The 72089-nt window shown below is 36.3% G+C and overlaps 1 protein-coding gene and 1 non-coding gene across 3 annotated transcripts; both read right to left on the bottom strand.

Annotated features, from left to right (window-relative positions):
• Positions 1–7894: 7894 nt before the first annotated feature.
• Positions 7895–19460, bottom strand: LOC107847826. Of its 2 annotated transcripts, none has more exons than XM_016692347.2 (5): positions 19245–19460; positions 16508–16822; positions 10587–10788; positions 8919–9147; positions 7895–8364 (listed from the first exon to the last, which is right to left on the bottom strand). In XM_016692347.2, exons 1-5 carry the CDS (start codon positions 19287–19289, stop codon positions 8118–8120), a joined length of 1038 nt encoding a protein of 345 aa, XP_016547833.1. In that variant the 5' UTR covers positions 19290–19460; the 3' UTR covers positions 7895–8117. The 2 variants fall into 2 exon arrangements, with proteins under 2 accessions (XP_016547833.1, XP_016547832.1); XM_016692346.2 differs by having other exon boundaries at positions 19212–19460.
• A 14159-nt stretch (positions 19461–33619) lies between these two features.
• On the bottom strand, positions 33620–33731 carry LOC124889088. Its single transcript, XR_007047705.1, has one exon. It is a non-coding gene; the product is annotated as a small nucleolar RNA R71 (small nucleolar RNA).
• Between the last annotated feature and the right edge of the window lie 38358 nt (positions 33732–72089).

Raw genomic sequence — 72089 nt, forward strand, 5'->3', positions numbered from 1 at the left:
TATTTACCCCTTACTTTAATTTGATGTGAAATCAATGCCCTCTTCCCAATGCAATCCTAGATCAAAGCATAGCAGCATTATACACGCGCCTGACACGTGTATAACACCATTTTAAAACTTTTTTGTGGTTAATTTATTTAATATATTTTTTTAGTTTTTGATTTTACTTCTTTTTTCCCAACTTTTTTAATTTATCCACATTCATCACCATTTTCCTCCACATTTTTATGATTCCCAAACTACCACCAGCGCCGCCTCTTTCTCCACTCAATCCGCCATTACCGCTCAACCGCCTATACATCGTTGCCCACCATCCCCTCCTTCACTCTCTCTATTTCTCTCCACCACAAGACCACCCTTATTCAACCTCCATTAATAAACCTGAACATTCACCACTCACGATATTAATTCCACCAACAACCATCATTGACGGATGCATCCTTCAAATCACAACCTCCTCGATTTCCATTTAGAATACCATTAACGACCTCCATTCCCACTATTTTTTCACATTCATCACCATTTTTCATAGTGAACCTTCTTCAATATAAGATTCACAATACAGCGCATACAAACACACCACACTCATAATTCAAAGGCTTCTTAACAAGATAGTTCATAGATGAGATATACAATCGTACAATAGAAAAAAAAGTCATCGGAATTAAATTTTTTTGATAAGAGTGGGACGATTTCAATGACAAATTTTGGATCTTAATAACTGATTAAGAAAGGGAAAATTTTGAATTTAGCGTTTTAGTAAGTGCTTTAACGTATGCACAGAAATTCATCGGAAAAAATGACTCTAGTGAATACTTTTTTCATCCAACAACTGTAAATCCACATATAATCAGCCTATAAATAAATTACTAATCTTTGTTTTTATGCGTAAAATTAATATGGAGAAACAGAAAAAGTGAATGTCATGGAGGGTGATAAATTAAAGAGAAAATACATAAACTACCCACTGAACTTATCCGACTTTTTCAAAAAGATACCTAAACTATACTTTCGACCTATTATCCTACGAAATTTACCTAAACTGTTGTAAATATGCCATTTTGACCAAAATTTTACCTCTGCGTGTAGACACGCATAGGAGGCGCGTGAATTGCTTAAAGTTGACTCTTTTAAACAATTAAAAGCTGCCAAGTGTAATTTATTTGTCAATTAACTTAAAATTCACCCTCAAGCCAATAAAAAATTGTCATGTGGCATTAACTAGTTGTCTTCTCCATTTGTTCAACAGCTTCTTAGTTGTCTTTTGAACAAAAAAGTTGTTTTAGCATTTGATTTTTACACCTTGGAATATATTGATAGTATTAGGTTTTTATTGTATTAGATTGAATGCTAAGAATGTAATCGAATGCTAATACAAATAGCTTTTTTTATTACATTTTTACACCTTCAAAAGCTAAACAGTAAAAGTTAATATGCCTTAGACTATTGTTATAGTGTTGGAAAAGTTTGATCTTGAATTGAAGAATGATAAAGAGATTAAAAAAAGGGTAAAAAGGAGATGGTATGTTAGCCACCATTGTCTTCTTCAACATGTCCATTAAAGTTTTTTTTGTGTGTGTGTTTTGAAATAATCATTTAACTATTTTTATTAAGAATCATAAAACTTCATTAAAGTTCCATTAAAGCTCCATTAATGGAGGGGGATAGGGGGAGCTGCTAGATGGGGTGGGGATAGAGGGGAGCTGCTGGACGGGGTAGGGGTAGGGGTGGGGTGGGATGATAAATAAAATAAAAATAAAAATTTTATTCAAAAATATAAATAAAATATGAAATTAAATGTATTTAACACGTGGCAAGATCTGATTGGTGTGTGCGTTCACTCTCTTTCTAGTGACTGAAATTCAGCGAAAAATAGTGTATTTGCAATGATTTAAGTAAGATTCATGGGGTAATACATCGAAAGTATAGTTTAGGTATCTTTTTGAAAAAGTCGGCCAACATCAAGGGGTATTTATGTATTTACTCTAAATTAAAAGATAGTGAAGAATTTGATATGGCTTTGAGATAAATTTGAAAAGCTGGAAAGAGAAGGGTAGAAATGAAGAAAGAGAGCTGAAAAAGAGGGGGGGGGGGAATAAAAAATAAAAATCTAAAACAAAAATAAAAAATTAAGAAAAATATAGATAGTTTGAACCATGTTTTGTGCATTTTTCTCTACTCACGCGCATCTCAAAAATTAATTATATTTTTCTGCCACATCTATTAAGAAGGTATTAATTTCACATCAAAGTTGAACAAGGGGTAAATAAACGCCTATAAAGTTACAGTATTAAAGTAAGTTGTGGTGACAAGTTTAAGGAGGTATTTATGTTTTTATCCTTATTTATTTTTCAAACTTCTATTTTTTTCTCTTTTTTATTTACTTTGATTTTTGTTTCTTTATTTCTCTTGTTTTTTTCTTTTTTTCTTTTTATTTTTCTCCCTTTCTCTTCTCAACTTCTATTTTTTTTTATATTTTCTCTTTTTTACTTTGACTTTTATTTTCTTCTCTTTTTTTCTCAATTCTTTTTTCCTTTTCTCCTCTCAACTTCTATTTTTTAGAAAAAAGTTCTCTTTTTCATTTTTCTTTGATTTTTATTTATTCTTTTTAAATTTTTTCTCAACCTTTATTCTTGTTGTCTTTTTTTCCTTTTTCTCATTATTTATTTTTTTATTTTCTCCTCTCAACTTCTATATATATATTTTTTATTTTCTTTAATTTTTATTTTTTATAAAAATATTTTTCTTCATTTTTTTTTTGCAACTTTTATTATTTTTAATTTTTTTTCTTCGATTCCTTCCAAACAACAAGTTACGGCTCATTAAAGAGTTGACACTACCACATTATATCTTTATTTATGATATGTTCTATAAATTTTACCGTAGAGGCAAGACTTAAGACTTTCAAACAACAACTTACGTTCCTGTTAGATTTTGCCCTAAATTTTCTACTTTACCTGATTTTCTATCATAATTAGAATTACTTTCTTGATAGAAAAAAGGTTTTCTAGTAGGAAAATATTTCTTTTTTATTAGATTTCTATTAGGTTTATTCTTTCTTAGATGAAGGGTTTTGTAACTCTATAAATAGGAGATCTCTCATATCAAGTCATAACACAATAGCATCCACAATGTAGTCATTTAAAAAATTTGTTTAGGGAGAAATTTTCTCTCAATTAATTTTATATTTTTTTTATTTAGGTTTTTAATATGCAGGTCAATTGGTCCAATCATATCAATACTATTATATTTTAGTATGTTTTTCTTTGTTGTCTAATTTATCATCTCTATGATTTGCAAACTTTAAGCTAACGCATGACGCCCTTTTGAATTCGATCCCAACAAGTAATATCAGAGCCAAGTTCAATGATTCGATGGTTCAGATTGAGGATATATTGAGATTAAAGTTGCAAATAATTTGATGATAATGAATATTTTATCTAGCTACATGTGGAGAAAAGTTTCAAATAAATTTCCAACAATCCTGCTGTTAATTCATCCTTAAAATCAAAAATCAATTTGCAACCCATGTTTATGGGCTGCAACTTTCAACCCTTGCTTACTTTTAATGCTTGGGCTCCTTTCAACCCGTGCATTTACATTTAACGCATAAGCTCCACTCTTAACCTATGTTCACTTTCAATGCACAAGGCTCCACTTCCAACGTTATTCACTTATAAAACAGGGCTCCAATAATATAACTCATGCTTTTATTTTAATGCATAGGGATCCAATTTTTAACCCATATCACTTTTAATCATGGTAAACAGCAGTGACACATAAAGATCCTGTGAAGCAGAAGAAGAAGATCAAGATTGATTTATCAGAAAATTCAGGCCAAGGAGAAATTTGTTAGGATTTGCCCTGAATTTCCTACTTTACCTAATTTTTTACCATAATTAGAATTACTTTTTTGATAGAAAAAAGGTTTCCTAGTAGAAAAAAACTAGATTTCTATTAGGTTTATTCTTTCTTAGAGGAAGAGTTTTGTAACTCTATGAATAAGATATCTCTCTTCTCAAGTCATAACACAATAGCATCCACAATGTAGTCATTTAAAAGTTTTATTTATAGAGAAATTTTCTCTCAATTAATTTTTATGCTTTTTTAATTAAGGTTTTTAATATGTAGGCCAATTGACCGAATCATATCAATAGTATTATGTTTTAGTATGTTTTTCTTTGTCATCTGATTATCATCTCTACGGTTTGCAAACTTTAAGCTTCCGCATGACGCCCTCTCGATTTTGAACCCAACAGTTTCATGGGCAAGAGTTGACACTACCACATTGTATTTTGATTATGAGATGTTCTATAACTCTTACCTTGGAAGTAAAACTTAGCTCATGGACTTTCCAATGAGTTATGGCACACAGGCAAGAGTTGACACTACCACGTTATGTCTTGATTTATGAGATGTTCTACAACTCTTGCCTTAGAGACACGACTTATCCCAAAAAATTTTAAACAATAAATTACGTACATTAGGCAAGTGTCAACATTACCACATTGTGTTTTTCACTTATGAAATGCTCTATAACTCTTGGCTTAGAGGCAAGACTTAGCCCAAGGATCATCAAACAACAAGCTATACCTCATGGGCAAGAGTTGACACTATCACATTATGAATTGATTTATGAGATATTTTATAACTCTTCCCTTAGAGGCAAGACTTAGACTAAAGGCTTTCAAACAATAAGTTACGCCTCATGGGCAAGTGTTGACACTATCATATTGTGTTTTAAAAATAAAACTTAACTCAAGAATTTTCAAACAACAAGTTATGTCCCATCGGTAAGAGTTGACACTACCACCTTATGTTTTGATTCATGAGATGGTCTATAACTCTTACCTTAGAGGAAAGACTTAGTCCAATGACTTTTAAACAATAAGTTACATCCTATGGGCAAGATTTGACACTACCACATAGTGTCGTAATTTATGAGATGTTCTATAAAAATCAAGGACTTTCAAATAATAAGTTAGCCCCACGGGTAAGAGTTGATACTACCACATTATGTCTTGATTTATGAGATGTTCTATAACTCGTGCCTTAGAGGCACGACTTAGTCCAAGAACTTTCAAACAATAAGTTACGCCCCATGGGCAAGAGTTGACACTGCCACATCGTCTCTTGATTTATGAGATGTTCTGTAACTCTTAACGGAAGACTTAGCCCACAAGTTACGCCCCACGGGCAAAAGTTGACACTACCACATTGTGTATTCATTTATGATACACTCTACTAGTCTTGCCTCTAAGACAGACTTAAAACAAGAACCTTCCAAAAAAATAAGTTACGCCAAACGGGCAAATATTGACACTAGCACATTTAATTTGTAAGATTTTCTATAACTCTTGTCTTAGAGGCAAGACTTAACTCAAGGATTTTCAAACAACAATTTATGCCCCATGAACAAGACTTGGCATTACCATATTGTGTTTTGATTTATGAGATGTTCTATAACTTTTGTCTTAGGGGCAACACTTAACCCCAAAGGACTTCCAAACAACAAATCATGCCCTTAAATTTACTCTGTGTCAAAGAAAGAACTTCCTTTTGTGGAATATCCAACTTGCTATTTAATAGTAAAATATAATAGAAGTTGAGAAAAAGGAAAAAAAGAGAAAAGAAAAAAAAAGGATTGAGAAAAAAAAAAAGAGAAGAAAAAATAAAAATAAACTTTGAGAAAAATGGAAAAAAAAATGAAAAATGATAAAAAAAATATATATAAATAAAATAAAGGTTGAAACAAATGAATTAACGAAAATGAATAAATATATAATGTTTGAGGGAAAAAATAAAAGAAATAAAAATAGAAGTTGAGAGACAAATGAATTAACACAAGAAAAAATAAAAAAGTAAAAAAAAAAATAGAAGTTAAGAGAGAAATGAGTATGGAAAGTTTAAAAATATTTGAAATGTACATAAAAAGGAAGACTAGTATTTAAAGACTTTTCTTATGGAGAACAAAAAACCAACGGGAAAAGGACAAAAATAACACTTCATTCTAAAATAATTTCACCATAATAGACACACAAAACTAATTACCTGCAATTAGCCACTAAATTAGTTTCTACTTTAAGTCATTTTGTTGTAAGCTTCGTCTCCTTCTCCATTTCTTTTTCTTTTTTTTTAAGTTTTTGTTGTTCCATTAAGAAAAGCATTGTCCATTTTTCTTATGAAAAAGTAATTCGACATTTCTATTTTTTTATTTCACTACTACATCTTTTTTAAAAATAAAATGTAACAAAGTGGTATAAGTAATGTATCAGTTTGGTATAGCGACTGTTTATGCATGTGTAGGTTACTCTCTTTTGAAAAAGTGTATTAATATGGTATAAGTGTCGTATCAATTTTGTATAGAAATTGTATATGCATGCATAGGTTCGTCTCTTTTGAAAAAGTTATCAATATGTTATAAGTGTTTAACCAATGCATTGTATCAAGTGTTAGAAAACGACTTCTAACATATGGATGCACAGTAATATGAAGAACAATTCAACAGTTGATATATTGCCTGAATATCTCATTTAAAAATTACTCTATTTTCTTAGTTTTAAAGGAGTAGCCAAGATGAGGACTCTCTCTAGAACATGGTTGCAAGCCTAATTGACTCTTGCCAACTTGAAAATTCATTATTAATTATCACCAAGGCAATATGAAGATAGTGGACACAATCATGGAGAGATATAAATACTTTGTTTATTCTAGTGAAGATTTCCCACTAATTGATAAGTGGGTTGACATGAGTAAAAGATTTCATCCTTGACTATGCATCATCCTCCTTTACTAATAGTATACTAAGTAGGCACTATGTTTAAGGGGAAAACAAAAAAGAAGTCCTAAAACTTTGGAAAAGAACTTACCTCACAAGATTGAACGACAAAATTGTGATTCTTGATGTTCTCGTTGTGCTATCTTCCTCAAATCAGCCAAACACACTACAACATTGCTGGGTTTTCTTTGTAGATTGGATAAATATGTCGCCTATTTAGAGAAACTAATGAAATCGGACGAATTTTCTGTCTAGGGATCGAAGTATTTTGGTGGAAAATGAAGTGTCGAAAGCTGTCTTTTGAGTTATTTTTTAATTTCCCACTAATTGATAAGTGGGTTGACATGAGTAAAAGATTTCATCCTTGACTATGCATCATCCTCCTTTACTAATAGTATACTAAGTAGGCACTATGTTTAAGGGGAAAACAAAAAAGAAGTCCTAAAACTTTGGAAAAGAACTTACCTCACAAGATTGAACGACAAAATTGTGATTCTTGATGTTCTCGTTGTGCTATCTTCCTCAAATCAGCCAAACACACTACAACATTGCTGGGTTTTCTTTGTAGATTGGATAAATATGTCGCCTATTTAGAGAAACTAATGAAATCGGACGAATTTTCTGTCTAGGGATCGAAGTATTTTGGTGGAAAATGAAGTGTCGAAAGCTGTCTTTTGAGTTATTTTTTACCCGGATTAAGTGTATAAAAAAACATGGGTGTTGTATTTTGATTAGTTGTAATTTGCACGGGGATGCATTTGATTTCAACCGCACAACTCAGAACAAAAGCAGGCTCAAGATATGTGCCAGGTCGGGTATGTTTAATAGACACTTTATGATAGGTCCAAGGATTAAATAAGAAATGTCTAAGTTCAAGGGGTTAGGGTTGCTTATGCATTAAGCCTTAATACAATATAATTGTTTTAGTTGGTTATATAACTCGTAACTTCGTTTTGTTAACGGAGAGATACCAAACCAACAGACAAGAAGAATATATAGAGAGATGATATGCACTGTTTCATTTTTAATGAGAGATTTCTACATGTTCGAGGCAATGGTGTGCAGTAGTCTTTGTAAGGAAGCATTTTACCCTTCAATATGGACTTACTCGACACGAATACAAATTTAATCGTCTTTATATGAGTGTTAAATACCAATTATTGAAACAAAGGAAAAGTTTAATATCATCACCTACTTTCTTCATGAATATCCAAATGGTACATGTCCTACACTCAACGCCCTGAAGATATAAGTGAAAATTGAATAAGAAAGAAACCTAAAAATTGCAATCCACTGCTTCTACCATTTCTCTTTTGGTACATGTTCTGACATTTATAAATTATATTTTTTGGCGATGACCACCATCTGTATTTTCAGCAACTTCCTCAACTTCTTCATTGGGCATGGTTTCATCATCTAGATCACCTGAGGAAAATACCTTTTCATCGCTACTCATGCTATCAGTTACATTGTCATTAGGCTCAGTGATGTTCACCACGGGTTGCTTTTCTATCATGCCTGATAAAGCTAGACTTGGAGACCACTCGAGCACATCGTCTATAATGTTAGAAACCCGCTTCTGATACCTGCAACAAAGGAAGTCAGTTTCAGACACCACTGTGCAAAACGTTATCTTATTCTTGGACAATAAATCAACAGACTTGATATAAATAGCTTATGGCACAATAAACAACAAAGGCTGACCATATATTAATTTTAAAATTATAGAACTCCAAAATATAGTTGTGAGATATCGGCATTATGAATACAATACATCATACGTTGAACTTTTAGCTTTTCTCGTGTTCATTCACTTTCGTACTCACTGAAAAATTTAGAATCACGATTAACATCTGACCCAGTCCTAATTTGTAGTTTATTTCGAAACAATTCAACTAGAATAGTTCAATTAAAAAAGAAAAAATTGCATTTAATCTTTTCTTTTTTTTGTGTGTGTGGGGGGGGTTAGTAATGATTTACTTCGTTTTTCTTGGCAAATTTATGAAGATCTAGATTCAATTTCTAGTAAGGTATAAGTCAAAGTATTGTAACACTATATTTGTATGAAGACTCCTGCTAAATCAGAATTTCATAAATCATCAAAGAGGCATTAAAGTATAGGCGCAAGACAATGATGAACCTGGCTCTTGCAGCCTCATCAGGAGCATGATGCCTCAGGACTGAAATAACAATCACACCTACAATTGCATAGAAGAGCCTCGCTGTCCACTTCGGTCGCTCACCCTCATCTTTCTGGGGCCAAAACTGGAACAGTTCTTTGAGTGTTGCCTCCTCAGCAAGAATGTTGGGGAAAAACCAGACACGTTTTCCCAGAAGAATCCAAAGAGCACCGAAGACCAAGCCTCTCACTGCAAGCATCAACATATTCTTTTGATAGACATAATATATATGTTCATAATTCACCATTGCAATTAATACAAATAGTATTACGAAGATAGACTAGACAACGCAAGATGAACATGATCTGTATATGAAACAAAAACCAGTACTTTATTATTTTGGGATGTTGGCTTGAGTGAAGTTAGGAATCGTTTGGTTTACGGTCAAGTTATGCAGAGATAATAATGCAGGGATTGTTTATGCGCCTATGTAATAACCAACAAGAACTCAGAAATAATACCTGTTCGGCCTAACACAGTAAAAAAACTCCCCACTCTACACCCTTTAGAACTCAGCAATGAGGAATAGAAGATTAAGTATGAACAACAAAAAGAAGATGGTTACAATTTTATTGTATACATCTCGCTATCTGTTTTTTTGTTTGGGGTTGAGATGGGGGAGAGGGGGGGGGCGGGTTGTTGTTATTTACATATTTTAATCAAGGCCTATGAATTGGAACAGTTTTAATGTGCTTTTGTGCATTTTCTTTGCGAATTATGGATACTTCTTGGTCCTTTTATTTTAGTTTGAGAATTGTATGTATATATACAACCAAATTATTTTGCATTCAGATTCAGAGTAATCAAAAGTGAAAAGAGCCAAGTCCGATGTCTATTGGGGCTTTAAGCGCAGATCATGGCTTTAACGGAGCTCCGGGGCTTAAACCTGCCTTAAATGAGCCTTCAACAACATTGGTTGCATTGTGATGAAATGAGCCTAAATATGTGGGAAGGACCCACATATTCGGGGATCGAGTCATAGTTGATTGATTTTAATGTTTCTCGCAACGTTCTGTTCATCAACTAAGGTTGCTATAAATTACATATCTTAGATAAAATACCATGTGTCACACTATCTCCAATTCTGGTGTTTTCGTGACCGTCTGACATGACCCTAGTGCCCTGTATTTTTGCTACTTCGACCGAGTCAATACATTTTGAAGCTGAGATGAATCTGTTAAACATAACCCACGTATAGTTGCAGGGTTAGGAATGGCAAAAAAAAGACATGAAGCAACTAGGTACCCTTTCTCTTTAATCTATTCATTAGGCAGTATCAATTAAAAATTAAGAGCTGAATCACTTCAGACCACTTATATGTGCCACAATTTTCAAAAGGGTTGGTCAAAGAAACAACTTTACAAGGGCAATATCAATGGACCAAGCAGCCAAAATAAAGTTCTATTGTACACCTCTATGCTGTAAGTTCACTCAAGTCAACATCCTGAGATTGTTGCTTTAGACATCCATTAAAAAAAACTTGGTTTTTGTATGACATATGAAACAACTGCCTACTAGTTAGTACTTTATGAGAAAACAACGCATCATCATACTCCTACAGTATTAGAAGAAATGAGGCAATAAGAGAAGATTTGTGAATCAAATTGAAATAAGCACCAAAAACTTACACAAAAGCAGGCAAAGTATAAGAAGGAGGACACCAGCACATGAGTAGAGTACAAGCAGTTTGACCTGATGAGGATACACAGGGAACAAGCAGATTGCTAATGTCAAAACTGGCCAGCAGAATGATAGAAGTGTTTGCCATAGGGGCCTTCTTTTGACAAATGTCCATGCGAAGAAGGCATCATTTTCAGAAAACACTTGATCCTGCATACAAAGATGAAGAAACATAACTTCAAAAATTGCAAGAAAGCCATGTAAATGCATTATTCTGAGGTTACATAATAAAAGGCTCAGTTTATGCTAATCTAGAACGTTTAAAGAGGATAAGGATAAGTTTTCCAAAGAGAAATGCCCCAAATACACCATAAATCAGATTTCTAGATTTTGTTAGAATGTAAACTTCGTTATCTACTTAAGGCAATAGAAGTAGGAAATAGCAATAGATTACTCGCAGAAAGAGGAAAATTAACACGACCCTATAAGTCATCAGCATATGATGGTATAGCATATTTCTATTGAAGTAATCATTCTTATTTTTGATTTATAAGAGGACAAGATTTAGTATCAGAGAGGAAAAATACAGGTAAAAAGATAGAGAATAAGATGTCCTTGGTTCCTTTTGGTTGTGATGAATCGATTTTTCTATAAGGAAAGCCTCTGTTAATCAGTGGGAAAATTTTTTTTTGGTTATAAATCAGTGGGAGATGACTAGCATGATCTATAAACTAATTTTGCAAAAAGATCAATTTTTATTCTTACAAAAGTAGTAAACTATTAGGGTTATGAAATATTAATTCATTTTAACTCATTCTAAAGTAGTAACTAACACTTCACACTTTCTCTCTCTCCGACGATTGCTCTCACCGGAAATCCATCCACCACTCTCTCTTCCTCTCAACGCTCTTTCTCTTAGACCAGACGTCCTCTTTCTCTCACCCGCTCTTCCTCTCTCCTAGGGTTTTTTCGGTTCTGTCAAACACAAGTTTTGCAGCAGTGCAGGTGGTGGTATTCCCGTGTCGTTTCAAACTCTGTCCAGGTGATATCTTCCATTTTTCCCTCTGTTTTCTATTTCTTGTTCATGGTTATTTATATAAGAACAAGGGTGACATCCAGAGTTGCACCAACTATAGGGGTATTAAGTTGTTGAGTCACACGATGAAGATTTGGGAGAGAGTGGTCGAGCGGAGGTTGAGGAGGATAGTGTCTATTTCGGAGAATCAGTTTGGATTTATGCCCGGGCGCTCGACGATGCGGAGACTGGTGGAGCAGTATAGGGAAAGGAAGAAGGACCTGCACATGGTGTTTATCGACTTGGAGAAGGCATACGACAAAGTCCCTAGAGAGGTGCTTTGGAGATGCTTGGAGTGAGTGGGGTCCCGGTGGCGTACATCAGATTGATTAAGGACATGTATGAGGGAGCAAAGACTCAGGTGAGGACGGCGGGAGGAGATTCAGAGCATTTCTCGATTTTAACGGGGTTGCATCAGGGATCGACTCTTAGCCCGTTTTTGTTCGCGATGGTGATGGATGTGTTGACGCGTATTCAAGGTGAGGTGACTTGGTGTATGCTTTTTGCATATGATGTAGTTTTGATTGATGAGACGCGGGCAGGTGTGAATGATAAATTGGAGGTTTGGAGACAAACCCTTGAGTCTAAAGGGTTCAAGTTGAGTAGGAGCAAGACTGAGTATATGGAATGCAAGTTTAATAACTTGAGGCAGGAGGACGACGGGGTAGTGAGGTTGGGTTCCCAGGTTGTTTGTAGGAGAGAGAGTTTTAAGCATCTCGGGTCGATGATTCAAGGGAATGGTGAGATTGATGAGGATATCTCTCATTGTATTAGGGCAGGATGGATGAAGTGGAGGCTCGCCTCAGGAGTGTACTGATAAGAAGGTGCTGCCCAAACTGAAAGGCAAGTTCTACAGAGTGGCAATCCGGCCGGCTATGAGTGTTGGCCAGTCAAGAACTCTCATGTTCAAAAACTGAAGGTGGCGGAAATGCGGATGTTGCGTTGGATGTGTGGGCTTATTAGGGGTGATAGGGTTAAGAATGAAACTGTCCGTGAGAAGGTTAGAGTGGCTTCGGTGGAGGACAAGATGCGGGAAGTTCGGCTGAGATAGTTTGGGCATGTGATGAGGAGGGGCAAAGATGCCCCAGTTCGTAGGTATGAAAGGCTAGCTTTGGATGGTTTCAGGCGGGGTAGGGGTAGGCCGAAGAAGTATTGGAGAGAGGTGATTAGACGTGACATGGAGCAGTTACAGCTTACCGAGGACATGATCCTAGATAGGAAGGTGTGGAGGACGCGAATTAGGATAGAAGGCTAGAGCACGTGGGAGGGTTGGGGTGGGGGGTTCGAGGGTGGGGGGTGCATTTGGTACGTTAGTATAGGGTATTATTGTGTGGGTGTCTTAGTTCTGTTGTGCCATCTTGTTTCATGCTTTTATCATGAATTTGTTTATTATTCTGTGTCTTGAACCGGGGGTCTATCGGAAACAGCCTTGCTACTTCTCCGGAGGTAGTGGTATGGACTGCGTACATCATACCCTACCGGACCCCACTATATGGGAAAACACTAGGTTTGTTGGTGGTGGTGCTGGTGGTGGTTATTTTTCCCTCTGTGTTTCTATTTCTTGGTTCTTATCGTTCAAATTCCATCATTCGTTTCCTTTGTGTTTAATTACTGCACTCTGTTTGTTATTTACGCATTGCTTCTTGTTCAATTTCGGCCATTTTTTCCTCTGGTTTATATTTCTTGTTCACATTTTTTTCCATCGGTGTTTGCTACTCCTTGTTTCTTGTTGTCCAAATCCTATCACTTGTTTCTTTTGTGTTCAATTTCTACATCTGTATTTTGTCTTGCATTCTATTCTTATTACTGCAAGGTTAACCCGAGTGAGAATCTTACTATCCAACATAAGTTTTTGGTGATGGACTAGGAGATTACGAGAGAGAGGAGGAAGAAGAATTTTTATGATTGACCCAGAATTAAATGGGGTGGCTTGACCTTACCATATCCTGGGAAATGGGGAGAAGTTGATGGCTATGGGGACTTGGAGGCGTAGTGGGGATGTGGACAACATATGGGATAAGATAGCTAGTTGCATTACGAAAGCAGCTAGAGAGGTGTTTGGGGTGTCGAGGCCTCGAGGGTAACTTTGGTGGTCATCTAGGGGATTGGTGGTGGAATGGAAAAGTCCAAGGGAAAGTAGAAGCAAAGAAGGTTGCTTATGCAAAGTTGGAGGAGTGCACGGACGAGGAGGAAAAGTGGATGAATAAGGAAATTTATAAGGCACTGAGGACGAAATATAAGTTAGCGGTTATGACGAACAAAAGGGCAGCTTTCGGACGCTTGTATGTTGAACTAGAGGACAAAGGTGGAGATAAGAAATTGTCAAGGCTCACCAAAGCAAGAGAGAAGAAGGCTCGAGACTTGGATCAAGTGAAGTGCATCAAGGATGTGGAAAGGTGTTGGTGGATGAGACCCTCATTAAACAAAGATGGCAAGCTTACTTCCACAAACTTTTGAATGGAGAAGGCCGAAGGGCAAAGAGATATTGTGTTGGGTGATTTGGAACACACGGAGAGACATCGGGACTTTGGGTATTGTAGGTGCATTAAGGTTGAGGAGGTTAAACATGCTATTAGTAGGATGAGCCCCGAAGAGTAACCGGACCCATTGAGATTCCAATGGAATTTTGAAAGAGCATAGACAAGATAGGTATGGAATGGTTAACTAAAATGCTTGACAGACAAAAGTGGAGTACAATGATTCCGTTGTACAAGAACAAGAGTGATTCCAAATTGTAACAATTATAGGGGTATCAAGTTGCTAAACCACACTATGAAAGTTCAGGAGAGAGTGGTAGAGATACGGGTGAGGAGAGAGGTGTCCATTTCAAGAACCAATTCGGATTCATGTTGGGATGCTCGACTACTGAGACCATACATCTTGCGAGGAGATTGGAGGAGAAATATACAAAAAGGAAGAGGGACTTACATATGACGTTCATTGACCTCGAAAAAGCATATGACAAGTCCCAAGGAAGTCCCCTACTCTGGAGATGCTTGGAGGCTAAAAGTGTACTGATGGCTTACCATAGGGCGTTAAACGACATGTATGACGGAGCCAAGACTCAAGTTAGAATAATGGGAGAAGACTCGGAGAACTTTTCAATTGATATGGGGTTGCACCAAGCATCGGTTCTTAACCCGTTCCTATTTGCCTTGATAACGGATGAGTTGACGCGGTATATTCAAGATAAGGTGTCATGGTGTATGTTATTTGCGGATGACATAGTACTGATTGATGAGATAAGCAACAGTGTTATTACTAAATTGGAGGTATGGAGATAAACTAGAGTCCAAAAGGGTTCAGGTTGAATAGGACAAAAACAGAATATTTGGTGTGCAAATTTAGTGATGCGATGCATGAGGTGGCCGTGGAGGTAAGGCTTGACACACCAAAAGAGAGAGTTTCAAGTATCTTGGGTCCATAACCCAAGAGAGTGGGAGCATCAACGAGGATGTCACACATCGCATTGGGGCAGCATGGATGAACTGAAGGCCTGCCTCCAAAATCTTGTGTGATAAAAAGGTACCACCAAAACTTAAAGGTAAGTTCTATGGAGTGGTGGTTAAACCGTCTGTTGTATGAAGTAGAGTGTTGGCCAGTCAAAAGTTCTCATATTCAGAAGATGCAAGTTGCGGAAATAAGGATGCTGAGATGGATGTGCGGACATACTAGGAGCGATACGATTAGGAATAAGGATATTCGGAATAAGCTGGGAGTGGCCTCCATACTGGACAAGGTGAGGGAAGCGAGATTGAGATGGTTTGGGCATTGAAGAGGAGATGCGTAGACGCACTAGTGAAGAGATGCGAAAGATAGGATATAGGGGGTACGAGAAGAGGTGGAGGTAAGATAAAAGAATATTAGGGAGAGGTCTATGAAGGACATGGTGTAGCTTCATATTACCGAGGACATGACTTCCGATAGAGGGTGGTGAGGTCATGCATTAGGGTAGAAGGGTAGTAGGTAGTGGAGTACCATCGTACTTTTCGAAGGCTCGTTGGTGTATGTCGTAGCACTAGCTGTATTCATGTAGATATTTCTTTGGATATCTATCATAATAGGTTGTTTATTGTGTTTCAATTATCACACTATTTTGTTGTTGTCAATGTTTCTTTCTTATAGGCTTCAAACTGTTTTCCTTAATACTCAATATGTTTTTTCACTGTTTGTTTCTTCTTTTAATTGGATTTGTTACGCTTGATCGAGGGTCTTTAAAAAACAGTCTCTCTACCTCCACGAGATAGTAGTAAGGTGTGCGTACACTCTACCCTCCCAAACGCTACTTGTGGGATATGTTATATTTTAACTTTACGATTTTGGTATATGTCTAGAGGTAGTGGATGTGAATGGCAAAGGATTTAAAAGCACGGTGCATGATATGTATATGTACATCATGGTTTCGGACCCCACTTCAAACAAAAATCTAGTGTTCAAGTGGAGAATGATAGAAAGACTGGATCTATTACCCACTAAGTTTCGAACCGTGTACCGCATCCTCAAAAATTCCCCATTTATCCAAAAGAAAAGACAAGATTTAAGATTTACTTGATATGGATCCACAGCAAGACAGGTATACCACACTTACATAGACTAGATACATGCCCTTTCAAGCATAAGCATCAAATGTAATGTAAATATCTGATCTTTCTTTTTTCTTTTTTTTTTGGAATAAGGAATCGCAAATACTATGATCACAGTACCATTAAGATAATATACAAAATTTCAAGGCCATTATTAATCTATGATATGACAAAAAACACAGATATTTATAACTGACTAGAAACAAGGTTGAGAGGAAGCCAGAAACTTCTAAAATTCACTAGTAATAAATTAAACCAGAAAGAAACTCACGTGGTATATTTCTAAATGTGCCGGAAAGGTAGACAATTTCTTCTTGCCAGGCCGGACAGTTTTTACCACACGGTCACATCTGACTAAAAGGCTCTTCTTAAGCAGAATGTTGGCAATATCTTCAGCTTCCAAACTTCTATCTGACTCGAGTACATCTTTCAGTTCTAAATGATTTCTCACAAAGCTAACAAAATCTTTTCCTCTGAAATACTCCACTCGTGTTTCCTGTAGGACAGCCCAACGAGACACCAAGTCCTTATGATCTCTAACTTTCTCAGCAAATAGCTGGAAGACATCCTTTTGCGCAGCTTGCTTCTGAAACTCAAAAGTAAATAGCATGGATATGAACATCACAAAATAAAAAGGGCATAAAGAGTGGCAGGAGGAGGATGGAAGAGGCTGAACACATCTCAATATATTCATGACAAGAACTTTTATTTTTAATATTTATTTCAAGGGTTCTGATCCGGTTAAGTTATATCAACAGTCTATACTAATAGTGTAGCTCAGCTAGATGATCATAAATCATAAAAAACAGAAAACAGCATAACTATTTCCCTCTTAAATGAGCAGATGATACCAGTGACTGTTGGAGTCCCACATCGGTGGGTTAAAGGGTCCTTGGTCTCCTTATATTGTCTTGGGCAATCCTCCCCTCATGAGCTAGCTTTTGAGGTTGAGTTAGGCCCAGGTCCATTTCTTTATCATGGTATCAGAGCCAAGCCCACCCAGTTCATTGTTTCCGGTGTTGGCCCCCCGTCTTATATTGTCCACACTCCAGATGTCCAGCCTTGGGCGTGCGGGGGTGTTAGAGTCCCCCAGCGGTGGATTAAAGGGTCCTTGGTCTCCTTATATTGTCTTGGGCAATCCTCCCCTCGTGAGCTAGCTTTTGAGATTGAGTTAGGTCCAAAGTCCATTTCTTTATCAGGAAGCATATCCTTTGGACGCATTTTAGAAGTTCCAAAAACATAATGTAACACTTCACCTAGGACCATAGTACAACAACAACAACAACAACAACAAACCCAGTGTATTCCCACCTAGTGGGGTCTGGGAGGGTAAGATGTACGCAGTCCATACCTCTACCTCTGATGAAGTAGAAAGGCTATTTCCGATAGACCCCCGGCTCAGGGCACGAGATACCACACAAACATATAGTAAAGCATAGAAGCAGATTACATAACATAAATACGGCACCCATAAGTAATATAAAACAGAGGAAAGCAGAGGAAAGCACACAGATTCGTAATAAAACATGGAACACGGAACACGGAATCATAACAGAAATAAAACCCCCACCAAGTAATTCCCTACACTAGCGACCCAAACTGGCTCTAATCCTCTGCCGAAATTCGCGCCCTCCAGACCTTCCTATCTAGGGTCATGTCCTCGGTGAGCTGTAACTGTTCCATGTCCCGCCTAATCACCTCACCCCAGTACTTCTTCGGCCTACCCCTACCCCGCCTAAAACCATCCAACGCTAGCCTCTCACACCTACGGACCGGGGCATCCATGCCCCTCCTCTTCACGTGTCCGAACCATCTCAATCGTGCTTCCCGCATCTTGCACTCCACTGAAGTCACACCAACCTTCTCCCGGACAGTCTCATTCCGAACTCTATCCCCTCTAGTCAGTCCACACATCCAGCGCAACATCCGCATTTCTGCCACCTTCATTTTTTGGATGTGGGAGTTCTTAACTGTCCAACACTCCGCTCCATACAACAAGCCCGGACGGACTACCACCCTATAGAATTTGCCTTTAAGCTTGGGCAGCACCTTCTTATCACACAGCACCCTCGACGCGAGTTTCCACTTCATCCATCCCGCCCCAATACGGTGCGAGACATCCTCGTCAATCTCACAGCTCTAAAGTGAATTCCATTCAAGCTATTGAAATGCAGTTGAAGATGTGCCAATTATCATTCAAAAGTTAGTCCATTGCCGGTTTAACAAATAACCTGCAGAATCCACTCATCCACACCAAAAGGGTACAATATGATCCAATAAATCAAAAGGCCTTTTCAAATCCTTAGAAATATATCCACAACATTCACACCTCTAACTAGCAGAAATGGAACCACTTATAACAGACTAGTAGAGAACACCAGCATTTTAGGTTCAAAAAGTTTGCCACAATGACACAGCGATAACAATCAAAATCACTATACAAGTTTGTCTATTCTTCTCCTTTTTGTCAAATATTTGCAACATTTACACAATCAACACCTCCAAGAAAATTCTTGGAGAGAGGGACCAATGCATTAAATTTCACACAAACCATTAGTTGTTGAACCCGATATCTCAAGATCCCACATTATACAATCCATATTACTTCCTTAGCACCCAAACATTTCGACAAATTCAGAGGGAAATTCAACAAATTAACAGACCCATCTCCCCCACCCCACACACACACACACGAAAAAAAAAAAAAGCTTTTTCTCAAATTCTTTGTTGGGGGATGCAACAAAAACTCCAATTAACTTTAAAAAGCCTTTTTATTCATAAAACCTTGACACTTTTGGGGTCCCATATATACAATTCAAACTATTTCCCTAGAAATTCCAATTAAAGAAAACCCCATATGTAAAACGAAATCAGGCAGAAATTTTAAAAAGAAAAAAATAATAGCGACAAGTTTGACAATTAGTGTATATGTATTTATTTATGGAGTAATTTAGGATTAAATAAGAAGGAATTACCGTATTGGATGGAAGAGGTTGTGATCTCCTTACCTTCTTCTTATCTGCTCCGCCTCCCCCTCCCCCTGCTTTCTTCATCTCTTCTCTTTTCCTCTCTCTGTCTGCTCTTTTCTGTTCCTTTGTGTGAGCAGTTTTCTTTGGTTGTTTTTGTATGTTGAGGTAGAGCGACTAGGACTAGAAATTAAAACATTTTTATCATGTCGTAACGCTAATAGGCGCGCCAGAGCGGGTGTGGGGATGTGAGAGAGAATTGACCAAATACCTAAAGATATTTTAGAGGTGAAGCTTCACGTGATTGGTAAAATTAGCAGCCGTTTGCCAATCAAAATTAGTATTTCCTCCATTTAAAAAAAGATTAATCTAGTTTAATTTAGTACGGAGTTTAGAAAAATAAAGATTGCTTTTAAAATTTATGATCTTGAATTAAAATTTTATTAAATTTATCAAAATATCTTTTGATTTTATGATCTTAAACATGCCATGTGAAAAATTAAAATTAAAGTTTTACCAAAAGAAGAAATGAATCATTCTTTTTTAAACGAATTAAAAAGGAAATTAGATCATCCTTCTTAAAACGGAGGGAGTATTTCTTTTTTTCGAAAAATTATTTCACTTTAGTATAAAAAGTGAAAATAAGATGTGTGTGGCCATTAAAATCGCAAATACAAGTTTTACTTATTTACACTTTTTTCACTCATACTTCTCTTACAAAATTTTACAAATAACTTTAATTTATATTCATGTTCAAACACAACTCAAACTTCAACTCCGAAAAATTATGATTTTTATTTTCGAACGAGGCCTTGATTTGACAGCACAAGAATAAGTCGAGTGACAATTTTAAGATAAAATTAAAAAATATAAAAAATTTAAATTTGAAATACATTATTTTTTTAAAAAAATATTATTATCTTAATATATAGAAATTCATAACGAAGAATTCTAATAGTCTTATTATTTCAAACTTATTCTTTCAAAATTTAAATATTACACACACACGTAGTAGGGGATAAAATGGGGAGGGGGGGGGAGTAATATCTTCATTCTTCCTTGTTTCTCGCGCATCATCATACACACTACATTTTTGTATGACAAAGTATGCTACTTCCTCAGTCTCATTTTACCCTCTCAAATTGAGATGACACAATTATTAAGAAAACAATGATTAGTAATATAATTTTACCATTTTGCCCCTCCTAATTGTGTCTTGTTGTTAGTTCCAATATTGATGGATGGCTAATACCAAAGCACCATTTATATTCTTAATGGTTTACTCTTAATGGTACTCCTCTTTGCAATATTTTTCAAGAATGCTAATAATAAGGAGTAATCAATTTCACTAAGGTGTCGTTTGGTTGGGAATGTAGTTATGCTGGGATTAGTTATGCTGGGATAAGTTATGATGGAATAAGTTATTCTGGGAGTAGTTATGCTGGGATTATTTTTTATTGAGTGTTTGGTTTGTTGTTTTCAAATTAATATGCATGGTATAATTCCTAAAAATAAAGTATTTGATTACCAAAATACTCCTATCTTATTTAACTTCTTTTTTGTTTATATATATTTATTTTCAAGCTTTAAATATTTATTCTTAAAAATAAAACTTCCATCTTATTTAGCTTAATTTTTTTGTGTGTGCATTTTCATGTTTATATCGTGTGTATTTTAAAAATAAAACTTTCATCTTATTTAGCTTTAATTTTTTTGCATGTGCCTTCCCATGATTATACCGTGTACGTTTAAAAAAAAAAGCTTACTACATCTTATTTAGTTTGAATTTAAAACTTTCAACTTAAGTTTGTTAAAGTAAAAGAAGATTTGTTGTTTATGTCACTTCATTTAAACACATATTACTCATATAATATAGAATATTAAAATTCATTTTAATTGATATATACAATATCAATTTTCAAGTTATTAAAAAACTATTTAATTTAAAATATGTAATTGAACAATAGAGTCGATTGTGAAACGATAATGTGTATTAAACCTAGGCATCGCCTTTGTAGTTGTTAAAATATTTTATAGATTACTAGTAAATGATAATTATTATTATAAAATCTACTTACTTTAGTTAATCTTTTCATTGTGTATTAAGAACTTTTTGTGTTATCAATTCACAAAAATAACACTTGGAAGGAAAAAGTTGATGTTGTATTCTATTTTTCTATGCTTATAAAATTATAGTACCTACATTTTGTTGGATATATAAAAAATTATAGTACCTAGTTTTGATCCTTATTATGTATGAATCTAACATATTTTATTTTTTAATTTATTAATTTTGCATTTTGATCCTTTATATAAGAAAATAGCATATAAGTTTATAAAATTCACAAGAAATGGAATGAAAAAAAAAATGCAAAGTTTAATTAATAAGAGGCTAATTTTTCTTATTCATATATTTCCTTCGTTCCAAAATAAGATATTTTAGTCTTTTTAATTTGTCATAAATAACACGTTTTAGATAATCAAGTAGATATCAATAATCTTTTATCAATTTCAAAAGCAATAATTAAAGATGATGAAAAAAATTGGGAAAATGTGTTTGTAATGAATTTGGGATATTTTTGTCATTTTATAATTTATCCCGAGATAAATTAAGGTGGGATAACTTATACCACCAAATATGTGGTATAACTTATCCCGGGACTATTATTAATCCCGGGATAAGTTGTCCCAAATATTGCCAAACTAAATGGTGCATTAAAAAGCTTATCCCGGGACTATTATTTTATCCCGGGATAACTTGTCTTAGTACCTCACACCAAACGGCCCCTGAGGGTATAATGAAAAAAAAATTGTCTTGTCTTGATAAGTAAAAAAGGACAAGTAAAATGGGACAACAAATTAAAAAATTTGGGACGAGTAAAATGGGACAGAGGGAGTATGATTTATATCGTTACAAATTATAATTGTAAAAATGTATAGTTATTAAAATTAGTTTATAGATAAAAATAAAGTCCACTAAAAATTATTTAGTTTGAAATATTTTTCTATAGTTCTAAATTGAAACTACACGAGGAAGCAATTTATTTTTAAAATTATTTTTAATAAAGTTAGTTAAAAGTTAGTTAATTGAATTGGTGTTAAAATTTATATTGAAACTAACTCTATATTAGACAAACTCAAATTTCAAATAACTTTTAACTATATAAGTTGATTTCTCAATTTAACCTTTTATTTTTTCTCTAAACTCTTTGCTTATTCTTTAGTTTTTCAACCATATTCGTTTATTGATTATACAATATTTATGACTGGCCATGATTATACTAATATATTTGTGCACAAAATTTTGCTATTCAAAGCCTGACTTTAAATTGTTTGATTATAATTTGTTACTAGTTTGTGTATTAATATTATAGAGTTAATTTATTATAAATTATGTTATTGAGATCAATGATTATCTTGAAATGATCTTATATATACTAGACTTTGATCTATTTTTTTTTATCGTGCTAGGTTGTTTAGGCTACCAGATGTTTATAAAAAATATGCTTTCAGGGAGACAAGAGATGTGTTTCGAAAAAATTAATAAACTTTAAAAATGGTAACCAGAAATCAAACAGTTTAAAAAGCATAACCAAGGTAATTGCTTAGAAAAGTTTCATGCTCAGTTATTTATTTTTTTACTGACGTATTTAAGATGTTTCTTGATAGTCATTTACATATTTTTTTTCTTGATTAGCACTTTATAACGCATTTTACTCGACATTACATATGCAAGTAGTTTTATTTCTTTCTTATCTTACTATCTCTTAAATTTATTTTTGTTATTTTTCTTTTAAATGCACCACATTTCAGGATAAGTTTGTAGCAATTTTGAAATTTATTAGAACGTAAAATTGATACTTTGTGATTATAGAAAGAATTTTTAAATTTAAATTGATGTGGATTTATTCTTCTCTTTGCACTTAACTAAAACACACACACACATATATCAAAATGCATAAAAGAAAGTTGAAAAGAAGGTGAAAATTATCATACACGTTACATTTTTGTAGAACAAAGTATTACACCCACATGTAGTGGGGGATAAAATTGGGGGGAGGGGGGAGTAATATCTCTATTCTCCCTTGTTTCTCAAGCATTATCATACACACTACATTTTTGAAGAACAAAGTATGCTAATCCCCCCGTCCCATTTTACCCGTTCCAAATTGGGATGACACAGCTATTAAGAAAACGATGATTGGTAATGTAATTTTACCACTTTGCCCCACTTAATTGTGTCTTGTTGTTAGTTCCAATATCGATGGATGACTAATACCAAAGCACCATTTATATTCATAATGGTGTACTCTTAATGGTACTCCTCTTTGCAATATTTTTCAAGAATGCTAATTATAAGGAGTAATCAATTACACTAAGGGTATGATGAAAAAAAAATTATCTTGTCTTGATAAGTAAAAAAATGACAAGTAAAATGGGACAACAAATTAAAAAATTTGGGATGAGTAAAATGGAACGGAGGGAGTATGATTTATATCGTTACAAATTATAATTGTAAAAATTTAAAGTTATTAAATTAGTTTATAGATAAAAATAAAGTCCACTAAAAATTATTTAGTTTGAAATATTTTTCTATCATTTTAAATTGAAACTACACGAGGAAACAATTTATTTTTAAAATTATTTTTCAATAAAATTAGTTAAAAGTTAGTTAGTTGAATTGGTGTTAAAATTAAAGTTTTGAATTTCCAGTTGCAGATTCCTTTACATTTTTAATTGAAAATTAACTCTATATTAGATAAACTCAAATTTCAAATAACTTTTAACTTTATAAACCGATTTATCAATTTAACCTTTTATTTTTTTCTCAAAACTCTTTGCTTATTCTTTATTTTTCAATCATATTCATTTATTAATTATATAATATTTATGACTGGCCATGATTATACTAATATATTTGTGCAAAAGTTTTGCAATTCAAAGTCTAACTTTAAATTGTTTGATTATAATTTGTTACTAGTTTGTGTATTAATATTATAGAGTTAATTTATTATAAATTATGTTGTTAAGATCAATGATTATCATGAAATGATCTTATATATACTAGACTTTGATCTGATTTTCTTGATCGTGTTAGGTTGTTTAGGCTACCAGATGTTTATAAAAAATATGCTTTCAGAGAGACAAGAAATGTGTTTCAAAAAATTAATAAACTTTAAAAATGGAAACCAGAAATCAAACAGTTTAAGAAGCATAACCAAGGTAATTGCTTAGAAAAGTTTCATGCTCGGTTATTTATTTTTTACTGACGTATTTAAGATGTTTCTTGATAGTCATTTACATATTTTTTTTCTTGATCAACACTTTATAACACATTTTACTTTACATTACATATGCAAGTAGTTTTATTTCTTTCTTATCTTACTATCTCTTAAATTTATTTTTGTTATTTTTTTTTAAATGCAACACATTTCAGGATAAGTTTGTTACAATTTTGAAATTTATTAGAATGTAACATCGATACTTTGTGATTATAGAGAGAATTTTTAAATTTAAATTGATGTGGGATTTATTACTCTCCTTGCTCTTAACTAAAATACACACACACATACACACACATATATATCAAAATGCATAAAAGAAAGTTGAAAAGAAGGTGGAAATTATTATACACATTACATTTTTGTAGAACAAAGTATTACACACACACATATAGTGGGGGATAAAATTGTGGGGGAGGGGGGGGGGAGAGTGAGGGAGTAATATCTCTATTCTCCCTTGTTTCTCGAGCATTATCATACACATTACATTTTTGTAGGACAAAGTATGCTACTCTCTCCGTCCCATTTATCCCTTTCAAATTGGGATGTCACAACTATTAAGAAAACAATGATTGGTAATGTAACTTTACCATTTTGTCCCTCTTAATTGTGTCTTGTTGTTAGTTCCAATATTGATGGATGACTAATACCAAAGCACCATTTATATTCTTAATGGTGTACTCTTAATAGTACTCTTCTTTGCAACATTTTTCAAGAATGCTAATTATGAGGAGTAATCAATTACACTAAGTAAGAAAGAAAAAGTTTATTATTTTTTCAAGAATGGTAATTGCTTAGAAAAGTTTCATGCTCAGTTATTTAATTTTTACTGACGTATTTAAGATGTTTCTTGATAGTTATTTACATATTTTTTTTCTTGATTAGCACTTTATAACGCATTTTACTCAACATTACATATGCAAGTAGTTTTATTTCTTTCTTATCTTACTATCTCTTAAAATTTATTTTTGTTATTTTTCTTTTAAATGTAGTACATTTCAGGATAAGTTTGTTGCAATTTTGAAATTTATTAGAACGTAAAGTTGATATTTTGTGATTATAGAGAGAATTTTTAAATTTAAATTGATGTGGATTTATTCTTCTCTTTGCTCTTAACTAAAACACACACATATATATATATATCAAAATGCACAGAAGAAAGTTGAAAAGAAGGTGAAAAAATCTTGAATTGATATACTAAAGTTTTATAGTGAAAATATACACATGTATATATATAATTCCGCATAAATAGCAGCATATCTTTCTTTTATAATTTTCATTCAATTTCTTATTTATGAAATTAGCTTGATTATCATTTTACTTAATGTACTTATATACTAAAGTTTTATAGTCAAGATGTACACATGTAAATACATAATTCCGCATAAATCGCAGCATATCTTCCTTTTATAATTTTCATTCAATTTCTTATTTATGAAATTAGCTTGATAATAATTTTATTTAATGTACTTATAAAATATTATCTTTTAACCATAACAGTATATTTCAAAAAAAAATAAAATTATTTCAATCATCTTATGAATTGATTTATAATTTTCATATTTTATACTAATTCTATGTAAAAAAATTTATATTTAATTCAAAAATTGTAAATTTTATCTCAAAAATCACTTTTTTTAAAAATAAATAAATAAATTCCTTATATATACTCAGCTTTTTAATTTAAAAAAGATGATTAATTTTTTGTGTTGAATTTATGTCACATATTGTTCAAATATTCAAATTTTATATCACATATTTGTTCAAAAATTCATAAAAAATTAATGAAGTTAGGCTGACTTATTATCTAAAGCGAAAAATAATAGAATTAGAGTGACGTATTTCAAAACTTAAACATTCAACTTAGTTGAATTTATCTAAAAAAACTAGACAGATTGAATTGTAAAACTAATTAGTAATTGGTAATGTATAAGTTATGAAGATTATGAATCTACTTAGTTAATAATATAAGTCAAATTTAAAGGAAGGAATATCGAATGTGAGATGAAATTATCTTCAATATCGGCGAAAGTGTTTAGCTTGAATTTTGGATCATAATTGACACGACCCAATCGGGGGCCTTGCCGTAATAGGCATTCCAAATCCAACTAGGACCACCCGCTGTTATCCAACCCAACCACCACCAGCATACCTTGAGTCGACTGAATACCGAACAAATAGCAAGATAGCATAACTGGACAAGGACTGACTTTGGGATAGGTCTATTACTAGATCAACCCTACCAAGTCATTCCGTCCACCAAATCGCACCAACCAAACCACTAAGCCACTACCGAACCAAAGGCCATAAACCAGGTCAAAACCAAATGAGATCCAAAACATAATATTATTAATCCCAAAATGAAATACGATGAAACAACCAATAATATTGTCAACCGATATCAGCCCCAATACCAATGCCAATGCTAAGGCTGACACCAATACCGATCCTACTCATTTCAACCCATAGCAGTACCACAAAGCCTCTAACCAAAAGAGTAAGAATATTTGGTTGGGACATGCCCCCAACCATAGCCAAAACCAACATCCATAAATAAATTAGAATATCTAAAAATAGCCATAACATGAAATAGAGCCTTCCGAAAAGATGGAAGCTCGCCACTTTAATCCATCAGTTGTCCCCGAGTCAATCTCTATGTATGAGGAGTAGAACGGTCGATTCCTACATAGCGTGGGTATACAGCTAGCCGAAGACGGGTTAGCGAGTGATCACTAACATGAACTCAGGATAAGAATAAAATAATGTCATTTATAAAACCAATTAAAATCATCCATATACACATAAACACACATATATATATATATATAACCATGCCGGGAAAGGGGACCAGATTTAGCATGTCATTAAAACCTTTATCTGAGCAGTGTAGCTTTGCCGTCCTAAACCACCCGCGGGTTATATGAGTTCAGCCCCCCTGCTGAAAGGTCCCTAGCGCATGAAGTCGCACGACCAGGGAAGAAAACCTGGGATGACTAGTACATTTCTCAAATATAAAGTGTGACATCATGCACACAGTCACCAAGACCAAACCTCACATCGGCAATTATGAGTTTCCAGTTTTGGTTTCCTCGAGACCTTCACCTTTCACGACTTTGCTACACCTCCGCTATTATTGCCCAATTAAAACCATTACCAAGCAACCAACCAATCTATTTGCTATTTATTAACCAAGGCCATTAGTAGTGGTATCGTCATACCGACTATACTTGCAAGTTTTGTCCATAGCCAACCATATATAGGTTTAAGGAATTCCATGTACCCTCGTGATTTCCAATTAACCAAAACCATGGCCACTAAGACCTTTACAATCCATTTAAAATCATTTAAACCATTCATACCATTTAGGATTCCATTATCAAGTTTAAACTATACATAAGTTCCATTAAAAAATTAATATTATCGTGAAAACATTGTTAAAAATATTTTAACAAACACATTGGGGGCATAGTATTTCCAAAATTGAAGTTTATTGCTAAATAACCATTCTCATGCAACCAATTATCCAAAACCACCATTAATGCATATAAAAACATAATTAAAACATGGAAAAACCATAACCAAACATTTATAACCAAAATCCCCAATTCATATTTGAAAATCCAAAATCATACAACATTCAAATCATAAAAACCTTGTATAAAACTATGCCTTTAGTTGGAACTACCAATGAGGAAAGAGAACATGCCTTAATTGACAAAGTAGGCGGGGAGAAACCATCAACAAGATCCCCAATTTAGTCCTCTTGTTGAAACCCTAGCTTCCTTGCCCAAAAGCTTTTGAGAGAATTATAGTATTTAGGAAGAGTTTCTAAGTGTTAATGAATAGAATAATAGGGTAGATAGCCTCCCAATAGGAATATAAGTCATGGGACCTTATTAGGGTAAGTGGAGAAATGTTCAGAATACCCCCACTTAAGTCGCATAAAATCTCGTCACAGGGGTATGACTGACCCTCACGAGTCGTACCCTTTTATACGAGTGGTACACACCACTCGTATCCTTAGCCTTAACCTTTGGACCCAACACTATCCAGTTTATGACTCATCCTTCCCAAGTCGTATTGACTGCATACGATTCGTACCCTTCACCCATATCCCTAGAGAGATAGAATCACAAAAGGTTTGAACATTGTCCACCATACGAGACTCATACCCTGGCTTACGGCTCCTGGTGAGCCACTCGTACTCAGATCCAACTTAAGTTACCAAGTCTAAGCTTAAGTAAAGGAACCAAACAATCCATATCCAACCATACGACTTGTACCACTAAGTCGTACCCATTCTAGTGACCAAAATACATCCCACCAACCAACACTGGCCAGCATACGACTGGACCATACCATTCATACCCCAATATACGACTCGTACCTATAAGTTGTATTGGGTCTAGAGACCAGAATTCCAAGAAATTTTCTAAGGTCTAGAAATCAGAGTGTTTCAGTCTCCCCCACTAGGAACATTCATCCTCAAATGATGGACAAGGTAGGGGTAACCACACGTACGAATCATTTGCATTATCAACTATATTTCCAATCTCTAACAAAGTTTGAAAATAAGGAGGCGAAGATATTAATCTTTCCTTTACAAACTTAGAAAATAAATATGTGTTGAAGACATATACCTTCCGCATAAATCCCAAAAGTAGAAAACACATGCGATTACTTGGACTTTGTGTCCTCCTCCACTTCCCATGTAGCTTTTTCTACCTTATGGTTCCACCATAGAACCTTAATTGAAGCCACATCCTTGGTCTGCAACCGATGAACTTTCCTATCCAAGAACTCAACTAGGACCACGTCATAAGACAGAGAGTTTAAGATACCCAACCTCTCTAAAGGAACAATCGAAGAAGGATCACCAAGACACTTCCTCGGTATGAAGACGTGAAATACCGGATGAATAGAGATTAAGATAGAAGGTAACTCTAACTCGTAAGAAACATTACCAACCCTACGTAAAATCTCATAAGGACCAACATACTGCAGATTGAGCTTTCCATTTCTGCCAAACCGCATTACTCCCTTCATAGGAGATACCTTGAGAAAAACCTTATCCTCAACCTCAAACTCCAAGTATCTACGCCTAACATTTGTATAGGACTTTTGACGACTTTGGGCAGCCTTAAGATGATCCTGAATCACCTTCACCTTTTCTATAGCTTGATAAACCAAGTCGGGACCAAACATATCTACCTCCCCAAGCTCAAACAAACTAATAGGAGATCTATATCTCCTACTATATAATACCTCAAAAGGAGCCAAGCCAATACTAGAATGATAGCTATTGTTGTAAGCAAACTCTACCAAAGGCAGATGCTCCACCCAATTTCCACCATAATCAATCACAAAAGCCCTAAGAATATCCTCCAATGTCTGAATAGCTCTATCCGCTTTACCGTCCATCTGAGGATGAAAATTAGTACTCAAACTCACCTTAGTACCCAATCCCTTTTGAAAGGACCGTTAAAAATGAGACGTAAACTATATACACAATCATAAATAATTGAAACAGGTACCCCATGCATCTTCACAATCTCCTACAGATATACTTTGCATAATTCTTCGCCAAAAAAGTAATCCTCATTGTAAGAAGTGAGAAAACTTTATCATCCTATCCACGATGACCTAAATCGAATCAATATTGATTTCGAGACCGTGGAAGACCGGTAACGAAATCCATATTGATTACCTCCCATTTCTATTTGGCCAAAAAAATCTTTTGATACAACCCATCATGTCTCATGTGCTCAACTTTAACTTGTTGACACACCACGCACTTAGCCACAAAATCAGCCACATCCTTCTTTATACCGTTACACCAATATATCTCCTTGAGATCAAGATATATCTTAGTGGAATCGGGATAAAAAATATAGCACGACTCATGCACCTCGGCCAAAATTCTTTATTGTAAACTGTCGACATCAGGAATGCATGACCTACCTTAGTACCGTAAACTACCATCGCCACTGATTTCAAATACCATTACCTTTTGCCCAGTAATATCACCCTTGATTTTCATCAAGATAGGATCCAGTACTTACTTCTCCTTGATCTCTATACCAAGAGATAATCAAACCATGTCTTGTACCATTACACCTCCATCCTTGGAGTCCAAGAGGCAAACTCCAAGATTAGTCATACAGTGAATATCTTTCACTAACTCCCACGTTTGTTTATCCACAAGAGCCAGACTCCCCATGGACAACCTGCTAAGAGCATCAACAACTATGTTAGCCTTACCTGGGTGATAGTGAAGACTTATATCATAGTCTTTGAGAAGCTCAAGCCATCTCCTCTGCCTGAGATTGAGCTCCTTCTGAGTGAAAACATATTGTAGACTCTTATGATCAGAAAAGATGTCTAGTACACTCCATACAGATAATGCCACCAGATTTTCGAAGCAAACACAACCGCAAACAACTCTAAATTATGAGTAGGATAGCTTCTCTCATGTACTTTCAACTGTCTGGAAGCATAGGTAATCACCTTCCTGTGCTACATCAAAACACAACCAAGACCTACTTGAGATGCATCACAATAGACGACGAACCCATCATTGCCTTCCAACAAAGTCCAAATTGGAGCCAAAGTTAGCTTATCTTTCAACTTATCAAAACTCTCCTCATAAGCATCCGACCAAGAAAACTTAACCTTCTTCTGAGTTAACTTAGTCAAAGGAGCAACTATCGATAAAAAGCCTTCTACAAACCGCCTATAATACCCATCCAAGCCCAAGAAGCTTTGGATGTCGGTTGGAGTCATGGGTCTAGGCCACCTCTTAACTACAACCACCTTTTGCGGATCCACCATGATCCCCCCGCTAGAAATAATATGACCAAGAAAAGTCACAACGTTTAATCAAAACTCACACTTAGAGAACTTGGTATACAACTGTTGTTCTTTCAAGGTCTGGAATACCATACGGAGGTGATTAGTGTGATCCCCCTCACTTTTGGAATAAATCAGAATGTCATTAATAAATACAATAATGAAGAGATCCAAGAATTACCTAAAAACCATATTCATCAAGTCCATAAATGTCATTGGGGTATTAGTCAATCCAAATGAAATTACCAAGAACTTAAAGTACCCATATCGAGTACGAAAAGCCATCTTAGGGATGTCCTCCTCCCTAATCTTTAGCTGAAGATACTGATGAGTGGTCAGTTTACCACTCGTTCACACTCATTATTCATGTACATTATATTGTTTTGAATGAATAAAGAGGCAAAATTTATGGTTAGATGCACTAATATCCACTCTTTGCAGGCATAAAGTTGAAAAGACCAAAAAATATAGATTGAAGCTGAAAATGATAAAAGAGAACAAAGAAGAGTGCAACTAAAGACCTAACTACATCAGCCTCGGTTACCACAACTGAGGTCCTCTATCCATGGTCACGATCAGTCAAGATGGTCAGAGCAATGCGGTCGTAACACACAATCGCAGTCATATAACCACGATCGCAGTCAAACCGGCGCGATCGCAGCTCAGCGGGATTATGTCCAGGGGCAAATTCATAAAATTATAGAAATGGATTCCAAACCATATGTAGGCAAGCAACTTTTCTAGATTGCTTAACTCACAAGCTATCTTTGAATTCTAGACTTGAAACCCTAATTGGGAAAGTGTGTAATTAACTTTGGAGACTGAATTTCTTAGGATTTTTGTGAAGAATGAATGCTTTGGATAATCCTTGTGGTATATCCCTCTTTACTTTCTTCATGATTAGCTCAGTAATTTAGTTTTGGGATTATGTTAAACTAGAGTGTAATTTGTGTATGGGTATTATTGTATTCGCATGATTGTTAGTTGTTGAGTAAGGATTTCACCGTTGCTAGAGCTTATGAGTTGGAATTTGATGGGTGAAAGCCCCAGATCTCCAAATGGAATTGATGGGTGAAAAGGCCAAACTCTAGAAACCCTTTATCATCCTTGAAAGACAGATGAAGGTGAATTTGAGGTAACCCACAACATCCTTGAAAGAGGGTTATAGGGAGACAAGGAAATGGTGGATAATTAAGCCTATTGTTTGCTCCATTTTGTAATCTTAGTAATAAGTGTATTAGGAGTGTGACTCATGCCAAGAGCGTCATCCTAGAAATAAGTATGCTTGATTGAGGTTTTGGGTGATTATGAATTTCATACTTGTTAGGTCCTCGAAAGAGCCAACGGGTGAAATCATTGTGGTTTTATTGAAAGATTGAGTACAATGACCTTCGACTTAGCCTATCCTTTAGTTAAAAACTAAATTCTATGCTAAACCATCATTAACCCGCATACTTTTACCTTTAGGTAGACATAATCCTAAGATTTCCCCCAACATTGTTGCTTAAAACAAAAGTGTTATCTATTTGATCATTTACTAAAAACCGTACAAAAAGTTCCCAAACAGATCCCCCTATTTTAGTTTACATGTCATTTTTGTTAGCATTCCGGATAATCTCATAGTAATTTGAGCACCCATAGTGTTTGAAGTCTATAATTTCCTCCTTGAGATTTGACCCCAATTCAAATGGGTTACTTGACAATGACCGCCTTACCCCCTGATTATGGGAGTAAGTTGAGCGTTATCAAAATGGTACCATTGCCAGGGTGTGAAATATAGATTTTGCTTGTGTGGTGTCATTCTTACTTGGAATACCTAGAGTGGTGTAATTTACTATATTTGTTGTTTTTGATTTTTTATAGGTGATCAAAGTGTAAACGGAGCAATGAACGATAACACAAGCAATATAGGCCCCTTAGATGCCCCTCTTGATGATGAAGGCTAATTAAATAAAGCGGTACAAACAAGTGCAATTAGCATCTCGCCAACCAACGGGAATAAAGTATTTCATGTGTCTAGCGTTATGCTTCACATGTTGCAAATGAAAGGATTGTATGGGGGTTAAGCATATGAGGACCCGAATATCCATTTGAAGAACTTTGTTGAAGTTTATGCGCCATTTAACATAGCACATATTACACAAGAATCCATCTGGCTTTGACTTTTCCTATTCTTACTAATGGGTGAGGCAGTTTTATGGCTTCGCTCACTTCCACCCGACTCAATTACATCGTGGGAAGAGCTTACCATGATATTTCTTGATAGATACTTCCCACCATAAAAAATGCTTCAAAAGGGGGATGAGATTGTGAACTTCCGACAAATGAATGGAGAACCGTTATTTGAAGCTTGGGAGAGGTTTAATGGAAAGTTAGCCCAATGCCCAAATCATGAGGTCCCGGAAAAGATGCTCCTCAAGATTTTCTATAGTGCTCTTGATCCATTGAACAAAATGGTGGTGGGTAATGCAACGGGCGGCTCTATAGTGAGATTGTGTCATCTTGTGAACTTCCGATTCATAGGAGAAGTATCAAAACAAAATTGAGGTTAGCATACCCAAGATACAAAAGCTTCCAAAACCCTATTACTACCTCCATGGTGGCTAATGAACAAAGAAAACAAAAAGAAGAGAAGGAAGAGAACATGGCCAAAATGATGACCCAACTTGAGCTCTTGAAGAAGTATATTATAGGTGCACCCGCAAAAGCGGTTTTTCACAACCCAAACCATAGCCCTGGCCGCGACGGGCATCCTGAACCATGAAGGCCCGAGCACCCTTCTCTATCTAGTAATCATATGCATATTCATATAATATGAAGAAAAAATGCAGAATAAATCATAATACGGAATCATGGTCAATAGGATAATTCAACTGAATGGTTCAAAATGAAATGCATAACCCTCTGACAATATCCAACATCAGTCTGCAAAATCTCTACTAATTGAAAAATAACATCTGTCTGAGTCTGGGACAAGGCCCCCAGTCAGACCATGAATTAAAATAAAATAACAATGACTTATAGATTAGGCCTTTCAGAATAAGGGAGGCTCACCAACTGCAAATATCTGACAATTCAATCTACGTCTTAGCGGGCCCCCGAGCCTGAGCCTAAGATCCTGAAATATAGGGGGTCAATACAATATAAATGTACTGGTATGCAGAGCAATCCAAAATAATGCACTTTTATATATAACATAAAATTGAGCGTTTTATAAGAAATTATGCATGAAATAATTTAAAATACATGGGCAATTTCAAATGATCTTAAAATAATTCTATAAATGCAATTCCTTTCTTTGTTTTTCTTCTGAGCTAGGTGGTACACCCTACATATCTGAAAGTATCCCATGGGTTATATGGGATCCGCCCTTAACTTAGTGGCCAAGCCCCCAACCTAAGTTTGCCGCAAGGGTTGGAGTATCTGAATCTGATACGCCACAAGGCACTAGGCCAGCGTATAATCCTCATTGGGGATATAATAAACTCGTATCAGCAAAACATGATTCTGGGAAAGAATCATATGACTCATGCCTACTTTGGGCAACCACCTAACTCTCTTGGTGCCCATTTTTAACATGTTCTAAACATGCATCTTTCTGAATTCAAAATCTGAAAATTTGAATGAGATCTGCCTTATATTTTGCTCTGAGTCTATTATGGCATTATCTATTTTGGTATCATCATACCAAGACTTGCAAGTCATATCTCTAAGCCATAAAATATCAAGTTCCAGTATCTTCATTCAAAACATAAAGTTTGGACCACCATATCATTCAAACAGTTCAAGAGAATTCATATTTCAAAACATATGTCAAATTATGCAAAGACTCCCTCTTTTCAACATTTCAACAAACATGTGGTGGTCAAGTATTTTGTAACAAACTATGCAGTCTCTTTGAATCACCACTTTTTTTATATTAGCAAGAATCACCCCCTCTTTAGTTCATATCCAAAATTAAGGCTTAAAATAGTAAAGACATTTGAATCATACTTCTCAATATACAATTGAATAATGCACAACATATAAAAACAAAGGTTTTAATAACAAGAGAGGGATTATAATTCTTCATGCTCTCAATTCAAGTTTCAACCATCAAATCACATGCATACATACGTATATATATATATATATATATATATATATATATATATATATATATATATATGAACTAAATCGTGTTTAAGGGGGAAGGCCTCAAGACCAAAACATTTATATCAAGAAGGTTTCATAATGCATGATTGTAAATGTAAAATCAAACCCCTTTGAAAGTTCATGATTTCTCAAACTTTAAACATAATTAAGAAGATTTTACCATGCCCATATATATAGTTTGGAACAACCTCACGTACCTTAGATTACTTAGTTTAAAGAGTAGAACTCGAATCTTGATTTGTTCCTTGGAAATCTTGGACTTAAGAATTGAATTTTCTTGATTTCTTGTTCTTAGAGAAAACCCTAGTTTGATCTTGTATTTGAAAATAAAGAGAGAATTTTGATGTTGTATAACTGATAATGATTGATTAATAACATTTAAAGTGTAAGTAAATTCGTGGAAAAGGTTTTTGGAGTGAGGAAAAGACCAAAATACCCCTAACGAAACCAAAAAAGTCGCAGAACTTCATCAGTTGATGACCAAGGTTGATGGGCCGTCACTCATGTGATAGGACATCACTAGGTTATCACTTTTGGGATGTATTTACCACTTTCTACCCTAGGCTGACGACTAGGGATGATGGGTCATCACCTAGTTGATAGGTCGTCAGCCTCGTCGTCACATTTTGGCAGACAGACACTTCAGAGTAGAATGAGCATAAATTTCTACTCTGATATCAGATTAAGGTAAAACCAGTGGAATTGGAAAGAAGACTCAAAGACCTTTTATTTGATATATGGTAGTCCCTCTAACTAATTATATACAAGAAGTTATGGTCTATGGAATTTTACCCAAGTTTAGACGTTCACTAAAACTTAAGCGATAGGAAAGTTTTCAACTTGTCTTTTAGCTAGGGGATTTTTGTGACCTCAATTCATATTCAAAGGTATTAAAACACTATAAGATTGATCATCACACATTTATTAAGAAAGAAGCATTGTGTTCGGGTCTATATGCATAGAAAAGATGATTCAAACTTTAGCCCGAAAGTGCGGGGTGTTACATTATCTCCCCTTGGGATCATTCATTCCCGAATGATGGGTAGGGATATAGAATAAAAGATGTAACCTTACTCTAAGAATTTTCTCCGAAGGAAACATACAAAGACCTTAAGAAAATATTTCATGACGTCGCCAAGTGAATTGTGTAAGCACGAAGCGTGAAAGGATATGAATAAAAGACATAAGGATGAACTTTTACATGAATTCTAGGGATCATAATCATCAAAACATATGGTATAAGTTTATTTGTTGATCATAGGCTTGATTTCCATCGGTACTAATCATGAAATAAGATTTTGTGGAAGATAGGAACAGAAGCATTCACCACCGTACATTTTAAAATGAATGAATCTCACTTAGAGGCACTACTCGACTATGCCCCAAATAATAAATAAACAACATACTTCATAATTTCCACTTATAATTCTCCCATCACACATCTAAACACAAGAGTTTGAGTCCCACTGCATAGTACTTTTATGTTGAAGCCTAACTCAGAGGAAAGAGATGCTAGCTTTAGCTACGGGACCTTGTACTCTACACCCCATTAAGAAAAGTACTTCACCTTATCACTACTATCAAGCACACCCATGTTTTAAAACAAAGTGAACTAACCGTATAGCGTATTGGTTTGCGTTTTCATCAATCACAATATTCAAGCCCACTATTTCTACACCTACTTCATGGATCTCTCCACTAAGATCAATCAATTTAATCATTCTCACTAAGTTTTTTGCCACATAACTCCTTCTTAACTATCTTACATAACGAAAGTTCATCTCCCTCTTTCCCATAACTCCTTCTTAACTATCTCACATAACGAAAGTTCATCTCCCTCTTTCCCTTCTCCAATAGCCTTAACTCAAGAAATCACATAAAAATTTTCACCTTCAAGAACATCTACTCCCCTACCTAAGACATTACTACGCTTCCACAACCAACATCATACTAACATATGGAGGGTCATTAAGGGACCCGAGCATAAACATCATGAATGGAAGTAACACTTATCAGACCATAACTTATACTTATTACACTACTCAAGGAGCGATACAAGGTGAAGATACGATATAATAGACACGAAGTGCTTCATATATCAAGTGTTTGAATCATAAGTAAAAAGTCATTCGGCACGAACACAACACAACACAACACAACATGGTTTCCTTAGGACAGACTACAATGAGAAACATGGATGCACATATCATGAGATGAATGGCATAAAGCCGAAATTTATGTAGTTAACAACTAAGACAAGGATTGCCACTTGAAGTGATTGATCCTCATTTAAAGAACTAAAATTTTCCATGAGTTAGCATAAAATTTATCAATTAATCTCGACATAAAATGAATCGGTAATGTATGGAAAACATAGTTTTTTCGAATCAAGCATCATGTAAGACATGGACTTTTATAGATCATAAGCAACATAACATAGAGCTTGAATACATTGAATATTGGATGACTGGGGGATATTATTACTTCTAATTTGGAGGCCGAAACATGACATGAGTTACATAGAGAGCTCAAACCTTAGACACAGGCAAGACTTAAATACATATGACATTGGTAGATGTCCATTCAATTTGAAGTAGGAGGAGCTTTCTTGAATAGGAATTGATTTATCATGATTCTTACTTGAGACTTGACACCACAAGAAAAATTCAGGAACTACTTTAATCCATCATCTCCCCCTTAGACCAAAGTGACACCCCCTAGACTTGCATGCATAACCTCACATCAAAATCTGTAGTCACAACTCTCAACACAAATGAGACATCTCCATAAACTTAAACTCTAAAATCTCCCTGATGAACTATACTCTGAAGGCCTTGCTTTCCAAAAAATGCTACTCTTAACTTTCGCTAACCTCTATAGCCATCACCCTACAACTCCCACTCTCATGATCCTAGGCATCCACACTCCTTATCACAAAGGGGTATCAATATACACATAAACACAAACTCCCTTTAATAAATATAAAAAGATACTAAATTATTTATAGAAAGTCTCCCTTCCAGGGAGACTAAATCATAATTTCCTCCAACCCCCAAGGTCATTAACTTACTACTACCACCATCATAGGCATAGACACCCACGCTTCTAAACACTTAACACTCCATCTTTAATTTCTTAGAATGCTAGCTTTACTACTCTAATCACACAACTTACAACTTAACAAAATTTATGAAACTATACAAAAGGCACATATTTCCTACCTATATTTTCTCAATTCCGCTATAACGAACACCATACAAAAACTCTTTAGTCTTCACCAGACGTCTCCATACTACGAATTTCAAAAACACAGACTAGGTACACTAAACACTTACACACATAAAACTTTATCTAACAACCTGCTACCTGGGGTTTAACTTATTCCTTTATACTCACATTCTTATCCACTTAATGATACAACCATAATTCATTGCTTTAACACTAGTCCTCATGTACACATATATCTCACGATTACCACTTAAACCTTTCTTAAATTATCAACCTAGGCCATTTCACACGTCACATCAAGACTGCTAATTAATTCCAACAAAACATGCATCATTAATCTTAAGCTACTACTCTTACCACCATACTTCACATCTAACGTTCAAGCTTATAGTCTAATGCCAATCATGTACCACCAACGAAGCATGGCACATACTATACTAGTCCATCAAATTTGGAAATCAACTCAAAATACTTCGTTTCATTTAACTACTACCTACAATCACCCCCTCCATGACATTACTACTACACTTCAAAATCTGTTACATACCTTCTCACAAGTAGTACTAGCTTACAACTACTAGAGTAAAGAAAAATCAAATAGGGATAAAGTCACTAAAAAAGAATAGATGGCCTTCATCTTATGATATGACCTATTATAATCTTATCAACATATTCCACCTCCCCATGTCATATTTACATACCCATACATACATCCCCACTACCTTCAAATTCCATATACACCAATGAGTCTCTACCTATAACTTATCGACTAATCTACCCCTATCCATTCACAACCTATAAATTATTTTTACAACTACCATAACTATCCACTTTAGGCTCCTTTCCTATTTTGAATAAATAACAATCATAGCCAATCACTTTATTTATAGACTACCATTAAATCTATAAATCATTCTACAACAATAGCCAACTACTATAAAAGGAAAGACCACCCTTCAATCAAAGGGTTAAACAACTAAAACTACTTATTTATGCAAAAGTCACCCTCACTCTGACTGCCGACCTTGTGACTTCATGTCACTAACTTCTGGACCATCTTACTGCCAATAGGTCATGACACTCTAACATATACTACTACTCAGGTGGAAATACAATTCTAACATTTTGCTACACCATTACCCTTATGCATAACATCTGCAATACAAATTTTGAAAGGGGACTGAATACACTTTGTACCTCAGGCTGAAAAGCATGATTTTATCAGGATAAAGGTATATGGTCGAATTAATACACCTTGAAAAACTAATGGACTCTTCTCAATTCCTTGAGCTATCTCATAACTTTTAGGGATAAATCTATCAGAGAGAACCACCTCTCTGGGGGAGCTAGACTCTTAGACTTATATTACCTCGACAATGAGGCATGGCCCTTAAAATTAGAGAAAAAAAGAAATTTGGATAACTTTCTTATGGACGAAACTATAGCACAAACTAGATTTTGAAAAAATAAGAACCAACTCCTAAATGCCCGATAGCCTCCTGATTATAAGTGTGGTGCACAACAAACCCATAAGCAAGACTAAACTAGACATGACTTCACAGACATCCTGGGACCATGAACCATGCTCTAATACCAAGTTTGTCATGACCTGAGTTGAGGCCCTGACCGAGATGGGCATCCTAAACTATGAAAGCCCGAGCGCCCTTCTCTATCTGGCAATCATACGCATATTCATATAATATGAAGAAAAAATACAGAATAAATCATAATACAAAATTATGGTCAATAGGATAATTCAACTGAATAGTTCAAAATGAAATACATAACCCTTTGACAATATCCAACATCAGTCTGCAAAATCTCTACTAACTGAAGCATAATATCTGTCTGAGATTTGGGACAACGCCCCCAGTCAGACCATGAATCAAAATAAAATAACAATGACTTATAGATTAGGCCTTTTGGAATAAGGGAGGCTCACCAACTGCAAATCTCTGACAATTCAATCTACATCTTAGCAGGCCCCCGAGCCTGAGCCTAAGATCCTAAAATATAGGGGGTCAATATAATACAGATGTACTGGTATGTAGAGCAATCCAAAATAATGCCCTTTTATATATAACATAAAATTGAGCGTTTTATAAGAAATTATGCATGAAATAATTTAAAATACATGGGCAATTTCAAATGATCTTAAAATAATTCTATAAATGCAATTCCTTTTGTTTGTTTTTCTTCTGAGCTAGGTGATACACCCTACATATCTGAAAGTATCCCATGGGTTATATGGGATCCACCCTTAACTTAGTGGCCAAGCCCCCAACCTAAGTTTGCCACAAGGGTTGGAGTATCTGAATCTGATACGCCACAAGGCACTAGGCCCGCATATAATCTCTCATTGGGGATATAATAAATCCGTATCAGCAAAACACGGTTCTGGGCGCACGAATCATATGACTCATGCCTACTTTGGGTAACCACCTAACTCTCTTGATGCCCATTTTTAACATGTTCTAAACATGCATCTTTCTGAATTCAAAATCTGAAAATTTGAATGAGATTTGCCTTATGTTTTATTTTGAGTCTATTATGGCATTATCTATTTTGGTATCATCATACCAAGACTTTCAAGTCATATCTCTAAGCCATAAAATATCAAGTTCCAGTCTCTTCATTCAAAACATAAAGTTTGGACCACCATATCATTCAAACAGTTTAAGAGAATTCATATTTCAAAACATATGTCAAATTATGCAAATACTCCCTCTTTTTAATATTTCAACAGACATGTGGTGGTCAAGTATTTTGTAACAAACCATGAAATCTCTTTAAATCACCACTTTTCATTTATATTAGCAAGAATCACCCTCTCTTTAGTTCATATCCAAAATCAAGGCTTAAAATAGTAAAGATATTCGAATCTTGCTTCTCAATATGCAATTAAATAATGCACAACATATGAAAACAAGGGTTTTAATACAAGAGAGGGATTATAATTCTTCATGCTCTCAATTCAATTTTTAACCATCAAACCACACATGAATAAAATTGAGTTTAAGGGAGAAGGCCTCAAGACTAAAGCATTTATACCAAGAAGGTTTCATAATGCATGATTGTAAATGTAAATTCAAGCCCCTTTGTAAGTTCATGATTTCTCAACCTTTAAACAAAATTAATAAGATTTTACTATGCCCATGTAGTTTAAAAAAATCCCACGTACCTTAGATTACTTAGTTTAAAGAGTAGAACTCGAATCTTGATTTATTCCTTGGAAATCTTGGACTTAAAGATTGATTTTTCTTAATTTCTTGTTCTTAGTAGAAACCCTAGTTTGATCTTGCATTTGAGAGTGAAGAGATAATTTTGATGTTGTATAACTGATAATGATTGATTAATAACATTTAAAGTGTAATTAAATTTGTGGAAAAGGTTTTTGGAGTGATAAAAAGACCAAAATACCCCTAAGGAAACCAAAAAAGTCTTAGAACTTCATCAGTTGACGACCAAGGTTGATGGGCCGTCACTTACGTGATAGGCCGTCACCTAGGTCATCACTTTTGGGATAAACTTTACCACTTTCTTCCCTGGGCTGACGAATAGGGCTGATGAGCTGTCACCTAGTTGATTGGTCGTCAGTCTCGTCGTCACGTTTTGGCAGACAAACACTTCGAAGTAAAATGAGCATAACTTTCTACTCTGATATCGGATTAAGGTGAAACCAGTGGTGTTGGAAAGAAGACTTAAAGACCTTTCATTTGATATATATATTTATAAAACCCCAAATTTGATACCCGAAATACTACATGGTGCTCATGACCCCAAAGGACCACAAGCTAACCCATGACTGATATCTATACCTGAACACTGCATAATATACTGTATAAATACAGAAATAAAGGCTGAAAGGCCATAAGGTTCAAAATTGAGACATAATATCTGATAAAATATAATATCTAGGTGGAGTATGAAATACCCAGAACAACTGAAATAAACTGTCTGAACATAATAGTCTGAAAAGCCTCTAACTGTCTAAATAAGGAGTTGATGGGATATGTCCCCAGCTAAATCCATCTACTAAAAGCTAAACTGAATTAAGGAAATAACTAATAATATCATCCTCAAATAATGAGGACTCACTACTAAGTCTGGCTGCTACTGATGCTCTGGAGCTTGTGCTTCTGAACCTATGGTAGAAAACACCATAGCGCAAATGCGTCAGTACGATTGAATGTACTGGTATGCATATGAGATAGGCTGAATGCAAAGGGTTCACATGCATGAATTATACTAATTGACTGAATAACATGAACGTGAGAAGGCATGCATAAATACATAATAGTTGTAACTGAGTTCATAATAACATGATTACTGAGCCTGAGTACTGATAACATGAGATACTAATAATTGTAAAACGGAAATAATTGATACTGAGTGACTATATCTGACAGTCTAGGTCCAGATGGAACTAGCTGAGTTTCGTACTGTTCGGAGTTGACTGTATCTATCAGTCCTGAATTTTATAGAACTATCTGAGTTCTATTACTAAGACTAAATAACTGTATCTGACAGTCTTAATTCTGTAATTGAAACTGTGGGAAATAGTCATCTAACTGACATACCCCAAATAATATATTATAACTGAGTTGAGGTCCAATCTGTAACCCCAATTGAAAGGGTATCAATACCGCGCCACTGGTAAGGATAATCTATGAGCAACCCTCATATAATAGGTAACTCTAGTGAGAACCCTTATATAACAGGTTATGATGTCTCAACCTATGCTGGATACATAGTTCAGGAATGCAAGGATTGCTTCTAAGAATCACAGCCTCATATAACAGGTGAGTTCCCATCCTTGGGTTCACTCGGTGCTAATTCCTACTCCCATCTAAATAAACACTGAACATGATTAACTGAACTAGAATAAACTGAGTTCATTAAATTCCATGGACTGATGGAATGCTTTTGAGATCTGATAACTGTCTGAGACTTTTGAGATTACTAGATAATTTAGATTTACTGAAATTTCTGAGATTTAAAGAACTGATACTGAATTCACTGAGTTTTTCAGAGTCACATGACTAACTGAGTTCTAGGGATCTTGGCTTGACTGAGAGTATCATGAAAACATGACATTGGCTCTAGGCACACAGCTAAATTGTCGGGTACAAGTTTCCCCAGGACTCGATAGCATAAAAGTAATTCATGGCATGAGTTCTAAAGCACAATAATGACTACACATATATCTATAATCCATTTACTAAGATATTTCATCAAACACTTGACAAGCATAAACTTGTATATGAATGGGGATTTGACATTATCATACTAGCATGACACTTTTCCTTCACATAGGCATTTAGTCAAACATATGGGGCGCATACTTTGGTTATACAATCATCAACATATCTAATAATCACGAATACATCAATCAACTTGTAAATTGAAGGGTTTATCATGAATATCGTGTAATTTATCACATATTAGAATTAATTTTTGTAATTAATAGTCTATAGCATGGAACGAAACCAAACAACAACATGAACATCAATTTTCAATTCAATCAAATCATGAACATTCATAAATATACAAATCTTGAATCTTAAAAAGAGATTCTCGAGCTTCATGGGTGAAAGAAACCTAGGAATCAACACATAACATACCTGAGTTAGTGAATTTAGAAGGATTGATGGAGAGTTCTTGTGATTTTGCCCTTGAATTTGAGAGCTAGGATTTCTTGGCTTGAGAGAGCAACTCAATTTGGGGAAAAAATAGAGTGAATAATGATATTCTTTGGTCATGTAGGGTTAAATTTTGTGTTTAAGGCTGAACAAAAAGCATGGGAAAGAATCCATTTAACCCTGGACGCTTCTTTTAAATTTTGTGAAAATTTCCCGACCTGGACCCCTAGCGTGACGCGGCGCTACACGTCGTGTCACTGGAATTTGACAACTGGAAATTGGACGATGGTGCAACGCGGGACTATCGTGGAGCTTCACTGGAATTTGACAATTGGGATTTGGGAGCCCTCCGCGATGCGGTGTAATTGCAGAGTCTTACTGGAAATTGACAAATGTTATTTTGGCTTATGGCACGATGCGCCATTGACTGAGATGACAGTGTTTTACGACTGAAACTTTAAATCGCCATAACTTCTTATCTGGTGGTCGAATTTAGGCAAATTTGGTATCGATGGAAAGCTTATTGAATTTCCCACATAACTAAAAGTGAAAATCTAGTAAATTCCTCATGGAATAAACATCATTCAATTTAGAATCTAATACTTGACATTCTTAGGATGAAATTAGTTAGGAAACTTTGGGGTATTACAATATTAGTCCCTCTAACTCATTATATACAAGAAGTTATGGTCGATGAAAGTTGACCCAAGCATAGAAATTCAGTAAAACTTAAGCGATAGGAAAGTTTTCAACTCGTCTTTGAGTTAGGGGATTTTGTGACCTCAATTCACATTAAAAGGTATTCACATACTATAATATTGATCATCACATATTTATTAAAAAAGAATCATTGGGTTTGGGTCTATATGTGCAGAAATGACAATTCAAACTTTAACCCCAAAGTGCGAGGTGTTACAGGTAAATGCCGTAGCATCAAAATCTTATAAAGATGATGAAGAGGCAAAGAAGTTGGATAAAGAAATCCAGTACTTGGCAAACTACTCGGGGTTTCTCGCTCCACCGATTAAACACAAGGTTGGAACCAAGGTTGGATGGATTATGACGGGATTAAGATTAGAGAGATTGTGAACCTGACTATAACCGTATATCCCTCCTCATGATCGAGCTAAAGCCAAGGAATTTAGTGTCATTGACCCCAAAAACTTCAAGACCTAGGATATGTTAACAAGGATCTTGAATAGAGTGTAAGGTATGGACAATATGGTCTATGAGTTGAAGGGTGATTTCTCCTAACTCTCTCAAATGGTGGTGTCTCACTCTACCTCTATCAAGCAACTGGAGACCCAAGTGGGGCAAATATCCACATAATTAAATGTTAGATCTAGAGGTGGACTTTTATGTGACATAATTGCTAACCTAAAGAATAACGCTCAAGTCCTAGCAATTGTCACAGGGAGTGGAAGAGAACTTGAGGAACCTTTTATAGAAGATGTGAGTGAGAATATGCCCAAGGCCAAAGCAAAGGAGGTGATTCCTCAAAAAAAGAGGGGAAATAATGAGAAAGAGGTCAATAAAAGCAATAAAGAGATGGTTGAAGTTGACTGGCCACAAGTTGAAGCAAGACCAACCATCCAAGTTCCTTCGCCATTTTATCAACATTTGTATAAAAAAGAGGAGAATGACAAATTGAGAAAGTTCATAGCCAAACTTAGCAACCTATCGATAAACATCCCATTGCTTGAAGCTATCTAAGAGATCTCGAGGTACGCTAAGTTGATAAAATAGTTGATGTCCAAGAAGAAACTTATCAAAGGTGATACTATTGAGCTCACTCATAGATGTACCACTATCATGGATAACAAGGTTGCAGAAAATAAAAATGACCCCGGAGCATTCACTATTCCTTGCACAATTGGGATGCATGAATTTGCAAAAACTCTATGTGACCTTGGTGCGAGCATCAACTTAATGTCTTTTATCGTGTATAAGAAACTTGGTCTAGATAGCCCGACGCTAACCTCTATGCGACTCTTGATGGTGGACTGGTCTATAAAAAAGCTAGTGGGTGTATTGTTTGATGTCCTTGTGAAAGTGGACAAGTTCATTCTCCAGTGGATTTGCGGTGCTGGATTGTGAAGCATACCAAGAGGTGCTAATCATTCTTGGTCGTCTTTTCTTATCCACTAGGAGATCCATTGTAGATCTAGAGAATGGGAGATATAAAATTTAGAGTGCAAGAGGATGGGGTCTTTTTTAAAATTTGCAAGTCAAAGAAGCAAACCACAGAGTTGCAAGTAGTATTCGTGATGGATGTTAAAAATAAGAAGATGAATGAAGAAGAGTTTGAGGACCCACCTTAAGAAGGAAGAAAGAAAGGAAGACGTCATACCATAACGAAAACTAAGGCATTAGGTGGGAGGCAACCCACAAATGCCATGAGAGTGGCTTGTATACTTTTTTGTTATATTTTTGTAGGATAGATGTTATCTTTTGCATATGAATAACTCATGCATTTGTGGTACTATGAAGTCCATTAGATAAGCTAAACAAGGGAGAAATATGTCAAAATTGAGTAAAATACTGAATAGAGGAAAATAGGGGAGCAAAATTACTCTCAGTTACCACGATCGCAGTCCCCAAGAATGATCGCGGTCACATGGGTAGCTGTGATCACGGTGTTTGCGATCGCAGTCCCGTGACCGCGGTCACAGCCACTTCTGTCATTTAACCCCTAGTTTTCCTCACACTCCCTTTTAAAATTGTGCTCTCTAATTTAGGCTAATTTCTAGCCAAGTTTGGGAGCTTAAACAGCATCCTTGCATTCTGTTGCATCAAAACTCTGGTAGGTGACATGAATCCATGCCTTTACTTGTGAAAATAGGCCATAGAATGCATGATTAAGAAAGGGCCTACAATTTTGATTGTTATACTTTTCATGTTGTCATACTTGATATTGGTGTGGTGTTGGATGTTTGATTATGGTGTTTGCAAAAGTGGGGAAATCATGACTACCCAATAATGTGTGAAAAAGGTAGACAAATGAGCTATGCACACCAAGTGTTTGATAAAATGCTCAAATAAACTTTCAATATAAATTTTTTCTTTCTAAAGGGCACATTCACACACTTGTTAGCATTGTTCCAATGATCTTCATATGCACCCATATTATGGAAAATACTAGCAGCTTAAATTTGGGAGAAATCTAAGTATGTAGAGCTGACACGGACAGTTTCCGGCCATGCAAAAAATCCTGAACTTCCTTTTTTTAGTCAAACAACACCAAACACCTAGTCCGATGAACTCTACTAATCAATATAACACATTTTGCATTATTAATATGTCATTGAAAGATATAATGTGTGTTTAGTGCTTTCAGGACAACCTCATGAGTAAGCATGATCACATCTGATTCATCGAACCCGCTTACCACACTCTTTACTACAGGGATCTTCTAAGGACAAAGCTTCTCCCGGAGAGAGGAATTTGCTTTGATAATATTCCAAAGAAACTACCGGCACTTCATGACAAACTTGAAGTCATAGGGTGGCAGTGCTTCACACTGGATCCATGCATTGCAAATGAGCAATGGGTCAGTGAATTTTATGCAAACATCAGTGAAGTCTTTTTTTTGGACCCACTTAATATGACTGTCAAGATTCGGGGAAAGTCGGTGAAAGTTGAGGGTAAACAAATTAATGATGTTTATGGGTTCAAGCAGGCAGATATGGGTGAATTCAAAGTGAAGGGGTGTAAATAGGGGAATTAGTTGGCACAATAGCTATGCCCCGGAAGGGAAGTCTTGTGGACCAAAACTAAAAGTAATATTTCCATGAGCGACTTCACCTCCGAGGCTCGAATATGGTTGCACATTATTTGTAGATGAGTTTCTCCTTACAACCATATGACAGCAATCCCAGAATTATATACTAGGATGGTTGCGTGTATTCTAGATGGTATCTCTCTAGATGTTGGTCAACTCGTGGTTAGTGAAATAGATCATTTCAAAAATAAAGGTGGTACCGTATCTCTTCCTGCCCTCTTTAATTATCAAGATTTGTAGGAAAGCAGGAGTGGATGAGTATACTAGTGATACATGGATGCGCCCTAATGCCACCATTTACCCTTTGAGGATTAAAGGTGAGGGTGCACCAAATAAAAATAAGAAAAGAATGATCGACTTGGAAAAGCCGACATGTAGTGAACCTGAGTCTCACAGGCCAACCACCACAGGACCTCTTGAGAAGATTGGAGAATCTATTGCAACCATCAAAGAGCTTGTGCCTAGTTTTCCCCAAGGACTGGTAGAGCCTTCCACCGCTCATCATTCTTATATATCATGTACCGATTATGAGAATTACAAGGAGGACCAAAAGAAGCAAGAAGTTACCATTGATAAGCTTGAAAAGGCCTACTCTTCTTTGGTGGAGTCACATCGAGACCTTTAAATCGTACATGAGAAAATGGTTACAAGGAATAAGAAGAGGGATGAATTCTTTATCAAGATATGGAAGGGCATAAAGGGCCTATGAAAGGTTATAAGGCCCCGAGATAGATTTCCTTCTTCTTGGGTAGACAGTGATGATAAGGCCCCAGACGAGTGGTCCAATCTTGAAGAAGAGAGTGGTGATGTAGATTCCAACAGTGATATCAGCCTTTGATGCAATTTTAGGGAGCACCCTTATCTCTTTTACCCTTGATTATTTCTTTCATAGGGACACTGCTATCTTTTTAGTTGGGGGTGTCTCCTTATCCTTATTCATTTAATTTGGACCTGTATTATTGATATTTTTGCATGCTTTTCTTCCATTTTGTATAATTCTCATCTTTATTTTTATTTGGGTTATAATAATCAGGCACCCTGATGGTGCCCATATTTGCATGGATTAGTTATTATGTTCTTAGTTTTCTATTTTTGTCTAAATTTCATTAGTCGAGCTTTGCCTTCGTGATTGGGTTTCTAACCATAGATGCAGGGGAAGTCTGAGTACCCATGGCATCAAGGCCATAAAATACAAGAGAAGTCTGAGTACCTGTATCATTGGTAATTTAGGGTTGCATTAGATCCATTGGTGAAGTCTGAGTAACCATATGGTGGGTCGTCCATACTATGAACTTCAATGTGAGATGATATCTTGGACGCTTGCTATGATTAGCAAATTATATGACTCCAAAAGTTGACTTTGGAAAAATAGTGAATACTCCATCTTTGTCTTGAGCGGGTAGAACAATTGAATCCCCTTAATGACATTCGCATGCCATGTGTGTGAGATTAATTGTCTTCAACTCATGTGACTTGTACTATTTAGAACTTGCCCCTTTAGTCTTTCAAAGCTAATTTTTGACTGTGCTTGATTGGTAAAATGATCATAGGCTATCTTGTGATTTTGGAAGTCTACTTTAGCCTGAAGAGCCTACCAATACATAAGAGTTACCCCTAGTCACCCTCTTCGAGCCTTTAAACTTTTCTTTGGAAAATACATTACAAGTCGTGACCTTTCTATTCATCTACTCTTGAACCCCATTCTTCTTGAACTTGAGACAACAAATTAAGGCTAAAAGACTAAGTTAAGGGTTGAGGAAAGAGAAAAAAGTACAGTTGAGACACAAAGTCATAAGAAGGTTCCTACAATCTTATAAAAGTGAAGCTTTTTGGATTTGAATAAAGAAAAGATCCCATAAAGGAAAGAAAGGCTTAATCAATGTGTAAAAATTATAGAAGAAGAGAAAATAAAGAAAGTGGGAAAGCTAAGAAAAAGCCAAGGTAGACAAAATAGTAAAGTGAAAAGAAGTGGACCAATAAGTGAAGCATAAAAAAAGGATGAGATGTAAATGTGCAAGGAAGGGTGTAACCATATTATTCCCACATGATATCCTGCCCCAACCCTAAACCTACATTACAAGCTCAAAAAGCCCTTTGTGATTCCCAACCAAGTGTGGTCATTGTAGTGGTGATTGAAAATAGGGGCAAGCCTATGGCATGGGACTTGTTAACATGGAGAATTTCTTGAGAGAGTGAGTGTTTACACTTAAAATTCCTTATTGCATGATTGGTAACTAGGTGTGTGAATCTTATTCTTTCCTATGAGGAGGCATGTGAACTAGTTGAGGTTGGTGATTTTCTCATCTTCCGCACAATGAGACAAGTGAAAGTATAGAATGATTGTAGTCAATATATGAGTCATTTTTCTGAGTGCTAGTAATTGTTACATAGTTTTTCCTCATAGTGTATTGCATCCTTCACTATTCCATTTTATGATGAGGGGAGTCATTGAAAGTCTATTTGCCCATATGTGAAAAGCTTTTGGTCTTCACAATCAAGTTTGAGTCTTCATGATCATTGAGTGGTAGAAAGAGGGCATACATATGAAATTGTCTCATAGTAAGAGGTAGCATTGCTTGAGGATAAGTAAGGTCTTAAGTTGGGGGTGTTGATGAGTGGTGAGTTTACCACTCATTCATACTCATTATTCATGTACATTATCTTGTTTTGAATGAATAAATGAGGCAAAATTTATGGTTAGATGCTCTAATATCCACTCTTTGAAGGAATAAAGTTGAGAAGACCAAAATATATGGATTGGAGCTGAAAATGATAAAAAGAGAGCAAAGAAGAGAGCAGCTGAAGACCTGGACTACATCAGCCTCGGTTACCGCGACCGTGGTCCTCTATCCTGTAATGCTCCAAAGTTTTTCTTACCTAAATTTTTTCCTAAAATATCAAGCATTGGCTTCTAGAATGATTTATACTTTTTCTCGATAGAATTCCTTAGATTTAAACTTTTCATTTTGTAGATGATTGAATAAGTTTTCCATCGACATAAGATGCATCCAAAACGGACACTCGGTGAAGGAATTATGGGTAATTTAAGTCCTAGTCGTAAAACACTATCATTCCTGTCCTTGGCACACCACAGAGAGGGTGTAAATGATTATGTTCAATTTCCAGTGGGACTCCACGATGGTGGCGTATCATGGAGTGGGCCAAATTTACATTTGTCAATTTCCAGTGAGCCATCGCGATAGTGGCGCGTCGCGGTGGCCCATGAAATCGGGCTCCTAAATATATTTTAATACCGGTCTTATTAAGGGTACATTGGGTATTTTCACACACCCTTATCAGTCCAAACATGAGATTTCAACCCCAATTGAGCATATTACTCATACATTCACCAAAAATATTCAAGAACACTCTTTAGGGTTCCATATTGATAATCCAAATAAATCAAGATTCAACCATGGGTTTTCAAAACAAATTGAAGGTTTGGAATCCCCATGCCGTGGGCATCAAGAAACATCCTTTAAATTTCTAGATAGAGGTAAGTAGGGTTTATCCTAAAAAAGCTACATAGGCTTAAAACTATTAGAGCGTGATTTTTAGATTTGTATGCATGAATTTCAAAGGGGTTTTGGAATCTATGTTCTAAATTACGTACTCCGAATGTTTTAATTCCGAATGTTTTAATGTTACTATTGTTTTGACCTTGTGGTCCTATCCCCTAAATTGATTTACATGTATACGTATATGTATGGAATTTGAGATTAAGATTGTTGAGAGCATAAATTATGAACTCCCTCTCGTGTATTGAATTAAAGATTATGGTTTTGTGATTTGAAAGATGTTTTGATAATATTATAATATTTGAGCATGATTTAAATTTTTTGAGAGGGTGTTTCTTGATATAAATGTGTTCTTGGGTTTTAAGAGAAAGAATTGCATGTGAATTGAGAACTTTGACATGACCACCTTGTACTGTACTACTGAAATGCTTGAAAAAGATGAGTTCCTTGCATGTGTTTACATGAGGTTTGAGAAAGAGTTTCTTTGAATTGAATTATCAAAATGATGGTCCCAAAACTTGTGTTTTGAAAATAGAGATTTACGATAGACTAATAATGGCTCAGAGATGTAACTTGCAAGTCAATGGTATGACGATACCATATGTATTTATGCCATAACAGATTATGTTTTCAGAGCATGTTTTTAGAGTATGTTTTCAGTGACTGTATGTTTTGATAGAGTTTTAAAAAGGGACTTAAAGAGGGTTAGGTGGTTAACCGAAGAAGGCGTGAGTTCAAGAAACTCTTAGCCTGAAATCATATTTTCTGATACGGGTAGATTATTATTGTACGCTGGCGACGACTGTGTGGCATTGTAGATTCATAGACACCAACCCTTGCAGAACACTTAGGTTGGGGGCTTCGCTGCCGAGTTAATGGCAGTTTCCATATAACCTATGGAATTTTTCAGAGTTGTAGGTTGTACCACCTAGCGTAGAAGTAACACAGATTTCTCAGAGTTTAGATGATTTTTATAGAGTCTTTAAAATGCCCATGTGAATTCTTACTATATGATATACTTATGAACTATTTTAAATTGCTCTCATATATGTTGAATAATAAATGATTATTTTGGATATACTCTGCGTACCAGTACCTCTGTATTGACCCCCCCTTCCCCTACCTCTCAAGTTCTGAGACTCAGTCTAGGGGTCCAGATATGCAGTAGATAATTCAGACAGCTGATCAGATTGTGCAGTGGTGAGCCTTCTCTATTCCAGAAGGCCTGTCTTTTTAGATTATGTCACTTATTTCAGTTTTAGTCTACTGGGGGCCTTGTCCCAGTTTCAGATAGTTGACAAATTTTCATGTAGTAGAGATTTCGCAGGCTGAGTCAGATGTTATTTTGATGTAGTTGATTTACAGTTTCTATACTTATGTTGAATTCAAAATTGACCATGTTTCCATAGCAGATTATGTTTCCGCATCTTCATTTATTATATAAATGTTGTGCATGATTACCAAATAGAGAAGGGTGTTCTAAGCCTTCATGGTTTGGGATGTCCGTCATGGTTAGGCCCTAGTTTGGGTCATGACAAACTTGGTATCAGAGCATGGTTCATGGTCCTAGGGTGTCTGCAAAATAGTATCATGTAGAGTCTTATTTATGGGTGTGTAGCGTGCCACACTTATAAGCAGGAGGTTACTAGGCATTTAAGAATGTTTCTCTTCTTTGTGATTTAGTTCGTGCTTCAGAGTCTAATCTGTCCCCTAATCAATGACCTCTTTCTTTTTAAAAAACCAGTGATGTTTTCTCGTCGTACCAACGTTGATGCTCAGGATGATGAAGTCCGTCCCACCCATGGGATGCAGACCCGTAATAGATCTCATACCTCCAAAACCTGTTCCTACTCTAGGAGTACCTCCTGTATTGACCTATCCTTCCAGAGCTCCCTGAACGGGGGCCAATCGTACTCAGCCTCGTGAAGGATAAGTTTTTAATACTGAATTCAGACAGTCTATTCATATGCTAGCACAACAGGTAGCCACACAGACTCAGAGGTTGGAGGATACTAGGTCTGCGTTTGTTACTTCTGAAGTTACTAGAGTGGGACAGTTCATGAGAATAAACCCGCCCATATTCTCTGGCTCTAAGGTATAAGAGGACCAAGAGGAGTTCGTAAACAAAATAAAGAAGATTTTTAAAGTAATGCATATTGATCAGGTCGAGGGTGTTGAGCTAGCAGCGTACCACCTAAAGGATGTAGCGAACCAATGGTACAATGAGTGGAAAGATGCGAAGGGTGACAGTGCTGAGCCCATAGTTTGGGACGAGTTCGTGAAAGCTTTTCTTGATCGATTCTTTCCTCTGAAGCTAAGTGAATCTAAAGCAGAGGAGTTCATGAACCTTAAGCAGGGTAAGATAAGTGTTCAAGAGTATACTTTAAAGTTTAACCAGCTGGCCTGTTATGCTTCTGAGAGGACGAGTAGTATGAGGGCTCGAATGAGAAAGTTTGTTTTTGGCCTTTCAAATGATCTGGTGCTTGAGTGTCAGGGAGCTATGCTGAATAAGGATATGGACTTTCCTAGACTGTCAGTCCATATGCAGCAAGTTGAGGAGAAGAAGAAGAAGATAACCGAATCTAGGGAAAAGGACAGGCAGGCAAAGAGAGCCAGAGCGACAGACCAGAGTCATGCCAGAGCGACAGACCAAAGTCATAGTCAGCAGCAGAGTGGTAATTGGGGTGGTAAATGGCAAAAGAAAAAGAATTACGGTAATTCACAGTCGGCAGCTAGTGCTTCAGTGTCCAGACCCACAGCTGAGCAGCGCACCCAGAATTTTAAGTTTAGTCAGGGGCCTAGGATGTAGGGTATGCAGTCACAAGGAAGTATAACCTAGAACTCTCGATCCTGTCCACTCTGTGGGAGATGCAGGAGGAATCATCCATAGAGATGTCAGTTTGGCGCTTTGGTGTGTTATTTATGCGGCCAGCCAGGACATATCTAGAGAGACTATCCGACAGCAAAGATTAATGTTGAAGGAGCCAAGTCACAGGTGAATTCATCCACACCACCACCTTAGAAGGGTGCCACTTCAGCCGTCGGAAATAATCGAAACCAGTTGTATACTTTGACCAACATCCAGGAGGTAGAGGCCTCACCAGATATAGTCACTGGTACGTTGCAAATCTTTTCTCGTGATATGTATGTATTACTTTATCCTGGGTCTACCTTGTATTATGTGACCCCATACGTAGTTGTTGGTTTTGGGTTTGATCCTGATATGATTGCTGAACCTTTTTTGGTTTTCACCCCGGTGGGATATTCTATTGTGGTTAGGAAGGTGTATAAAAATTGTGTTGTGTCTATTTTCAGCTAGGATACTGAGACAGATCTCATAGAACTTGATATGGTTGATTTTGATGCCATCTTAGGGATGGACTGGCTTCAGTCGTGCTATGCCACCTTGAATTGTAGGACCTAAAGAGTCACCTTTTTTCGAATGAGTCTGTGATAGAATAGGAGGGACATTCTCTAGCACCTAAAGGGCACTTCATATCTTATCTCAGGGCCCATAAACTTATTTCCAAAGGTTTCTTGTATCATCTTATTTGGGTTAAAGATTCTAGTGCCGAAAGTCTCCCTCTTCAGTCTATCTCCATAGTGAATAAATTCCTAGAAGTCTTTTCAGATGATCTCTCAGGAATACCACCTGATAGGGAGATAGATTTTGGTATTAATTTATTGTCAGATACCTATCCTACTTCTATTCCGCTATATAGGATGGCTCTTGTAGAGTTAAAAGAGTTAAAAGAACAGCTAGCAGATCTTCTAGATAAAGGTTTTATCCACCCCAGTGTGTCTCTTTAGGGTGCACCTATACTTTTCGTGCGAAAGAAAGACGATTCCCTTCGTATGTGCATAGACTACCGCCAATTGAATAAGGTCACGATTAAAAATAAATATCCCCTTCCTAGGATTGATGATCTTTTTGATCAACTTCAGGGTGCTAAATATTTTTCAAAGATAGACCTTCATTTGGGATATCACCGGTTGAAAGTTAGAGAGTCAGATATTCCCAAAAAAACTTTTCGAACCAGATACAACCATTATGAATTCTTAGTCATGTCCTTCGCTTTGACTAACACCCCAGCAGCTTTCATAGATCTAATGAATAAGGTTTTCTGTCAGTTTCTGGATCTGTTTATCATTGTATTCATTGATGACATTTTGGTATATTCTAAGAGCGAGGAGGACTATGCTAATCACCTCTGAATCATCCTTCAGACCCTTAAAGATCATAAGTTATATGCAAAATTTTCCAAGTATGAATTTTGGTTGAATGCTATTGCGTTCTTGGGGCATATTGTATCTAGTGAGGGGGTTAAGGTTGATCCCTAAATGATTGAGGCAGTGAGAAAATGGTCCATACCCACGACTCCAACCGATATTTGGAGCTTTTTGGGTTTGGCGGGTTATTATAGAAGATTTGTCAAGAGTTTTTCTTCCATAGTTGCACCACTTACTAAGTTGAATCAGAAAAAGGTAAAGTTTTTATGGTCTGACTCTCGTAGAATAGTTTTGAGAAGTTGAAAGACAAGTTGACTATTGCTCTCGTTCTGACTCTTTCAAAGGGTACAGAAGGTTTTGTTGTATACTGTGATGCGTCCCGAGTGGTGTATTCTTATGCAATACGGTAAGGTAGTGGCTTATGCATCTAGGCAGTTGAAGGTGCATGAGTAAAACTACCCTACTCATGACTTGGAGTTAGCAGCTGTGGTTTTTGTACTTAAGATCTAGCATCACTATTTGTATGGGGTACACGTTGATATATTTACTGACCACAAGAGTTTATAGTATGTTTTCTCGCTGAAAGAATTGAATCTCAGGCAGAGGTGGTGGTTGGAACTTTTAAAAGACTATGACATGAGCCTGCACTATCACTCGGGCAAAGCAAATGTGGTAGCCGATGCCCCCAGCAGGTTATCTATGGGTAGACTTTCTCATGTGGGGAAAGACAAGAGGGAAATGGTAAAGGATATTCACCGACTTGCATATCTAGGAATGCGACTTTTGGATTTCGAGGATGGAGGAGTGGTTCTTCATGAGATAGCTAAATCTTCCCTTTGTGCAGAAGTCAAAGAGAAGTAGGTTGAAGATCCCATTTTGATGCAGATCAAGAAAGATGTGGGTTAACAAAAGGTATTGTCTTTTGAAATTGGTGGTGATGGTGTTTTGAGATACCAGGGTAGATTGTGTTTGCCAGATGTAGACGGTCTGAGGAAGAGAATCCTTGACGAAGCTCATACGTCGAGGTATATTGTTCACCCTGGCTCTACTAAGATGTATCAGGATTTGAAAACCATTTATTGGTGGAATAATATGAAGCGTGATGTGGCTAACTATGTTGCCAAGTGTTTGAATTATCAACAAGTTAAAGTGGAACATTTGAGGCCAGGTGGTTCTTCTTAAGAGATAGCTTTGCCTTTGTGAAAGTGGGAGATGATTAATATGGACTTAATTAAAGGACTTCTGAGGTCCCAAAACCAGTATAATTCTATTTGGGTGATTGTAGATAGGTTGACCAAGTCAGCTCACTTTCTACCTGTCAGGACAAATTATTCGGGAGAGGATTATGCCAAGCTGTTCATTGCAGAAATAGTTCGTTTGTATGGAGCACTTGTGTCCATCATATCTGACAGAGGTACACAGTTTTCTTCATAGTTTTGGAGATTATTTCAAAAGGGTTTAGGTACCTAAGTGAATTTAAGCATGACTTTCCACCCTCGGACAGATGGGCAAGCTGAGCGCACCATCCAGACCCTTGAGGATATGTTGAGGACCTATGTTATTGATTTTAAAGATAGTTGGGTAGAGCACTTGCTATTGATAGAGTTTGCATATAGTAATAGTTTCCATTCTAATATTAAGATGGCACCTTCTGAGGCATTATATGAGAGAAGATGTAGCTCCCCAATAGGATGGTATGAAGTAGGTGAGACACAGATATTTAGGCCCAATTTTGTTCATTAGGCAATAGAGGATGTGAAAGTCATTAGAGAACGACTTAAGACAGCTCAGAGTCGTCGAAGGTCCTACGCCGATGTTAGGAGAAGAGATCTAGAGTTTGAGGTTGAAGATTGGGTGTTTCTCCCATGAAGGGAGTCATGTGATTCGGGAAGAAAGGTAAGCTGAGTCCTCGCTATATAGGACCATATCAAATTATGAGAAGGATAGGTGGAGTTGTGTATGATTTAGAATTGCCAGCTAGTTTGGGTTTGGTTCATCTGGTATTTCATATATCTATGTTGAAGAAGTGTATTGGAGACCATTCTTTAGTATTGCCTGTCAAAGAAATCAAAGTGAAAGACTTTTTATCCTATGAAGAAGAGCCTGTAGAGATTTTGGATCGCTAAGTTAGAAGATTGAGGAACAAATATATAGCCTCAATTAAAGTGTTGTGGAGAAACCAGAAAATTGAAGAAACGACTTGGGAATCAGAAGTTGACATGAGAGCTAGATACCCAAACCTTTTTGATATAATGGATGACGAAATGGAAGGTACAATCCTTGCCTTATTCTTTTTATGCCTTAGTATGCTTGAAATTATACTGGTCTGTATCCCGCATCAACATTCGGGGATGAATGTTCCCAAGGGGGGATATTGTAACGCCCCGAAGTTTTTCTTAGATAAATGTTATCCCTAAAATATCAAGCATTGACTTTTAGAATGATTTATACTTTTTCCCGGTGGAATCCCTTAGATTTTAACTTTTCATTTCGTAGATGATTGAATAAGTTTTCCATCGACATAAGATGCGTCCAAAACGGACACTCGGTGAAGGAGTTATGGGTAATTTAAGTCCTAGTTATAAAACGCCGTCATTCCTGTCCTTGGCGCGTCGCAGAGAGGGTGTAAATAAAAATGGTCAATTTTTCGTGGGACTCCGCAATGGTGGCGTATTACGGAGTGGTCCAAATTCCTATTCGTCAATTTCCAGTGAGCCACTGCGATAGTGGAACGTCGCGGTGGCCCATGAAATCAGGCTCCCAGTTATATTTTAATACCGGTCTCATTAAGGGTACATTGGGTATTTTCGCACGCCCTTATCAGTCTAAACACAAGATTTCAACCCCAATTGAGCATATTACTCATATATTCACCAAAAATATTCAAGAACACTTTCTAGCGTTTCATATTGATAATCCAAATAAATCATGATTCAACCGTGGGTTTTCAAAACAAATTGAAGATTTGTAATCCCCAAATCGTGGCATCAAGAAGCATCCATTAAATTTCTAGATAGAGGTACGTGGGGTTTATCCTAAAAAAACTACATTGGCTTAAAACCATTAGAGCATAATTTTTAGATTTTTATGCATGAATTTCAAAGGATTTTTGGAATCTATGTTCTAAATTACGTACTCCGAATGTTTTAATGTTACTATTGTTTTGACCTTGTGGTCTTATCCCCTAAATTGATTTACATGTATACGTATATGTATGGAATTTGAGATTTAAGATCGTTGAGAGCATAAATTATGAACTCTCTCTCATGTATTGAATTAAACATTATGGTTTTGTGATTTGAAAGATATTTTCACAATATTATAGTATTTGAGCATGATTTGAAATTGTTGAGAGGGTGTTTCTTGATATAAATGTGTTCTTGTGTTTTAAGAGAAAGAATTGCATGTGAATTGAGAACTTTGACATGACCACCTTGTACTGTACTACTAAAATACTTGAAAAAGATGAGTTCCTTGCATGTGTTTACATGAGGTTTGAGAAAGAGTTTCTTTGAATTGAATTATAAAAATGGTGGTCCCAAAACTTGTGTTTTGAAAATAGAGATTTACTATAGACTAATAATGGCTCAGAGATGTGACTTGCAAGTCAATGGTATGATGATACCATATGTATTTATGCCATAACAGATTATGTTGACAGAATATGTTTTCAGAGTATGTTTTCAGAGACTGTATATTTTGATAGAGTTTCAAAAAGGGGCTTAAAGAAGGTTAGGTGATTACTCGAAGAAGGCGCGAGTTCAAGCAACTCTTAGCCTGAAACCGTATTTGTCGATACAGGTAGATTATTATTATATGCTGGCGACAGCCGTGTGGCGTAGTAGATTCAGAGACTCCGACCCTTGCGGCACACTTAGGTTGGAGGCTTCGCTACCAAGTTAATGGCAGTTTTCATATAGCCCATGAAATTTTTTAGAGTTGCAGGGCATTCCACCTAGCGCAGAAGTAACACAGATTTCTCAGTGTTGAGATGATTTTTACAGAATCTTTAAAATACCCATGTGAATTCTTACTATATGATATACTTATGAAATGTTTTAAATTACTCTCATATATGTTGAATAATAAATGATTGTTTTGGATATACTCTGCGTACCAGTACCTCTGTATTGACCCCCTACCTCTCAAGTTCTGAGACTCTGTCTAGGGTCCAGATAAGCAGTAGATAATTTAGACAGCTGATCAAATTATGCAGTGGTGAGCCTTCTCTATTCCAGAAGGCCTATCTTTTCAGATTATGTCACTTATTTCAGTTTTGGTTTAATGGGGGCCTTGTCCCAGTTTCAGATAGTTGTCAGATTTTCATGTAGTAGATATTTCACAGACTGAGTCAGATGTTATTTAGATGTAGTTGGTTTACAATTTCCATACTTATGTTGAATTCAAAATTGACCATGTTTCCGTAGCAGATTATGTTTCCGCATCTTCTTTTATTATATAAATATTGTGCATGATTACCAGATAGAGAAGGGCATTCTGGGCCTTCATGGTTCGGGATGTCCGTCATGGCCAGGCCCTAGTTCAGATCGTGACATATCCACAGTCGCAGTCAGTCAAGATGGTCAGAGCAATACGGTCGCGGCACATAACCACGGTTATGTAACCGCGATCACAGTCAAATTGGTGCGATCACGGCTCAACGGGATTATGCCCAGGGGCAGATTCATAAAATTACAGAAATGGATTCCAAACCATATATAGGCAAAAACCCTTACTAGATTGCTTACCTCATAAGATATCTTTGAATTCTAGACTTGAAACCTTAATTGGGCAAGTGTGTAATTAACTTTGTTGGCTAAATTTCTTAGGATTTTTTGTGAAGAATTAATGCTTAGGATAATCCTTATGGTATATCCCTCTTTACTTTCTTCATGAGTGTCTAAGTAATTTAGTCTTGGGATTATATTGAACTAGAGTGTAATTTATGTGTGGGTATTTTGTGTTTGCATGATTGTTAGTTGTTGAGTAAGGATTTCACCGTTGCTTGAGCTTATGAGTTGGAATTTGATGGGTGAATGTCCCAAATCTCCAAATGGGTTTGATGGGTGAAAACCCCAAACTCTAGAAACCCTTTATCATCCTCAAAAGAGGGATGAAGATGAATATGAGGTAACCCATAACATCCTTGAAAGAGGATTATAGGGGGAAAGGCAATGGTGGACAATTAAGCCTTTGGTTTGCTCCCTTTTGCAATCTTAGAAATAAGTGTATTAGGAGTGTGAATCATGTCAAGAGCATCATCCTAGAAATAATGATTCTTGATTGAGGTTTTGGGTGATTACGAATTTCACACTTGTTAGGCGCTCGAAAGAGCCAACAGGTAAAATCATTGTGGTTTTATTGAAAGATTGAGTACAATTACCTTCGACTTAGCCTATCCTTTAGTTAATAACTAAATTTCATGCTAAACCATCATTAACCCACATACTTTTACCTTTAGGTAGACATAATCCTAATATTTCCCCCGACATTGTTGCTTAAAACAAAAGTGTTATCTCTTGATCATTTGCTAAAGATCGTACAAAAAGTTCCCAAACAAATCCCCACATTTTATTTTACATGTCGTTTTTGTTAGCATTCCGGGTAATCTCATAGTAATTTGAGCACCCATGTTGTTTGAAGTCTATAATTCGCTCCTTTAGATTCAACCCCAATTCAAATTGGGTTATTTGATAATGACTGCCTCACCCCCCAATTATGGGAGGGTGTTGAGCATTATCAGATACCCAGACCAAAGATCTATGTTAGAAAAAAACTTGGCACCTTGCAACTAATCAAACAGATCATCTATCCTTGGGAGAGGATACTTGTTCTTGAGCGTTACCTTATTCAACTGTCGATAGCTAATGTACATCCAAAGGGAACTATTCTTATTGTGCACGAACACCACTAATGCATCCCATGGGGATATACTAGGACGAATAAACCCCTTATCCAGAAGATCCTTAAGTTGCTTCTTGAGTTCCTTCAACTTAGCCGGAGCTATTCTATAAGGAGGAATAGATATTAGACGAGTGTCCGAAACCAATTCAATATAAAACTCTATTTCCCTACCCGGAAGAACACCAGGAAGATTATCCAGAAAGACCTCAGGAAACTCATTTGCTACCGAAACCGAATGAAAAGATGGACCCTCCGAGTTAGTATCTTTATTCTGGACCAAGTAATAAAGACAATCTTTAGCGATTAACCTCTGAGCTCTGAGATAAGAAATATGCCTCCCCCTAGGAGCTAGGGAACCACCCTCCCACTCTATAACCGATTTGCTAGGGAACCTAAAGGCAACCTTACGAGTCCGACAATACAAGGACGAATAACAAGAGTGTAACCAATCCATCCCCAGAAAAACATCAAAATTCACCATATCAAATTCAAACAAATCCACCAAAGTCTGCCTACCACCAACAGATACCACACCCACCCTATAGACTCTTTTAGCAATAATCGAGTCATCTACCAGGTTAGAAATAGAAAAAGAATTCAAAACAACCTCAGGATCAAAACCAATACCTACAGCACATATGGGGTCATATAGGAAAGAGTGGATCCTAGATCAAGCAGACAATACACGTCCAGCAACGACATCAGGTGATGCATTGAATTCTTATCGAGACATCAAAGAATACAACCTGTTTCGGCCAACACTAGAACCAGGAGCAGCAACAGAAGTAGACGCGGCACCATCGGGTTCAAGAGCAGAATATGAAGCCACCGGTACCTTATTTACTCTCGTAGCAACCTTATTAACCGAATAATCCCTGAGCCGATGGCCAGCTTGACCACACTTAAAAAATTTATTCCTTTCTTCGTCAAGATAACCCTGATAAGGACAGCCACAGAGCCGACAAGGAAGGCACAAAGAAACCGACTGACCACCACTCGCCTGAGATTGGGCACCCGATGCTCCAAAATTATCACCACCCTAATGACGCCTATCACCCGACTACTTCGGGTAAAGAGCACTAGTAGTAAAGAAGGATCCAGAACTCCCCCACTTTTTTTCTGCCATTTACTGCCATCTCGACCACCTTGAGACTGAGCACCTCCCTTATCAGAAAATCTATTCCTCTTACCTTGTCGATCTTCGACCAACGCTTGTTTCCTCTTATTATCCTCTACCTGCTACATATGACCAGTCAACCTAGAAATATCCATATCTTTAATTAGCAAAGCAGTCTTGCTTTCCAAGATCAAATCCCAATTCAACCCAGAATCAAACTTTCTAGTTCTCGCTCTTATGTCAGCCACCAAGTCAGGAGCATACCTTGACAACTAATGAAACTTCAAGACATATTCCTTGACAGACATTTTCCCTTGCTTAAGATTCACAAACTCCTCCGTTTTCACTTTCCTCAGCTCGTGAGAAAAGAAACGATCTAAAAAAGCTCCAGAGAAGGCATCCAATAAGAAAATCTCCTCCATATCACCTCTATCCCTATCCCACTCTTCGTACCATTGGTACGCAACATCCTTGAGCTGATAAGCTGCAAAGTTTACACCTTCCACATTAGTAGCCTACATTACCCTGAATGTCTTCTCCATTTCATCCAAGAAACCTTGAGGATTCTCCTCCACCTTCACACCAATAAAAGTAGGGGGATTCAATTTCATAAACTGACCAATATTTATGGCCTCAGTAGATAACCCACCAAATGCATCTGGCTCAGCCTGAGCAGCAATCGATTTACCAATAGTATGAATAGACTGGCAAAATTCTGCATTAGTCACCTCACTCTAAGGAGGACTAGTAGCAATCGAAGAAACTTTAGAACTATCGGGGATAGGACCTTGAGATCGAAGATAAACTCCAGACGTAGGGCGTACCCCATCAACATTATCCCCAGATGGGACTGAAGAGTTTTCTTGTCTTCCAGATCGTCGAGGCATGATCTGAAAAGTGAACAACCAAGGATTAGAGAAGAATTCCGAGATAGACTCTACACTTGAAAATAGAATACCAAGAAAGTAAAACATTCTTAAATGCCTTTTAGTTTCTCTCTTCTGAGTGTGGCACGCTACATACCCTAAAAAGGACTCTACTCGACATGGATTTGTGGACTGCCAATTGACCCAGAACCTAAAGCTCTAATACCAACTTGACCTGACCCGATCGGAGGCCTTGTCGTAATGGGCATCTAAGTCTAACCAGGACTGGGGACCACCCCCTGTTACCCAACCTAACCACCATAAGCATACCTTAAGTCAGCTGAATACCGAACAAATAGCAAGATAGCATAACTGTACTAGGACTGACTTTGGGATAGGTCTATTACTAGACCAACCCTATCAAGTCATCACGTCCACTAAACCGCACCAACCAAACCACTAAGCCAATACCGAACCAACGGCCATAAACCAGGACAAAACTAAATGAGATCCAAAACATAATATTATTAATCCAAAAATAAAATACGATGAAATAACCAATAATATCGCCAATTGGTATCATCCCCAATACCAATTCTAATGTTAAGGTTAACATTAATACCTATTCCACTCATTCCAACCCATAGCAGTACCACAAAGCCTCTAACCAAAAGAGTAAGAATATCTAGGTGGGATATGCCGTCAACTATAGCCAAAAGCAATATCCATAAATAAATTAGAATGTCTAAAAACATCCATAACATGAAATGGAGCCTTCCATAAAGATGAAGCTCACCACTTCAATCCAATAGCTGTCCTTGAGTCAATAACTATGTAGGAGAAGTAGAACGGCTGATTCCTGCATAGCGTGGGTATACAGCCGCTCGAAGATGGGTTAGTAAGTGATCGCTAGCATAAAATCAAGATAATGATAAAATAATGTCATTTATGAAATCAAGTAACACCATTCATATGCACACAACCATACATATATATATAACCATGCCGGGAAAAGGGATCGGATTTAGCATGCCATTAAAACATTTACCTGGGTTGTGTAGCTTTGTCGTCCTAAACCACCCACAGGCTATATGGGTTCAAATCCCCCTAATGAAAGCACCCCATTGCATGAAGCCGCACGACCAAGGAAGAAAACCTGGAATGACTAGTACATCTCCCAAATATAAAGTATGACATCATGCACATGGTTACCAAGACCAAACCTCACGTCGGCAAATATGAGTTTCCAATGATGGTCCCACCTAGACCTCCACCTTCCATAACTTTGCTACATACCCCGCTATTATTACCTAATTAAAACCATTACCAAGCAATAAACCAATCCATTTGTCATTTATTAACTAAGGTCATTAGTAGTGGTATCGTTATACCGACTATACTTGCAAGTTTTATTCATAGCCAACCATATATAGGTGTAAGGGATTCCATGTACCCTTCCTAATTTCCAATTAACCAAAACCATGGTCACCAAGTCCTTTACAATCAATTTAAAATCATTCATACCATTTAGGGTTCCATTACCAAGTTTAAACCATGCATAAGTTCCATTGAAAAATCAATATTATAGTGAAAATATTGTTAAATATATTTTATCAAACACATTGGGGCACAGTATTTCCAAAACCAAAGTTCATTACCAAATAGCCATTCTCATGCAATCAATTATCCAAAACTACCATTAATGTATATAAAAGCATAATTAAAACATGGGAAAACATAACCACGCATTTATAACCAAAACCCCCAAATTATATTTGAAAACCCAAAACCATACAACATTCAAATCATAAAAACATTGTATAAAGTCATGCCTCTAGTTGGAACTAACAATGAGGAAAGAGAACATGCCTTAATTGACAAAGTAGATGTAGAGAAACCACCAACAAGATCCCCAATTTAGTTCTCTAGTTGAAACCCTAGCTTCCTTGCCCAAAAGCTTTTGAGAGAATTATAAAGTGTTTAGGAAGAGTTTCTAAGTGTTAATGAATAGAACAATAGGGTAAATAGCCTCCCAATAGAAATATAAGTCATGGAACCTTATTAGGGTAAGTGGGGAAATGTCCAAAATACCTATACTTAAGTTGCACAAAATCCCGTCATAAGGGTACAACTGACCCTCACGAGTCGTACCTTTTGATACGAATGGTACCCACCACTCATATCCTAAGCCTTAACCCTTGGAACCAATATTTTCCAGTGCACAACTCATCCTACCAAAGTCGTATTAACAGAATACGATCCGTACCCTTCTCCTGTATCCCTGGCAAGATAAAATCACAGAAGGTTTGAACACTTCTACCATACGAGTCTTGGGTATGACTTGTACCCTGGTTTACAGCGCCTGGTGAGCTACTCGTACTCAGATCCAACTTAAGTTACCAAATTTAAGGTTAAGTGAAGGAACCAAATGATCTGTATCCAACCATACGACTCGTAACACCAAGTCATACCCATTCCAGTGACTAAAATTTATCCTAATGATAGCCTAAAGGACAATCAACAAATGAAAATAGACACTAGAATGCAAAAATCAGCAACCACACAAAGTAAAAACAACACACTAAGAAGACAAGAGATGAAGAAGAATGAATAAAATGTAAAGATAGTAGAGAGACCTTCACTTCCACTAAATGATTAACAAAAGAAGATGTATCAAATCTCCAATCATACCTCACTAATGGAAGTTCAAACCACTCTCTTAGGTGACCCAAAGGACTCACACTTCCTCAAGCACACCTTTCTTGTCAAATTACCCAATACAAGTGAAATCCAATTTCAATTGTATTCAAGGTACCAAATTTCGATTTCTACAAGCTAAGGAAGACTAAAAGTACAAAGGAGTATCCCTTCAATGTTCATCAAAAATAATGAAAACAGAAGTAAAATAGTCTATTTATACTATTACATTTAATTAACAAAAATGCCCTTAATGAAGGCTTAAAAGAGGCACCTCTTGAGTGTCAATTTTAGAGTGTAAAATGTCTTCAATACCCTTCACTTGAGGATCCTCTTGAATGTATAAGTTCTCCTCCTTCCTTCTCTTGACCAAGTCTTTAAAATACTTCAGAAGTTTTCAATTGCTTTCCAATTCCGAAGCCTTGAACCTTAGATAATACCTTATGCTCTTGGTGCTCCTTGTGCTTGTATCATCCTCTCCATCTTGAAGGAATTTGTCCTTAAATTCAGATTTCACAAAACCAAAGAGAGAGCAAAATAAACACATAATCCTCTTGGTAGGAGGGTTAGTATTAGTACCACACTCATATCATCAACCCATGGTTGCTCACACTTGACATACACCCATATATCCTTAGTATTTAACATAAAAACCTTAGCATAAAAGATACCAAAGACACAAATAACATCAACATAAAAAATAAATGAGCATGACCCAAAACTATAACTTTTACTTCTCAAAAGTATTCCGGGGTCAAATGGGAGTAAAGGGTAAAGGGTTAAGCCAAGATGGCCCACTCCTTTTACTAAGTTACCAAGCTCACAATAATTCAAGGCATTACCCATCACTTGGACAAACACAAGGCCACTATGAACAAGACTAATATAATGGCTTTAATTACATAAGTTCAAAGGACCATGTTCAATATCAAGACCATCATTACTAGCATTACTAGCATCAATACTAACTTAAAAGTTTTCAATTACACTATTCTCATATTCAAGTAGTAAGCTAGTCTTAGGTGCACATAGTTTATTATACATATCAAGAAAGCTAACAAGAGAAGTAACATGCACTCCTACATCAAGATATTCCAAAACCTATACATAAGAAATCATATGACAACAATTTAAGCTCAAGGAAATGTAGGGAATAGCATCATTACCTCGGTTTGGACTAGGATAGTTCACTCTTTTAAAGCTCTCGGCCAAGGGTATTTTGAGGCCATTTGCATGTGAGATTTTTTGTTGATCCTTCTTTGATAATTCATGAGCTTGAACCGGCAAATAAGAAGAATCAAGGCTAGGTAAAATGCTAGCCTTTGAGTTAGTGAGTATCAAGGGACCTTTGTGGGCAAGTCTTACAAATAAAGTTGTCTTCCTCTTTCCCTTCTCACAATCCGAGACCTCCTCTCACTTTTCCTTCTTTCTTTTCTCATCCAACTTCTTGGTTTTCTCTTGGATTCTATTCACACTAGATGGTAGAAGAGGAAGAAGAATGAAACTTCGGCCACCATGCTCAAAGGTTTACCTATTAGTCTTTCCATCATGCTTAGTGTGTCTATCAAATTGCCAAGGCCTTCCTAACAATATATGACATGAATGCATAGGGATTACATCACACAACACTTTATCATGATAATTTCCTATATTGAATCTAATCACATATTGTTGTTTGACCTTCAATTCACCACATTTGTTTAACCATTGAAGCTTATATGGGTTCGGGTGAGGGATAGTGGATAGTTTTAAGTGATCAACCAAAGTGACACTAGCAATATTTACACCACTCCTACTATCTATAACCATGGAACTCACACTTCCTTTAATAAAGCACTTGGTATGAAAGAGGTTCTCTCTTTGATCATCTAAGACCTTACTAAACAAAGTCCTCCGAACCACATAACTAGGGACATCACATTCCCCTTCAGAGGGCAATACATCTTTGTCACTTCCCTCTCCTTGAGTTTTGGTTTCTATGCACTCTGTATCTTAAGAGTTGTCATTATTTCCCTTGATTTCTAACTCAACTTCTTCACCAAGATAGTACAACTTCCCCTTCTTTAGGATCACATTACACCGATTAGGACACTCACTTACCCTATGACCCCAACCTTGACTCTTGAAACATTGTAGATCCTTAGAATGAGAAGTAGAAGTTGGTTTACCTTTAAGCTTTGGAGGATGGTGTTGGTCAGCCTTGGTAATGGCTTGAGGAGGAGCCATAGATGCCGAAACCATGTCTTTTTCCTTAGACCAACCCGTAAGAGTGTAGGAAGCCTTTGGATTGTATCTCTCCTTGTTCTATTTCTCAATTTCCATAGCCTCTTGGAAGACTTCAACCACGATTTTAAACTTATGAAGAGTCATACGAGAAGATATACCTTTATTCAACCCCACCTTGAAATGAATAATGTCATGATGGACTTCTTAACCTCTATGATCAAGTTTTAAGATGAGTTGTTGGAACTCGTCATAGTAAGCCATAGCACTCTTCCTTCCTTGCCTCAAGTTGTAGAGTTTGGCAAGAAGCTCATGTATATAGTGTTCTGAAACATACCTCTCTCTCATTAATATCTTTAATTCTTCCAAAGGGGGTGGTTAGCCACCAATTAATACATTTTCAAATATCTTAGTGTAATCCCACCATGTATTTGCATAGCCCTCAAAGTGTGCAATGGCATAGCAACTTTTCTTCTCCTCGGTTAAGTCATTCACTTGGAATAACTTCTCACAAGAAGATTCCCAAGCTAAGTACACCTTGGGATCACTTTCTCCCTTAAATATCGGAATGCCAACTTTTATAGAATTGATGCTAATATCTCAGATTTTTTATGGTATACATGGCCTTGTCTTGCCTCATGCCCTCGGAATCTACCACCATAAGGTCCCCTTTGCTCATATATTCCTCTCTCTTCTTCATCAAACCAATAATCTTCACGAGAAACTTCATATCCTTCTCTCTCCTCTCTACCATAATCTCTAATTTGGAATAGGTAGTTTTAGTTTTGGGGTCTTTATGGATGATTGTGAGGCCTTTGGTTATTTAGAGCTTGAACTTATGGTATTGGAGGTGGAGGAGGGTAAGGTATTTGGTTCATGAGATTTGGTATTTGATAGTTAGCATGTTGTGGAGGTGCTTGGTTATGTAGGGTAATTAGTCTTTGGTCCAAGGGATTTGGTATTTGTAGGTTCGGCTTTGGTGGGGTATTTTGGGTTCTAAGTCCTTCTTGTTAGACTTGGTTCATTTGCGGAAGTAGGAGTCTTGATATGTTTCAGTTTGAAGTGGTTTGGGTTTGGTTTTGATGAGTTTGTGGAGGATAGAGCATTTGTTGGAGGGTTTCAGAGTCATGGTCATGGAGAAGTTGTTAGCTTAGACTCTCGAAGATGCATGGTAGGGATTAGGAGTACAAGGTTGGGAGTTCCTCCTACTTTCAACACAATCAAGCCTTCCACTAGAAGTGGACATTTCACTCCTTATAGTATCCATATTACTCCTCAAGGCATCATTATCACTCCTTACTTCTCGAGAAAAGGCCTCAAACCGAGCCATCAAGGCTTCTATAGCATCATTTCCTGAAGATTGAGATGTAGTACCTTCGAATTCCATGGAAATGGTACCTAACAAAAGCAAAAACAGCAAAGAGAAACCTACAAAATAAACACACACGTTAGTCCAAATAAAGCCTCACTTCACTCACACTCAACCTCACCTCACACTTGGCCTCACAAGTGTTGGAGAATCGGAAATACTTGACAAATTACTTGAGAGGTGAGAAACTTTGGTCCGGAATCAATTTTTGTTTGAATGACTCAAATAAAGTGATGCACGAACTTGAACCAACAAAACACTACGACTTTAAAACAAGAAAAGTACACAAAAAAAATAAAGACACGAATTAAACGAACTCTAGACTAATTATCAATCTAGTAGGAACTTACTAGTTTGCTAACTAGTGTTTGAATTAGCTTAAAAGAAACTAGAATAAAAAAGGTGAAACTAAGAAATCTAATTTTAGAGATGAATTTTGGTTGATTACAAGTGATGGCGTGGTACTACGTGGTTGGTTGTCATTTTTTTGAATTTTCAATTTCCCCACTCTTTGTTTTGGCCAAGTATCACTTTGGTAAGAAGAGAGTTTCGGATTTTGAGGGGTAAGTAGGCAATTTAGGGTCCTTTCAAGACTCAAATGGAAATTGAAAAAACAATGGTCCCTCCGCCCCGTTGTACTTGTAAGTGTACTTTGTTGTCCCCTAGTCCCCTCTTCTTTTTGGAATACTTGAATATTCTAGGTATATGCTTTTGGAATAATAGCTTTTTCACCCTCTTTCCTCCCCCTTTTGGATCAAACAACACCTTTGAATATTCTTCTTCACTAATATATGAAGAAGATGGATGAACAAGATGAATATTCAAGTGTTGACCAAGTTTGACTAACAAGTAAATGAACTCCAAATCTGATTTTTTTGTAGATCTAGGTTCCTTAGACCAAAACAAACTCAACCAACTAAAAATCAGCCATAAAACACGCCCAAATCACAAGACCAAATCCGGATCTATCTCAAAAAGCTTCAAAACTCCATAGCCATGGTGGATCTTAGCTCAAACTCAACCAATCTTCACTCTAAAAGTAGATCTAGACTCCCTAGGTACTAAAGAGCAAGGATCTAGGACAAGAAATCAACAAAACACAATAAAATTTAGTAGATCTAAGGATTAAATTTCGGATCTATAACACAACACAACTAGACACCATTTTTTTTTTTAGATTTTCGAATTTTTGACTCTTTTTTGTTGAGATTTTCTAAATAAGTACACTAAAATCAAGATTTAAAGATGGTGGAACAACCCTAAACAAGGCTCTGATACCAAATGATAGCCTAAAGGACTATCAACAAACGAAAATAGACACTAGAATGCAAAAATCAGCAACCACACAAAGTAAAAACAACACACTAAGAAGACAAGAGATGAAGAAGAATGCAAAAAATGTAAAGATAGTAGAGAGACCTTCACTTTCACTAGATTATTAACAAAAGAAGATGTATCAAATCTCCAATCACACCTCATTAATGGAAGTTCAAACCACTCTCTTAGGTGACCCAAAGGACTCATACTTCCTCAAGCACACCTTTCTTGTCAAATTGCCCAACACAAGTGAAATCCAATTTCAATTGTATTCAATGTACCAAATTTTGGTTTCTACAAGCTAAGGAAGACTAAAACTACAAACTAAGGAGTATCCTTTCAATATTCATCCAAGCTAATGAAAAGAGAAGTAAGATGGTCTATTTATACTATTACATTCAATTAACAAAAATGCCCTTAATGAGGGCTTAAAGGAGGTGCCTCTTGAGTGTCAATTTTAGAGTGTAAAATGCCTTCAATACCCTTCACTTGAGGCGCCTCTTGAACGTATAAGTTCCCCTCCTTCCTTCTCTTGACCAAGGCTTCAAAATACTCCAAAAGTCTTCAATTGCTTTCCAATTCCGAAGCCTTGTACCTTAGACAATACCTTGTGCTCCTTGTTCTTGTATCACCCACCAACCAACACTGGTCAGCATACAACTGAACCATACTATTCGTACCCTAACATACGGCTCGTACCCATAAGTCA

Source organism: Capsicum annuum, chromosome 11 (assembly GCF_002878395.1).
Source record: "Capsicum annuum cultivar UCD-10X-F1 chromosome 11, UCD10Xv1.1, whole genome shotgun sequence".
In the NCBI taxonomy this organism is placed as follows: Eukaryota; Viridiplantae; Streptophyta; class Magnoliopsida; order Solanales; family Solanaceae; genus Capsicum; species Capsicum annuum.

Coding starts and splice junctions, on each gene's coding strand:
- LOC107847826 (XM_016692346.2), bottom strand. CDS start 19,289: ATGAAGAAAGCAGGGGGAGGGGGAGGCGGAGCAGATAAGAAGAAGGTA. Junction 10,789..16,507: donor CACATTTAGAAATATACCAC/GTGAGTTTCTTT, acceptor CTTTGTATGCAG/GATCAAGTGTTTTCTGAAAA. Junction 8,365..8,918: donor GATGAGGCTGCAAGAGCCAG/GTTCATCATTGT, acceptor CCTTTGTTGCAG/GTATCAGAAGCGGGTTTCTA.